Source organism: Passer domesticus, chromosome 3, assembly GCF_036417665.1.
Source record: "Passer domesticus isolate bPasDom1 chromosome 3, bPasDom1.hap1, whole genome shotgun sequence".
NCBI classification, from domain to species: Eukaryota; Metazoa; Chordata; class Aves; order Passeriformes; family Passeridae; genus Passer; species Passer domesticus.
The window spans coordinates 87,437,913-87,510,001 of record NC_087476.1 but is presented as its reverse complement, the minus strand read 5'-3'; the positions used below and the strand labels follow the sequence as shown (position 1 = coordinate 87,510,001).

At 39.1% G+C, this 72,089-nt stretch overlaps 2 long non-coding RNA genes across 3 annotated transcripts; both read right to left on the bottom strand.

Annotated features, from left to right (window-relative positions):
- Nucleotides 1–25,151: 25,151 nt before the first annotated feature.
- Nucleotides 25,152–33,513, bottom strand: LOC135297050 (uncharacterized). 2 transcript variants are annotated; one of them, XR_010359069.1, is made up of 3 exons: nt 30,021–33,513; nt 28,137–28,240; nt 25,152–26,255 (listed from the first exon to the last, which is right to left on the bottom strand). It is a non-coding gene; the product is annotated as an uncharacterized LOC135297050 (long non-coding RNA). The 2 variants fall into 2 exon arrangements; XR_010359068.1 differs by having other exon boundaries at nt 28,137–33,513.
- Nucleotides 33,514–47,109: 13,596 nt separating this feature from the next.
- LOC135298171 (uncharacterized) lies at nt 47,110–57,852 on the bottom strand. The gene is made up of 4 exons (XR_010360164.1): nt 57,674–57,852; nt 54,323–54,455; nt 48,155–48,202; nt 47,110–47,691 (listed from the first exon to the last, which is right to left on the bottom strand). It is a non-coding gene; the product is annotated as an uncharacterized LOC135298171 (long non-coding RNA).
- Nucleotides 57,853–72,089: the final 14,237 nt, after the last annotated feature.

Sequence of the window (72,089 nt, the reverse complement as noted above, 5' to 3'; positions counted from 1 at the left end):
TTGAATTAATTGACCTAGCATCTGTTTCTGCAAATACTTTTTGCTATACAGTTGGGTGGTTTTAGGGACACTGCTTCCCTGTGTAACTGAAACTTCTTTCTTAACCTGGTTTTATTTTAATTACTGATTGGAGATGTTTTCTGTAAATACATAAAAACCTGAGTCACTTTCTTCAGTTTTTAGTTTGAAAAATCTAATCCTGGCTCAGAAATTTTAAAATCTAATTATTTTGTTTTGTGCTTTTAGATACTGGAATGTGTTTAAATCAATGTTCCGTTTTCTCTCTCTCTGTCTCCTCTTCCACCCCTCTTGCACTCTTTCTCTCTTGATGTCTTATTGAACAGGCAAAGAGAGGGGAAAAAATGCAGAGCTTGAAGGAAAGTCTTGAAGTCATGAGGTACAAATCCTCTTTCCATATTCTTTCCCTGCTTCCATTCCCCCAGGGCCCTTGAAGGCAAAGATAAAGCATCTCAGATGGCCAACAAAGTGTCTCTGCTTGATTTTACTGAAAGGAAGAGCATGAAACAAAACAGACTACAGTGTGATCGCCATTTAAATTAGCTATAGAAAACTGTGATGACAGTCTGAGTTAATTAATACATCATTATAATAATTTCATATATTAATATTCTGACTACAATAAAAAGCCTACATGTCTTTGAGAATACTGCACAAGCCAAATACTGCTTTGTTGCAAGGTATTTAACAGATTATTTCCTTCTGTGAACAGTACTATTCAGAGGACAGTTTAATGCCTCAAGGAATAAAAATGTATATTTCTACAGTTGTGCCATAAAGGACACATTCTGGGGAGATGTGCTGAATTTAGGTTCTTTGCTGCAGGTTCAAAAGGCTTTTTTCATTTCTCAGCTGAATTGACCCAGTGACTCTTCTGAGGCATTGAAGAGAGCTGTGTCTATTGTTAGTTATTTGTTATGTTCAGTAGGTAGCACCTGCCTTAAGAAATTAATGAGAGCAGCAGGATGCTCCTCATTTCCACCTGGTGAAACATCCTCCCTGTCCTGCTTTTCTCCATGCTCCTCTTCCAAAACCTCTACCCTCTGCTGTCCCACGTGTTTTCCTCCGATGCTCCTGAAAAATCCCTCTGTGTCATTCTTTGGCTTCAAAGAGCTGCTGGAGGTGAGAGAGGCTTTGGATTAAGCTGGGCTGTTTCACAATAGCAGCTCAGTGCTACTGATGATATATTTTGATGATGTGTGAATCACACACAAAAATAAGGCAAAGAAGTGCATTTTTCGGTTTACTGGAAATACTTTACGTAGCTTGAAATTTGGTGTTCCAGTGATTGATCAGGTACATAAATTTCAAACAAATAAATAAATAAATAATAAAACCTCAGTAAAACACATCCAGAATTATTTTGTTTTATTCTTCAAAATTCCACTTCAGTTTATCTTGTTGAAATTGTTTACCACCAGGGGCATGAACTTGAAGGGAATTTTCAATCCCCTGAAAGTGAGTATTATATTACCTTTATATTTGCGCACTGCTGCCTTGAGATAAGCTGCTGAAAGCTGGAACACATTTTCAAGGTTCTAAGTGAGCAAAATATTTATTATAATCTTAAACTGCTACATTTAATTTGAATTGTAAAATGTTCCACAGTGTTAGATACAAAATACTAAAGAAAAGTGAATAAGTTTTGCTTCTTGCAAGTATATATTAGCCTGCATTGTACTTCATGCTGCTCTGGCTAGGTTGCTTCTGGTACCCGAGATAATTCATTTCAAGAAGCCTTGAATATCTCCCTAATCTGTCAAGAAAAAAATATTTGAGGAGCAGGGTGAGATCTAGTCCTCCTCTCTTACTCCTGGAACAATTGGAGTTACTTCCACGGAATTACAGTAAAACTGATGTGAAGTATCTTCTCTGAGGTAAAAAAAAAAAAAAATCCTGGCCCAAGATTTCTGAAATGTTTGGATAAAACCTCAAAGCGAAGGGCACCATATGTATCTAATATAATTTGGTGAAATGCAAATATATCACTGCTGAAGCACTCAGCACTTTGGTCACAGCTCCCTATTATAATGTGCCAGGAGGCAGTGGAGGTAGGCAGCCCTTTCAAGAAAACATATTATCCCTAATCCTGACTCTCCCTGCCTTCCCTCTTCATTGCCTCAGCTATTTGACTGAGTTGTAGCCTTGACAAAGAACATGTTTGGATCATTGTTAGCTGAATGCTCTCAAATAATTTTGTACTACCAGGCTAATAAAGTTGTCACCACTAAGAGATTTCCCAAATCAATTTTTCTCAGGATGATGTAAAAGTCTTAAGGATGAATGACAAAATAGTTTTATTTTCTAATGAAGCAAAAAGAAAAATTATGCCACAAATTTCTTGTTAGTGGAAAAAAAATTAAGATTTCAGGTAAATTTCTACCCCATGCAGAGCAAATTGAAATGCAAGGTTGTTTTGTTGTCAAATAAGGCCTGCGTCATAATGCCCCGAGAAATACTGACCTAGCAAAGAGAAATTTTTCTCATATTGATCTGTCAGTAGTAAAATAGCATCACATGAGTTATTATCAACATGTAATTTTACCCACATGATGCCTCTGGTTTTGTTCTTGCATGGCCTCTGGCTGTGTATACTTCACTGTTCCACTGGGAAAAAATGGATGGAAACAAGTGCTTTGTACTTTCTCAGCTATTAGAAAATAAAATACTTCACTTTTTTTTTTTTTTTTTTCCCCACTCAGTGAGACCATAACTGGCTTCTGTTCCTAGCCCTGCAGAAGAACTCTGGGGATACCCACACTTTCCCTTCTTGCATGGAAAAAATACTCTATTTTCAACCACAAGAAGTTCATACATGATGATTTCATATGAAAATAACCCAAACCATAGCACCTTCCTCATTCTAAAGTGTTATGTGTGCAAATTGGTTGTATGCCAATGATTTCTTTAGTGAGAAGAAAACTTTAGATCATCTGTCTCCAAGACAGAATACTGCAGATTGACAATATTAAATTTCTTTAAGAGGTGAAACAAAATACATGGGTTTACAGAAGGATTAGAAAATTATATCCCAGCTGGAAAATTTTATGGCTACAGAAAAAAATTGTGTGAGTGAAATACCAGTATCATAAAATAAATAACAGGAAATATGGTAATTTATGTGATAGAGAAAATTGTCACTTTCAGAATTGCCAGAAAGTCAACAGCATTTCACCCATTTGACTTCAGAAATGAACTTAGACCTCAGAGGCTTAAAAATATATGAAGAGAAGTGAAATGAAATAAAAGCTCATGAATCCAATAGGGATTTAAAAAGAAGAAAGCAATCTGTGCTAAAGGAGTTTTATAGAAGTTGGGAATGCATGTAATCAGAATTTAACTTGTTCCTGGAAAGTGATTTAGAATATGCCAAATAAATGAAATTCCATTCTGCAAGATGAGCAATTAATGGGGCTCCTAATTTAGAAAGCATCACAATCCAGAAATGGCCATTAATCCTGTTTAACCTTAAGCATATGTTGAAAATCTACTGAATTCAGCTGGAAATTAAACACAGAAAACAAGAAGAGGTTGAGCATGTCTACTCAGTAGTTTGCATTACTAATGCTTTATATTTCTGGAGATCCTTGCACCTCACAAGGAGGAGGCATTTCACAAATATTGGTGGCCAATCAGTGCAGTTCCCATCTGACAGGTCTCAGAGCTGGACAGGAGAAGCAGCAAATCTCTGAGAGAACCCAAAAGCAGCCTCATGAGACACGGGACAAAAGAGCCATATCCCATCCAATGACTTTGCAATGGCCAGAAATTGTTACCCACCCTCAGGCCATAAGAATGAACCCACCACTGCTAATTTCTATTTTAAGCGTGGTGGAATGCTGCGGTCACACTGATGCCAACGCTGCTGACAAGCGCTAGCACAGCATTTAATGACAGTGACTGCATGTATAGAAGCAATAGCGGCCACCGGGAAGCAGCTGCTGCAGGAATGTTGCTCCTGCCCTCGTGGTTGCTCTAAAGCCTATTAGAAACTGTGTTTTTCCCATTTCTCTCCTGACATTCATGTAATTTTAGCTTCTACATTTTGGCAAATACCACTGTATATTTTTGGCTCACCCCTGAGTTATCTGAAGCAGAGCAGTGTGATTCCAGGCAGAAGACAGAATTGTCTCAGAATAACAAGCAGATTTTTTTTTTAATGCAGTACAAATGGTTCATACATTATTTTTGCATGAATCAGACATTTATTTTCTAAAGGAAGACAGGGTGGGGGGAGGAGGGCAAAATCTTTGACTTAAATCCTCTACATAGTTCACTCCTGAATATCAGCTTCTAGAGACAAGGCAATGTATGCTAGGCTTCTTGGTTATTGTGCTTTTGGAGATTAGCTGGTTTGAGTCATGAGGGTGTGTTACCTCACCCCAATTACAGAACTCAAGCAGAAATGGTAAAAACAGGCAGCATGAAAGGGGACTTTTCCAGCATTCATGGGATATTCACATGAGCGGCATGGCCAGGATGAAATCATGCAACTGCCAAGGAACAAAAGCAAGTAGTAGAAAATTAACAATTATGAAATAAAAGGAGTCCTACAAATGCTAGAAGATGGAGACTGACTTGCTTTTATGCTGTGACCTTTCTTTGTGTTGTACTTGCCAAAGTAGTAGTCTAAAGATGAGATGGCACCAACTAAACCTAAAAAATGACTAAAAAATAATTCAAAGAATAATGAGGTTGCAACAACTTCAAAGATGAAAAGAAAGCGGATGTCAGTTACCTCTTCACAGAGCTCAGCAAGAAGGAATCAAATGCTTAGTCTTTAAAATGAGTGGGTTTAAAACCTGAGATAACAGCTTAGTTTATCAGAACATACAGGATTATGCAGAAGTCACATGGTTGAATCTTTGCTTATGTTTAATTTTGTGGAATTTGTTGCGCAGAAAACTATATCATTTTTACACTGAAGGAAGAAAACTTACCTTTTGTAGAGGACTATATGAATTAAACTTTTAAAGTGAAAAGAATGAGAATAATAAGTTCAGCTTTCTAATATCATAACTATTGGGACTCAGTTGTGACTTTGATTGAAAGAGTTCAGGAATAAGAAAAATCAGGAAATCTCCTTATTACACTGTATGTGTTAAACAGTCCCTGGACTCTGATTGCTGGGGGAGGATTTCTCCTTACAGCAGATGTGCAAGGTCAGGGAACAGGGCCCCCTCCCAGCCTCTGGCCATCATGGCCAACCCTAGAAAGGTCAAGAAGTACCAGTATATGTTAATTTTAAAGGGCCGCTTTTAGACAGAAGGGAAATAACAGCACATGGCTGTAACACATGGCTACAACACCCCAGAGAAATATCCCCTTTGCATGAATCCCTCGGGAGTACTATTGCTGCAGTCCAAGATGTCACAGTGTAGTCCTAAAGGATTTTTTCTGTCCCTGGATGTTTATTAATGAAGATCAATCCCCACCTGTATTGCTTAGTTTCCTACTCTCAGTTTTATTTGGAATGTCATGATACTTACTCTCATTCCAGATGCTGGAATCATGGTATTGCCTGAGGACCTTTGCTTTCATTTCAAGCACTGTACTATATTAGTTTGCATAACCCATAGGCTGTACCAAGTACTGTGCCATTGAGTAAAGGTGTGGATCACAAACATGAAGTATCTCAAGGGCAGACTTTTAGAATCGTCTCTTGTGACATAAACACTCATGGGATAAGTTTCTCATCTTCTCTCATCTTCTTTGGGAGCTCTTCTAAACACCTGTCCAGCTGCTGGAGAAGAGAGGAATCTGTCTTTTTATCCATGCTTTGAAATCCCACTTCCCAGCATTCTAGCAAAGTCAGTACCTGACATGGAGAATTTTGTGTAATGGGAGTCTGATCCAGAGCAATGGTGCTGCAGAAACTGTGGATGGAAAGCAGAGGCTTCTGTGGTGGAGTCCATGCTGTAGCAGCCTGCTTGGGTTAAGATTTACTGTAAGAATAGCCTTTTTCCCTCACCAACAAACTTGTTGTTTGGAGCTTTGCTTTAAGCTTGCAATAATGCAGAAAAACATGTTGAACTGAGCATTTGTGAGAGGCATGGGGAGAGTTGTCTGAAAGAGTAATTTTAAAATGTCAAAAATAAGGTATCACATGCAATGAACACAAACATATTATTAACATACTGACAAAAGCCCATGTAATTTCCACACTGATCTCATGATTTTTTGGCCTTAACTCATAATTTTCAGGTTTTTTAAAGCTGACAGTATATATTCCTTCATTATGTACCCTGACATTTTCTCCACTAGGTGCTTGTACAAGAACAAATCAAATACACTGAATAGAGTACTAGCTTCCAAATATGGACCAGAAAAGAGAGAAAGAAGAGCTACTGAAATTAACAATTTGACCATGACTGGCCTTACATATGAGCAGATGGTTAGAAGTAGCAATAACAACAACCACAAAAAACAGACTGGTCTATCTGTAGTTCCTGTCAGCAGTTTATCAACACCATACTTTGCCTCAAACTTTTTACCCCTAATTGTATTACCGCTTCACCCCAGTGGCTTTGTATGTCCAGTAACCTAATGAAAAAAAAAAAAGAAACAATCACAAAAAATAACACTATTTAATGAGTTACAGCTTGAGCCATACGATCCATGAATAGCCATATGTTTGGGGAGATGACAGGTCTAAGTGATGAGCCTTGTTGCATGTGCACACCATTCCTTGGGAACCTATCACTTTGATTTAAGAGGTACTGTGCTCTTGGCTTGCTCCTCCCAACATGTGCTAATGCTCTGGATTTTTTTGCTGTAATAGATTACTTAGCAGTTTATACAAATGTTTTGGAGGCAAATTGCTTGCCCATGTTTTATATTATGGGCACTTGTTCGGGTCTGTTTCTGTGAGGAGCTGTGTGCTTTCAACTGGCAATTAAAACCATGCTAGTGGGAGGCATGCTATGCTTCCCAGATGTGCAGAGCAGGTCCCTTGGTGCAGACAGTGGGAATACTCTCCAAATGTGGGACTAATCCCAGTGACTCATTAGAGGCACTGCACCAGATTGTCCGAGCACATAGGAGGAGCAATTCATTTAGTCAGCAACCAGAGTGAAAAGATATTTATTTATTTATTTATTTGGCTGCATGCGGCCTAATTCCCATCTCTTAGTAACAACAAGGAAAGTGTTTAGGTCTTAGCTTTTCTAGTGCTCATATGATATGTATTTAAAATTCTGGAAGTTACTCATAAAACTGCTCCTTCTTCATTCTCTACTTATTTTCACATGCCCATATTGGTGGGATAGTGTATTTTACTATTCGTTGATGTGTTATCTTTTGGTACCGTATAAGCAAATTTTGAACTTTCTATCATTGTTGTGCGTGAGTTAACTCAGACCCAAGAGAAGTAAGTACAATTCCATGCTGCTTTTTCCCAGGCTGCTCTGGATCCAGTAATTAAGAAATAAGTACTCAAAAGGAAAGCACTGTGCAATTACTTAGTTAAGTAATTTGGAAATACCTCCATGCTGGCTTGCGCTTACTCTGGGGTAGCATTTGGAAAGCCCACACACTAAAAGAAATTAGGGATTTTTTAGGTTCATGGAAAATAACTTATAATAGAATCATAGAATAAGATGAGTTGGAAGGGCCCACAAGGATGATTGAGTTCAACTCCCAGCCCTGCACAGCACTCAAGAGTCACAGCATGTGCCTGAGAGTATTGTCCAAATGCTTCTTTAACTCTGTCACATGCTGTGACCACTTCTCTGGGAAGCCAGTTCCAGTGCCCAACCATCCTTTAGGTGAACAACCTTTTCCTGACATCGAACATAAAACTTCCCTCTGAGATTAAGGCTGTTCCCTCAGGTCCTGTCACCGGCCATGAGAGTGAAGAGATTTGTACTTGCCCCTCAGCTTCCTTTCATGAGGACCTTGAAGACTGGAATGAAGTCGCTGCTCAACCTCCTTCTCTTGTTTAGACCTTGTGTGTCTCCAAAACAAAAGCTGGAATGCTATTTTTGTTTCATCATCATGCCTTATATAGAATCATAGATTCATTGAGGCCTAAGATTGAGTCCATCAATCAACCCAACGCTGCTGTGTTCACACTAAACCATATCAACAAGTGCTGCTTCCACATATGCTTTTTGAATGCTTTCAGGGATGATGACTCCACCACTTCCATGGGCATCCTGTCCCCATGCTTGACCTCTCTTCTAGTGAAGAAATTTTTCCGACTATCTAACTTAAACTCCCTTGGCACAACTTGAGACCATTTCCTCTCAATCTGTCACTTGTTACCTGTGAGAAGATCCCACCTGACTACACCATCCTTTCAGGCAATTGTATAGAGGGATAAGGTCTGCCCTGAGCCTTCTCCTTCTCCAGGCTAAACACCCCCAGCTCCCTCAGCTGCTCCTCACAGGATTTGTATCCCAGCATCCTCCTCAACTCTGTTGCCTTTCTCTAGACTTGCTCCAACCCCTCAATGCCTTTCTTGCACCCAGAAGTGGACAGAGCACTTGAGGTGTGGCCTCACCACTGCCAAGTACAGGGGGACAATCACTGCCCTGGTCCTGCTGGTCACACTATTGCTGATACAGGCCAGGATGCCATTGGCCTTCTGGGCTACCAGGGCACACTCTGGCTCATGTTCAGCTAGCTGTCAACCAGTACCCCCAGGTCCTTTTCAGCTGAGCAACTTTCAGGCACTCCAGTTCTGTATGCTCTGGTTCTCATCTCCATTAAAAAATGAGGCTTCATTGTGCTCTTATTACTAGTGAAGAAACCTAGGAGCTATATAGGGAAGCAGCTAACTCTGTTGAAAATAAATTAAAATCATTATTTGAATGGTTTACTGCTGGATCATGCTTTTTGCCCAAGAGCCATAAGATAAGGGGGAAAAAACCCCAGAACAATACCTGGCAGGTACAGTGACTTGGTTGTGGTGCAAACTTTTGTAAGAGTAATAGATAAAGAGATAGTAGTTCACAAGAAAGAGATTGAAGATTATTTTTTTACTGCTTGATAAATAAAAGCTTGTCAAAAATTAAAGTAAATAGTAAATACAATGATTAGAAAAGGATTGAAATTTAACCCCTATGCGCTAAATGTCCTCATACTTTACTTTTTGCATGAAAGCTAGTTTGAGTTTAGTGTAGGTAAATAGATATGCACAGAAATTATGTTGGCCATGCAGTGAAACAGTGCAGCCCCTGAGAAGACTCTTGCACTGATTTTTGATGCACAGATATTATGGAAGAACATATAGATCATTCTTATCTTGTATTCATATGTCCCACCTTTATTCTCCAAGAAATTTAAGCACAATCGAACACTTTTCCTGGAAACCATTTGTCATTCTATTCTGAAGAATCTAACACTCTTGCTAGCTAGGATTAACAGTAATATTGAACAGAGTTACTGAAATTTCATAAGAAAAGGTAGTCTGGAAATATTTCCTTACTGTTCTTAAAAAATTCACCCTAATTTTTCAAGTCCAAGAAATGTTGGGGGTTCAACTATCTTAAGAATTATTGAAGGTTTTTAGGTTTTGCATTTTAAAGAAAAGATTCAAATTACTGGAAAAGTTTTTCCTTTAGTTTTGTCAAGTGTTGCCAGAAAAAAAAAAAAAAAATCAGTGAATTCTGAGTTTTAGGTGAATCATCTTATACTATTCTTGTGCCAATTCCAGAAGGAATATATATATATATGTGTTAAATATACACAGGCTCCCTGCTGCCATCACACGTCATGTGGTTTATCCAAATCTAAAACTGACAAGCAGTAGTACACACCTTCATATTGCATTCCATCTGATGGGCGCCAGTGAACTGGACACTGTTGTGTCTGTGTCTGCTGTGGCTTTAGCTCCCACAGATAGAAGTAAACAATACCCAAAGCAAAGCTCAGCAGAGACTGAGCTTCCACACAGACTTCTTTAATCTTCAGCCAGTTGGACAGCTTGGGAGCACTTCAAGAATCCCTACTGTATGTGAAAGGGAATCCCATCTCCTCGGGTTGTTTTGTTTTTTTTCTCTTTTCCCAGCCATCCTGCTCCAGTCCTTGGAACATCAACCTCTTTTGCTTTTGGTGTTTGTGTATCTCTAGGCTTCATCAATCATTGGCACTTATATGTTTCCACACTGGAAGAATATGTGGTTAGAATTCAACATGCAATACAAATGCATTTCAACTAATTTGTGAATACTATAGAAGGCTGAGTTTTATCCTCCTCTGATTATTACAGGGCTTCGTAGCAAGCCGTCATCCCATCTTTATTTCCAGCTCGGTTGCATCCTACTTGTTGAATGTGGGATTTGCTCATACACTCAAAGCTTACCAGAGGTGAAATCTCTCCCTGCACAGGGACTTTTTTGTCCTGTGTGTTCAAGTTCTTGCAATGTCCTGCCCTAAGCAATTACCAGAACTCAGCATCAATACTCATTGCAGTCAAACATTTTTAGCTTTTGTTAAGGTTTCATAAAAAAAAAAGAATTCCTATATAACTGATGTTAGATACCTACAAAATATGGGCAGCACATATGTGGGTAACATGACTTCTCAGACCATAATATAGGTTAATATTGATGCTTGCCAAAGTGCGTGAGTGTACCTTTGATCTGTGGGTGGCATTCTGTATCCAAATGTGCAGAACAAATATTATTTATCCTTTCAGTCAAGTAATTTATGACTATCTGACTTTAAAGAAAAGCCAACAAGATTCCAGTTTAAAAACATAATATTCATAACTTCCCTCTTCACCCCTCCAATCTTATTTCACGTTTCCAGACTCTCATTCAAATAGATTGTTTTGCAAGTTCTAAACACCTAACAGTTAATTTGTAATACAAAACAATATATACAAGGAACTCTGTCTGGACAGGCAACTGAAGAATTGGAAATCTTGATGAAGTTGAAGAGAAAAAAATTGCAAATGCCTTGTTCTGTTTACGCTCTATACATTGGATGTTTTAACAATGTAAGCTAATGGTTCATATATGTTCCTCTACAATGTAAGTGTCTTTTGTCATAAAGTTTGGTGTCCCCAAATTATTTTGCATATTTTACATGTTATACCATATTTAAAGTATTAAAGAGGCTTGAAGTGACTGACAACCACGTAACTTCTGTAAAACAAACTTGCATTTTGTAGGGAAGGGTGTGGTGAGCAGCCAGAGCAGCTGGGGAGCCGGGGTGGAGCAGCTGGGTCAGGGCAAGGCTGGGAGGCTGCAAGGAAGGTACTGGAGGAAGCCCTGTCTGCTGGTGACTCAGCCTTGGCATTCATCTCCCAGAGAACCAGTGCCCAGAGTGGCATTAGGGTACCCAGTGCAGGGTTAGAGACTCATGCTCACGCTGTGGAAAAGTGGATCCTCATCAGTAACTAGTCATACATACCCCTTGCTTTTTTTCAGGAAAATAAGTGGCCTGGATGTGCTACATTTCATGTGTTTACATTGGTCCATCTAAAATTAGCTTGTCCAAACCACTTCTTTGGGCTGTGAAACAACATTCAGGCATGGAGGTGTTTAAGGAGCCGTTGGAATGATGCATTTTGCTTGACCTCTTCATCTAGACCTTCCCTGAGACCTAACAGACCTGAGTGCAGCACTGCAGGGGCACAGCCACACTTGCTTTTGCAAACCAATTATCATGGTAGTGGTAATGTGCTCACACATAGAGATTATAAAGATAGATTAGATAGATAGATAGATAGATAGATAGATAGATAGATAGATAGATACACAGATACAAAGATCTGTAAAATTGATAGAGGCAGAAGTAGATGGATGCACTGGTGCAGTAGCATGGCCACAATTCAGAGCTGGGTAGCCAGGGTCATTGGCCGTGGGTCTGTAGCAGGTACACAGACCTGTCTTGTGTCTGCTTAATACCAGAGCTGTTACATCAATAAGAATTGGACCTTCAGGTTTATTAAAAACATTTACAAAACTGTGCAAATAAAATCTAAAAGTCTGCAGCCAATTAATAAAGCTGTGCCTCTGCAGGGGCTGTTTTTACTGCACTGTACACAAGAGACATTTCACACGAATATAAGCAACAAAATTTGAATTCTTCTGCTCCAAAAATGAAGGGACTAAGTGAGAACTTTCAGGAACCTCTGACAATATGGGCCTCATAGCACCCTCTGGAGCTTTCCTGGCTGTGTCCTGCAGAGCGAAGCTGGTGCACAATATATCCCTTCCTGCAATGTTATAACTTGCTCTTTGGACATTTGTTTTTATTGAGTTGCAAAAGTTTTCAAATTTAATTATTTTTAGCACAAATTTCTCAACATAAACACATCAGGTTTCTCCACTTAAGAATGCCTGAAAGAGTTGTGTTAATGTGACCTCTCCTTGGCAGAATTAGGCTTTGGCCCAGCATTGGTAGCGGCCAGGGAAATCCATTTGCCTCAGCCCAGAAGGATTTCCAGTGGGAATAGGTGTACTTTTGAAAGTTTTCCAAGTGAGGAATTCCTATCACTACACAGTTTTCACAACTGTGACTTTTTTTTTTAGAGAAAGAAACTGAAGTGGGGTTAAAACTTTCTTGGGACAATGCACAGCATCCTACCATACATAAGTTTATGTGGTCATCTCCTTGGTCAAGTCAGTAAACCTCAGACAGCAGACAAACAGTGGTTTAAAAAGAACTTTATGGATAGAAATTAAAGTTGTCATTGTATCTTAACAATGAAATTGGTTAATTGATGCCAAATACAGTTGTTAATGGGTGTTTAATTTTAGCTGATTTGTGCATGTATGATTTACTGCTTCACACAATTATCTTTTGTTACTTAAGTTTCCTGCTTTATCTGATGATCTGGCAGCACTAATCATTTATTTCCTGAGGTATTGGAACATGGCACAGGCTGTTATTTTATTGAATTAATGTGTAAAATACACCCTCCCTATCAATCCTGCGTTGAAAGTGCAGCCATGAGGGTCAATGCAGAGCCTGTGATGGGAACTCATCACACAAGTGTACTACCCACTCTGTTACTGCCCTGTTGTGGCAATCAGGATCCACTTCAAGAGGCTTTTTCCTCTTCTTATGGGAGCTAAATCCCTGTTATCTCAGTGACTGACTAATTCTTACCCACATCTCCTAAACCTGGAAGGACTTCAGCTGACAGACCCCAGTTCTGACTGGTGACAAGGAGGGGTCCACCACACCTAGGGGCTATGTCTGTATTTTATTCAGGCTCTGGAATGTCTTTTTCTTCCCACACTGCCCAAGCCTGACCCAGCTGACACACAGTCTCTGACTCAGAAGCACAGAAGTCTTAATGGACTTGGCAGAAGAAAACCAAGACAGGAAACAGAAGATTGGAGGTACTTGCCCAGCAGACAAGCTGCAGCTCATATCCATGCTCCTTGACAAGCGAAGGAACACGATTTTTGGATTGCTATTCTTTGGATACAGGATGGTGCAACACTCCTGAAGGACTCCCAGACAGCAAGAAACTCACCAGGCAATGTTGTTCTGTATCACAGAAGGAGGTAGTTGCCAAGAGTGGCACCATGATGTAGCCTGCCCAGGAAGAAAGGGTTATGCTGAACCATTGTGTCTGTGTGTGTGTTTCCCTCAAATTCTGCTGCTTCTGCACACAAGGAGGGGCATAGACAGGAATGGGGGACAGCAGGGGCTGCTGCAATAGGACAGGGAGTGTGACTTGGCAGTCCTACCCCCAGGGGTTGATGTAACTGACTCCTCTTTCCCCTTTTTCTTTTTCTCCGTACCCACAATTCTTCCACTTCTCCTTCATTCAAAGGGTGTTCAGTCATTAGGGCCATATAATACCTTTTCTCCTTTGCCCTGGATAGCAGCCCAGGCAGAAGGAAACACACAGGAAGGAACAGTATGGCAGGGATGGTGGTAGGCCACAAGATAAGGAAGGACACATGCACAGCAGAAGGCTGAGATCGAAAGACCTGAAAAGGCTGTGCTCCAGACTCATGGAGAAAAAAGAGGAAACATGAGGAAAAAAGAGCTCTCTCACGCCCCCATTCCTATGTCCTCTGTGAACAAAAGGCCTCTCCTCGGTGTTCTCACTCCCTTCCATTTCCCACACTGGGCCACCACCAGAAGTCTGAATGTCTTCATGCACTGATAAGCCTCTGGTCATCCTTACTGATCTGATAATTTTTCTTTGATAGACATACATTTATAAAAAATATTATGAAAAAGAGTTTGTCATTTCCATCCTACTCCTTCACCTTCTGAGCTAATTTAATTTACTATGACTTGTGGCCATGAGGTTAATATTTTACCCATAGTCCCAGGGTAGAAGTTACCCAGAAGTCTTGTACTAACTCTAAAACTAACTCTAAAATATAAACTGGGTATTATCCTTGAAATGGCTGGTAAGTTCTCTAGTTACCCTTGTCTCTGTTGATAATTAAGAAATTTCCAGAACAATTCCAGGGAACCAGTTTAGTGAAGTATTACATATTGCCTCCGTTGAGGGTAGAGCTGTTCCATCTTTTTATGGTGTCGTTGTGCAAAGAGTAAGTAACACAATACACTTACAAAAATTACCACTGATGCCTTCCCCGGCTTGGTAAAAACATAGACTTGCAAAGACATGTGGTTCCAGCATTATTTCAGAAAATTCGCTATAGTTTTGTATGTAACATTTCTGAAACACATGCATCCTCAATTTTCTTCACCCAGAGTCAGCAAGAAATGCAATCCCTTGCCCCACCTGGAAGTGATCTCTTTCTGGTCCAACAATTGTAGTATGTCCAGCTAAGCTGGTAATTATGATTGCTAATGTTGTCACGATTTCTAAGATCTTATTTTAATAGAAGGCAATCACAAAACAATATTAGTTAACAATATAATGTTGTTAATTAAGCTTATTCTTTAGACAATTGTGCTGTCACTGAACTGATGTGTTAGAAAAAATTTGAGGACCTTTGACAAGCACAGTGTCATATTCAAACATATGTGGGCACTCAGCACTGAAAGAAATAATGCCAGATGTGTGCTTGCACAATAGTGTGATTCATGATTACTGAAATCTGTGTGATGGAAAAAATTTAGTGCTTTTTTAATCATTTTGCTATTATTTTCCATTGAAACACTGCCCTTCTTTCATGACTTTGACAGAGAGGACCTTTCTATTTCCCCTTTAGTAATTTTTTTTTTTTTTCCAGGTAGAAAGCATCATGTTGTGGATGCCACCTCTCCAGCTGAAAGATGTTCTTTAGACATAATGGGATCCTGGCATTCTGCTTAAATGTCAACCACTATGCTGTACAATATAAAAGTCAATAATTTTATTGACTTTAATCAATAAGAGTATTTCAGTATTTAGTCAGCTCACAATTTTACAGTCAAATGTCACAAGCTATTCACTCACATGACTCAGGATATGTGCTCATAACAATTTGTGTGTCCTCATGCAGACTTTGCTCTCAAAATAATTTCTTCCATGAAGTTATTTGTAACATTAGGTTGTACTTCTGCAGAAATGTGAAATCATGTACTTTTAGGTGGTTTCTACTCTAGTAAAAGACAAGAAGAATTTTCTCCCAAGAAAAGGCCTTTCACAAAGAATTACTGCTAAAAGACCTTTACATTCAGATTACAAAAATAAACCCAAAACACTGAAACATATGATTGTTCCTGTTTGAAGGACCTGTTCAGGGTACAGTGGGATTTCTGTGATTGCTGCTTGCTAAGGGCATTGCAAGGATGCTCATTTACAGAGCTACACAGCCAAATCCTCATGCAGGGAACAACAGACAATGTTCCAGCCTCAAACTGCAGCACAGACCTTGCAGACCTTGTTGACACCACCCTATTTTCTGCTCAGCTGCTGTCCCCTCCTCTACCCACTGCCCTGCTTTGTGTTTGTGAAAGGCGCATGCGGTTGGCCCAAGACAAACAAAAGGAAACTTCTTCTGGGAGTGGGCAGACACTGCACAAGAGCTCTTGAGAGCTATGTGCCATGCTAATGGGAAACACCTATGAGAATATTCCTGCCTTCTCTAGAACCTTGGGCATTTCCACGCTTTCTGTCAGGGGCTTATATTTAAGTGCCACACTTCATTCCATGAGGGTCTCAAGAGTGCCTCTGAGATGAAGGATATTTCTCTGGCAGATTTTCCATACAGAAACAGATACTGCTCTCAAGTACTTGCCTGCGCTTGTCCTTACAGACAAAAATAGGATATGTGTTTTTTCTGTGCACAGTAGTTTTCGTTCTTTTGTTAGTTTGCCCTATTTCCTGCCAGGTGTCCTATTTTCCAGGGGTCTAGGCTTGTTTCACTTTATGGCTGAGCCTATTTAAATTACTATCTCCATGGAGATGCTCAAAACCTGAGTGGACATGTGCCTGGGCCACCTGTTCCAGCTGACCCTGCTGGAGCTGGGGATGAGTTAGATGACTCCAAGTTTTCTTCCAGCCCCAGCATTTCTGTGGCTCTGTGAAACAGAAGCCAATACAAATTTTCCTACCATACGTAAATGAGATTTATATTTCCCACACTTTGGAGAATACTTATAACTGACTTAGAGGAAAATAGAGAACAGCATTTAGCACTTGCCTGAAGATTTGCAATCTCCCACAAGCACTTAATGACACAGATGATGATGACGTATTTCAGATCATATACATTGAAGAGTATTAGGGTTTTTTTGGCGTACAGCTCTGCTTCTTCATTTTCCCCTCATTCCTACTCTATGACTGTGTAAAACAGAAACTGTCTCACCAACATGCTTAACACCACAGAACGGCATGAACAACATTTCTCGCAGTTGCTAGACAGCTTCCTCATCTTTTTATCTTGGCATAAAAATAAGTGACCTGATTAAAAATCAGTGCAGTTCTCAGATAAAACAAACTTCTTCTGAGCTGAGGAACTCCAATACTTGATAAATATTGACACTGTAAGGCCAGCCTAACTGTCTTATCAAGGAATAAAGTATTATTGTATGAGGTTTGGTGCACACACCCAGTAAAACAGCCATCATAAAGTAAGCCTAGTAAAGCAGCCCAGGCACTCTCTGCCTTGAGTTTGAGGAGGTATATCACCTCTTTTACTGGGGCATCTCAATTAAGTGCTTTGCAACCTATTTGGTAGAGGTAAAGGATAGATTGTGCCCACCCCAAAATCTCCTCTCCCAAGCTACCACCTGAACAGAAAGAAAATCTTCGAATTCTGCACAAGCTGCTACAACAAACAACAGCAAGGAAGCTGAGCAGATCTGAGCACAATTAGCATTTTCCAGGGGACATGTTTATTCCTGCTCAGAATGGGTTTATTGTAGGGATAACCTATCCAGTCACCTGCCATTTCTCATGTCTGCACCATTGGCATGAACACCTGAGTATTAATACTTTGGCTTTTAAAAAAGGGGAGCCTGAGGTTGTATATCATTCTGCCTGGCAGAATTATATGGAATGTTTTGCTTAAATGCACGCAACTATCTGGAGACTTGAAGCCTAGGGCCCTATTGTCCAATCATATGTAGGGTGGAATTAAATACCTCTTTGTTTAGCTGTTAGTTTCTATTAGTTTCTTAGCTGCTGCAAGAACATCTGCTACAATGTGCAAGCCACTCCAGCACACAGATATAGCTTTCTACCTCCCTGTCTTCCCAACTCGCCTTTTCACCTACTTCTGGAAAAAAATGAGGTATTAATTCTTTACTTTGCAAGAGTGAAAACAGAAATGCCATATGTGCTTTCCAAACACAGTGCTGCAGAGAATGCACTGCCTAAGAAAGAAACAGAACTGTGAGAAGAAATGATGTAACAGAGGTGTAAAAGTAAGCACATGCCTTAATAGTTAAGATATTAATTGGGGTTAATTGAAGAGATGCCATTAAGCTCCTTGCCTGTTATGAACAAACTTAGAGGTTCTGGTTAGCTGTGTTGTGGAAAAGACATTGAAAAGGTGGTCTTGCAAAAATTTGCTCAGCTCTACTGTCCCCAAAATAACAGAGGTCAGGGATAAGAAATCAGAGAACAAATCAAAATGACTAGACAATTTCATTCAAGTAATTTGCTTTAAGAAAAACAAACAAACAAAAAAAACCCAAACAAACAAACAAAAAAAACAAACCAAAAAAAAAAGAAAAACAAAACAAAAAAAACCAAACAGAAACAAAACATCAAAACAGGAAAAAAAACAACAAAAATTATGTTTAAAGCAGAATTTTGAGGAATAGCACCCAATTATATTAGGCAATTAGATGCTAGAAACTTTGTGGTCATGGCAGATGACAATTTCTGAGACAAAAATATAACCATTAAAGTAATAGGGAAACAAAAAGAACAATTACACTGCATGTATAGGCCTTGACCAAGAAAATACAGCATGTCTGACCAGACTGGGAAGTGACACACTTGCTGTTTAGGACCTGCCTACCAATGGGGGATGGAGAATCCAACTCATTCTATCAATGCACAATTCAATCAGGATGAACTCTCTTGCCTTTTGACCAACTGCCCTTCCTGCATTTACTCTGAAGACTCTCAAGTTCTAATTCTCTTCCGTGATTTCTGTAAATATACCTTGACTTTCAGACAAGTTTTTACCACCTGTACAGAAAGCTATCGTACTAAGTACTGGAAAACTGTCTCAGATAATAATATTTCTAACAGTGTGCAGAATTAATCTTTTGTCACTCATTGTTAGCAGTGTATTGTATTAAACTTCTCAAAAAGTGCTAAGCCTTACTCACAATTGAACAAGATGCCTTCCATAAACTTCACTTCAAAACAAAATTTTCTTTGTGTGTACGTGATTTTCCTATTGTTTTTTCCATTAGTCAATGCAAAATTCCCTAGAAAGTTAAGATGGTGATACCTGTGAGATCAGTGTTCAGCTTTTATGTTGTCAATATTTACTTTGTCTACTTGAAGAGTTAATGTAATTTCTTGAAAATAATTTAAGAAAAATGTGATAAAACATGGGAATATCTGACAGTAGAAATGTGAGATTTGTTCAAATACAAATCAAGATGTACCAGAAAACAGCCACTGAAACATTTTTCCAATTGTCTGTAAAAGGAGAACTCTGAAGACCTACAGCAGGAATATAGAAGCATGCTCAGGGGACATTTCTGGCTTTTAGATTCCTGCTTTTTTGCTGCCAATGACCAAAGCCAAACATATTGCTACGGCTTTAAGATGCATTTTCATCAGTAAAACATCTTATAAGATAGATCCCAAAAACATTGAATGACTGCCAAAATGTCAATTTATTTCTTTACGTCCTCATTGAACAATGAAATATTTGTGTTAATAAAGGCATGCTATAATAAATTAAAATTATGGAAACCACCATTCACCATGTTTTTAATTAACAGTAGGCACTGAAATTAAAAATGAGGACACCCTATGTTCTTTCTTCTTGAAGTTCTTTTTTCAGATGACAGTATTCTGCACAATAATTTTGCAGAGATATATTGCTCCAGAAATGTCTCATTCTGATTTTTTTTTCTAAAATTATTTAAGAGTGGTCTGTGTTACCCTGGTGCATGGTCAGAGCCCAGTCTGGTGCTGTTAACACTGCATTTGCAACTCATTTCAGTTTAGGAAAGATGTCACCTCTATGTATAATTTTCACTTCCAGACTTTATCTGTAGCTGCACTAACTTAGAAATGGTTTAACATCTAAATGCTGGTGTTGTTCAACTTCCTTGTATGCAAAAGCTGCAAGTTATCACTCCAACATTAACAAGTGCTTCTTTCCAGCATCAGTAGGTGGAACAGTGTAAGTTCAACACACGGAGAAGCTTTTATTCTGTAGCCCAGAAACCTGAATGGTGTCGTGTTACCACTCCTGAGCTGGCAATTACAGTAGAGGCAACGGCTGGCACTGAAACTTGCTTTGAGACCAAGCAGTGTTCCAGATTACTGTTTCCTATTTTGGACTTAAATATGATCCACTTGCAGCTGGTGTTGGATGTGACAGATAATATCCTGGATATCTAATTTATATTTGATTATTTAAGGTGAGATTTTCCAAATGGTCTCAGTGCTGGAATAACCCCTCTCCCACTGAAGTAACTGCCAAAACTAGAGGAGGTTGAAAAAACTCCTGTCCTTATTAGCCGTTGAATATCTGGTGAAGAAACAGGAAGCCTGACATAATTTTTATGCTGGCTCCCTGGAAAATGTACTGACTTTCAGAATTTTCTTTATGAGTTTGAACTCCTCACCTGGCTCCCTGTTGAAATCAGGGCACAATAGGAGGTGCAAAATACATATTGTATGCTCCTGGAATGGTTGCCCTTATCCTCTTCCTCCTCTATATACAGAGCATCTGAAATGGTGTCAGACACCCCATAAATAAGGACAGCTGCTACTACAAAAAGAAATAGAGTCTGATGAAAGTTGATGGGCAAGTAGAAGGGATTGTGACAGACAGAAGAAGCAGGGAAAAAGTGGAGGATCTTGCAGTAATTTCCTAAGCACACCCTTCTACTGATACTTTTTCTTAAAAGGGAACGTTATTTTAATTTACTCTAGCCTCCCTTTCATACATTTTTTCTCTCATGTGATATCAGAAGCATTGCTTTTTGGATCTTTAAATGCTGTGATTTCAGCCAAGCTGTTAAAAAAAATAGGGGCCTCCTTGTAAAGGGATGAAGAGCGATGTGTGCTCTAAAGACAAGAAGAGCCAGATGTCACTTGTTAAACACATGGGTTGAGAAGAGTGAAAGGCAGATCTGAAAGCTTAGGGAAGCATGAGGGTTTTCACTTTTCCAGCATGACACACTCTGTCCTGTAAATAATTGCTATGTGTCCTCGTACTCACACAGCTCATGGATTCCACAGGAGTGAGAGCATACGACAGCCTCGCAGACACACTTTTGAGGTAACTCTAATTTGAACTAGGAAACTATCCAGTTTTGATGTCAGGAATTTTTAGCAATACCCATAGCACTTGGGTAAGTGTTTCTCATGATGAGTTGGCCTCACCAAGAAAAACAAGTGTCCTATATTGAGTCAAATAAGGCCAGCATAGAGCACTGGTATCAGAATTTGTTCTTCTTCCTTTGCCAAACGTAGAAACCTTAATACAATGAGGGCTGTGGGGCACAGGATCTCTCTCTCTCTCTCTCACTTTCCAGTTGTGAGGGGTAGCTGAAGTCACTTCTGGACATTGGACCCATCTCCTTAAAAACATTTGTTAAAGGGGTTTATTTCTTACAATATCGGAGCATATTTAACAACAGATGGATGAGGTGCTCTGCCCCTTGCTCCACTGCTCTGCAGCAGAGAGCTGTGCCACTGCTTGGGTATTAACTAGAGAGGAGCTCTGCTTGCTGAGCTTGCTGGCCCTTCCCCAACACAGGGCTCGGGAAGCAGTGGTGATGTATCTGCCTCTGGAAGCATCTCTGGAAACAGAGTCTTCCTGGCAGGGATGTGCCCTACAGGCCATTTCTGGGCAGATCACATCCACATTGTGCAGTGTGAGTGATGCATGCTGGACCTGGCCAGAGGACCTTTTCCAGAGTCTTTCAGAAGCACCTCTTCAGAAGTCACACTACGACAGTTAAAACTTTCCCGCTCCTTAGAGGTTACAACTACAGTGATTTACACCAAGCTGAGAGGCTGGCCTGTGGAACTAATGTATTTAACTGGCACACACAAACATGCTCATCCATTTGCAAGATTCAGGCCTGCTTGTGACCTAAGTTCTGCTCCCTTCAACGCTACATATATCAGATATACTTAAGTGTGATAATGATGGGAACAGATGTAGAAATACAGAGACAGATCTGGAACCTGGTCAGAGGGCTGTGTCTTATAGTGCCATGATGGAAAAGAGGAAAAAAAGAATAAAAAGAAACAGAAAATATCCTTTTTGTTTAAAAGAAACCACAACTTGTTCTAAATTTATTGTTCATATTGTCATTCTCTATGCAAGCTTTAAAAGCGGACAAATTCTTTAAGAACACAAAGCTTTCACTGTCTGCTGAAATGGCAAAGTTAGCAGCAGCCAAGGTAAAATTTCAAGATTTCCACTTTGAAGTGGAATTTGGAGTTAATGGGCTGGGCATGTCCTGATACATAGCACACAGTAACATACCTTGGTTGAATCATAGAAGCTAGAGATGGAAAAGACCTATTAGGTCATCTTTTCCATCTCCCTGCCAATGTAGGATTATTCTCTGCCAATTCAGGATTATTCTCGAATGTTTTCTAGTCTAGCTTTAAATGACTCAGGCTGTGGGGCTTCCACCACTTCCCCTGGAAGGCTATTCCACAGACTAATAGACTTTCTGTTAGGGAAAATTTCCCTGATATGCAGCCTGAATTTTACTTTGTTCCATTGCCTGCTAGTTCTCCTTAAGTGAATTACACCACCCTAGGTAATTTGTCTCGCTGTGTTGGTGTTTATGACCTTCAAATACTTTGAGATGGCTTCAAAATCCACCTTAGGATGGATCTTAGGTAGCATTATACACCATGGCTGTCATATATAATATACTTGTAACATCAATTAGATGACAATACTTAAAGCATATACATATTTTTGCCATCATGCTGTGAGATCCTCCAGAGTGGAACACATATTGCACCGCTTAGTAAAACCAAACTTGCCTCCTGCTGTTTGGCAGCAATTTTACCCAAAGTGATTGAAAAGCACCTACAGCTTGAAAAGTGCCTGAAGCTACTTGATCCCATCATGCTGACTTCCACCTGTGGGATCACAATGTATGATGGGTTAAATTAGCATAAGTGCCTACAGTATTGCCTTTCCATACATTTTCCACGTGGACATTTCAGAGTGAGAGGCTGACAGGCAGGTGTGGGGGAGCTCTCTGGGGGTGGAAAAGAAGCAAATCACTCTGCATGAGTGGCTCCTGAAAGGGTGGTTTGGATGAATTTGGATTAAAAAAGTAACAGGCACAATTAAAGCTTTTGGGGCACAGTGTGGGACAGCAGCATCCTGGGGTCAAGGCACCAGGAATGGGAGACTTCCTATGGGTCAGGGTCTTGCAGCCAGGGCTGTCCCACCACTTCCAGTTGAGGACCATGGCAGGACAGGGCTGAAATTTTGCCATTTACCAGTATCTACTTGGAAATGCATCAAGACATTGTTTATTTATATACATCCAAATATAGTTTAAAGACCTCCTTGGCTGTGCAGGGATCACACACAGAGGGATGATCCCTGAAAATCAGAGTTCTCTTGCACCTGCTGCAGTGTCTCCTTTAGTCCTAGAGATTCTCTCTGCACATCTCTGTGTGCTGGCCAAAGAGTGCATGTGTTATGTGACCTCTTCCATTGATTTTTTTCCTGTTTTTATGTGATCATACAGGGAACTGTGAAAAAATATTCACTGAAAAGATATAGGGATTTCTTATCCTGACCATTTTCATAGTTCTTTTTTGGAGAAAATCTTACCTGTTCATTGTTGTTGCTATGAGGATCACTAGCAGTCACAGGACCAAGATGCTGAAACTCCATACACCATCCATTTATACTTTCTGTATCCTCCCACTTTAAATTTATTGCTTGATTGACAGTCATATATTTTGAACAGAAAAACTTATTTAGTCACAAATTAATCATAGCATTTGGATATATATAAAAGTCAACAGGATTAAGACATCAACATATTTTACAAGGAACCTTCATAATATTCACCAAATATAGAAAAATTAAAAACTTTTAAAAATGAATTTTTTACTAAAAACAGGAAGTGGAAAATCAGAGCAAAACATTTCCTTAGACTTCAAGCAGAAAAATGCCCATAAGATATTGCTGCAGGAACAGCAGAAAAAAAAAAGTCCCACAAAACAAATTAGAACATTTGAGAGATGTTCAGCCCATGAACTTGCAGACAAGGAACATCTGCTTTTGCTCTGTGATTGCTCCTAGTTGTTCCACAGAGGTCAATAGTTCACTGGCACCATCTCTTTACATTTAGTTGTATGTGTGATCAGGGTCCATAAAACACATGTAGAGACCCTTAACATGCTTCCAGCATTTTTGGACCATCTATCCCAAGACCCTCTGTCTCATCAGGAACATTTGATGTATGGCATAGTGACTTTGTAATCCATACTGCCTTTCACATAGGTTTATACTGCAGCTTGTTAAGGACCAGACAAGCAGCAGAAAATATTTCCGTTTAAAACAACAGTGGCCTTGAGTAAAATAATCTTCTGATGATTTTTGTGTCCTACTCCAGCTGATTCCCCTTCTCCCACCCCCAGCTCCAAGTAGAGGCAAATTGCTGCATAGAATTGAAGGGCAGGCTCGGAGAAGAATCAGATCCATGTCATACACTCCCATCCCTTCCCTTCTTCCCAGGCTTAACTTTATTCCTGATTCCCTACCTCCTGTCCCAAAGCAGCACAGGGAAAGGTGGGAATGGGAATTATGGTCAGTTTTTTGTACTGCAACTTACTTCTCAGGGAACAAAGTCTTTTCCCTACTCCAGTGTGGGATCTCTTCCACAGGAAATAATCCTTCACAAATTTCTTTGATGTGAGTCCTTTCCATGGGCTGCACTTCTTCATGAACTGCTCTAGCATGGGTTCCTTAGGAGGGTCACAGGTCCTACCAGGAAACCTGCTCCAGCGTATGCTCCTCTCTCAATTGGTCTGCAGGGCTCTGCCAGGATCCTGCTCCTGCTCTGGTTTCCCATGGAGTCACAGATTTCATTCTGGCATCCACCTTCTCCAGTGTGGGCTCCCCATGGGCTGTAGGTGCATCTCTGCTCCATCATGGGCATCCATCAGCTGCACGTGCACAGCTGCCTCAGTATGGTCTTCATCCGTCCTGCTGTAGTTGGCACTACGCTGTTCCCTCCTCCCATCCCTTAAATACATGATCCCAGAGGGATTGGCTCAGCCTTGGCCAGCAGCAGGTGTGTCCTGGAGCTGGCAAGCACTGGCTCTGTTGGAATAGAGGAAGCTTCTGGCAGCTCCTCAGAGAAGTCACCCCTGCTACCACAACCTTGCCATAAAAATCCAATATTATGGTATCATCTAACAGAATATCCTTGGAAAACATTACTTATTATCACTGAAGCACTGACCTAGTCAGCAGCTGCCTTCATTCTCGGCACACTTTTAGACATATATTTAAAAGAATATACTAAGAAATTAATTAATTGGCTAGACACCAGTATTTCATGGGAATGCATCTGTTTTCTAAAAGTCAAATTAAAAATGAGAAGCATACTTTTCATGACTTTTATTAGTATATAAATACACTTAATTATTTTATTCCTTAAGACAATATATACAGCATTGTTTTGAAATACAGAACAAAGGAAATAGCACAAATTATTTCAAGATAGTACATGAGTGTGGTATAGATAACAGCTAAGTTGAAGTTGTTTTGTAGGCATAAACCCTTTTTGTTCTTTCCATGCCTCTTTGACAAACTTTTAAAACATGTTGACATTTTATAAAGAGACTATGCAGCTATGAAGACTTTGGAGGACCCCATTTTTATTGAGACTGAATGCTTTAAGTATATCAGCGTGTATTCTTAATGATTAATGCACATATGGCAAAGCAGCCAAACCACACAAAGTTGTGGACTTACAAGGGGAACCATCTAGCCCTTCCTTTCCTGGTGCCATCTCTTCTGTGCAGGGCTTACACAGCTCCTGCAGGTCTGCATCACCTCCTCCATGAGGCAGATGAGTGAAAGGGACTGGGAAGATGGAACAACAGATTGTGCTGCGGCAGCAGTGGTCATTGGAGCAAGAAAAAGCAGGTATTCTTGGCTCAGCAAACTTCTTTCCTAGAACAGCAGGTGGACCACAACTGCCTCTGTGATGCTTCTATCTTTAGGGATGCTCCAGAGGCAGTGGAGAAACTCACTTTCCATAGCAATGCAAGAGCCACGACTGAGATGAGGCGCTGCAGGTACAGGAGGAGAGCAGCACAAGTCACAGATGAGGAAATGACCCAAAAAGCCCAGAGCCAGATACTAATACCCTTACTCATAGTCAGTAGCATTCTGCTTCATGAACTGTCCCTTGTGGCACTTCTAATTTGGTTCTCTGAGGAAGGTTTTATTAAGCCAGAGTATCAGAGGATGATCTTAGTGTTGAAGACTTAAATTAGGCAATCACTTAAAATCTGAGTACCATTAAGGGGGAAAGAGCCAGATCTTGTGTTTCTGTTTTCTTCCCTGAAATGTGGTTTAAGGCCTTTAGGGACAGTTCATGCATTTTTACAGATGGGTGTGTGAAGCCAGCTGAACTGAGTCCCTCCAGCCAATGCAACAGAGCTGAAACAGCTGAAGAAGCAGAGAAGATTTTGGAAATGCCTGTTTAATGAAAAGAACAGATATTAATAGGCACAATTAAAAGGCAAATATCTAAAGTCAAATAAATTAAGCTCACGTGCATCTCTAATGACAGTGATAAAGGCATTACTATTCAGTGCAAAACCAAATGGTCCTAGATTAAGTGCTGGGCACTCACATTTCAGATGATGTTAGTAATCTGAATTTCTCATTATAGAATTTATGCCAGACCAATGCTCTTGCCAAGGATGATTTAACTATTCACAGTGTCAAACTGACCTTGAAGCTCATAGAAAGACAGCATTAATTGCAATTTCATTGTATTTCATGACAAATTAAAAACTTGGCAATGTTTCACATTATAAACTCAAATTATAATGAAAATCTCTATTGGCAGCTGTATTGAAAAGCACTAAATCCCAGCTAATGTTAACTAAATGGGCAGTTTCTTCTTCCCTTGAAACCAAAGATAGTTCTCTGGTGATAAGGTAGAACTTGCTCAGAGAAAGGATGCCATTATCTTCCTGGTGCTTGCTGCAGTTCTGCTTTCCCAGCATCAAATTACAATGTAAACATTTGCTTTTCTTATCAGTTCTGTGCTGGAGCAAACAAGGTCTTAAAAAGATTTTCAAAGTGACAGAAGGACATAAGAAGAAAAGAACAAGGAGGGCATAGTTGAAAGAGAAGGATAGGAAGATATAACTCTTAAATTTTCTTCAATTTAATTACACAGTGTACTAGAAAAAAACCCACCCAATGTTAATTCATTCAAAAGGATAATCAAGTGCAATAGACATGGGTAAATATGTGCCTTAGACCCACAGGTGTTTATAAATTTTAAAACTTTTAAACATCCTTATTTACCCCAATATTAATATATATATATATTTATATATATAACCTACATATTTTATAATTGGCCTGAAAAAATTTATAACAAATATTCTGGAGATGGTAAAAGAGAAGCCAGATATAATCTCACTGAGGGCTAAATAAACATGGGAGATATGACTTTGCAGTTTCTCTCCTACAGGTTGCTAGACTGTGTGCTGTGATTCTTCTGAAAATCTTTGCAAAATGCTATGGAAATCATATGATATTTACATGATTAATGCTTTATTTGCTGGTAAAGTTTGTGTGGCATCAACTCTCCATCATTGGATTTAGCTGACTTTGCTTAGATAGAATTTAAATAACAAGATACACCAACAACTGCATTTAAGATTAACATCAAGTTGAATATGCATGCACAATCCTGTAATTAATGAAGAACATTGCGTGCTCCTATTGAAGGACATGTCAATGGATTATGAATTTTTTCTGGTGATGATTCTGTACAGATACAATCCTCCAAAAATAGTGATTGAAACAGAAGAGGATATGGTTAGAAACTCTGAGGGACTAAATTTGTGACACTTGAAAAGCAAGAGAGGTTTTTGGTGACTTTTTTATGCAGGTAACTCCACTTCAAATGGCAAAAGTATTTCAGAATGGTAAGAAAACTGTAGATGTTGTTAAAACAAAATGCTCTCATGTCCCCACTAAGTCTGTTCAGAATTCTGCTTTACGGGAATCACAGAAGAAAGAACAGTGACAACAACTCTATTATCTCTACAGTGCTCAGAATATGAAGGTGCTTTGCAAGTAAATCATGACTGAGCCATAACTGAGAGCACTGAGTGTGTCCTTGACATAGTCTGCCATGATTGTGTGCCAGTCAAGATGAAACAAGTTTTTTTCTGCAGGGTTGCCTACCCTTTGCAGAGAAGAAAGAGTTGTGTGAGAACAGTGCAGTGTTTGAGCTCCAGCTGCTCTCTGCTGTCCAGAGACATATCCTGCTTTCTGTCAGAGGCTTCTACACTCAGTACAGAGGACAGAGAACAAAAAAAAAACAGTACAAACCTGTGCTGTGGGAGCACATTACTAATGGATGTACCTCCTTTGACAGCCCCTGCTCCAGGCAGCAGCCTCTGCAATCTGTGGTGTAGCACTGGTCCTGCTCCTGCCTGTAGGGAAAAGAGCTGCACTGCAAGCAATGCATGGATTTGATGAGATGTTTTCCCACCATGCACCATTTTTGATTAATTGTTACTTTCTCCTCTACTCTAAATGTCATTTTAGTATACCAAGAATGCCAAAGTTTTAGTGGTCAAATGCATTCTTGGAAAAAGTGTGACTGAAGAGAAGGGCAAAGTGTAACACATGGTATGTGAAACAGCATGAGAGGTGAAGAAGTAGATCCCAGAGTGGGGAAGTAGCCCTTACTGTGTGATCAATACTTCCTTATTCTGAATTCAGTTTCATCTTAAATAACCTCAAACTATGCCAAAGTGTAGATATGGCTTTTGTCAGAAAACTTTTCTTGTTCACCCTGCAGAGCACCTCATTTCATTGCTGTTTCCGTCAGCATGTCTGTAGATGTGATGGTGTTCAGAACAGCACCTTCATCCTTTGCTGGGGCCAGATTCTGCACCTGTAGAATTTCTATTTCTCTTCTAAAAACACCAAATAAGGCGTGACAGACTAGGCAAAGATAATATCTGATGGAGGAGAACCTGCAGTAAGGGAACTGTATTCCACTGTGAGCTTAAGTGCAGTGCAGCACATGGGTAGCTCAGCAAGAGGCACAACTCAGGGAAAAACATGCCTCCAGAAGCTTTGTTCCCATCATTTGCTGCTCCTCAGAGGCATTTTCTGCAGTAGGATGCTCATTTCTCTCCTCTTATTTGCTCAGTCAGAGTCAGCCATATTCTATGAAAGTGTTTCAGTCTGCCTCATCCCTGGATTCACCCCTCTTTGTTTGCTGACTTGTACCTCTGGTACCATTATTTCTTTGAAAACACATTCTGAAACCAGAAAATGTCAGGGATCAAGTGGTGAGTTATAGAAATATATCTGCCAATATTGCTACAAGGCAAGTAGAAGCACAGTAGAAATGTAAATTCCCACTTTTGTGAGTTCATCAGAGATTAGAGGCTGACTGCTCTTGAATCACCCGTTCATAAATGTCTCCATGTGGTGCTGCTATCTATTAGCTTTATTTTTTCTTGCCTGGTTTGTTTTAGTGGTGGAGGTAAAAAGAGGAGGCTAATTTATCTGAAGCAAATAAAATTGTATGGGAATAAAGGTGGATAATTGGTGCAAGAGACTTCCCGAGATAGTACTCTTCAATCCTACCAAAGTCCTACCAAATGTTTGCCCAATTTGTTTCATTCATAGTCTCCATTTTCAGTGAAATATGTTCTCTGTTACTTTCCCTGCAAGAAAGACAGGGATGTACAGTAGTGAGACAAGGGGAGGTCACCAAGATGACAAGAGGTCTGGAACACATGATATATGAGAAGAGGCTGGGAACAGGATTCATTCAGTCTTATCAGGAAAAGTGTGATTGAATATCTTTTTTTTTTTTCTCTTTAGCTAAGCAATGGAAGGGTACAGACAAGGCAGACATGAACTCAGAAAAACACACTGACAACTTGGTTACAAGCTGCAACAAGGGGAATTCTGACCAGATAGCTGTAAATGTCATCGGTACTTACAGTGATTCTCTCTGTAATTAATGGATAAATAAATATGACTAGTCATTAAAATTATTTAATGTTCTGATAGTTAAACATTGTTGAAAGCCAGTTTGGCCACAATGAACTTTTGTGTTACACTTACACACTTATTTTCATATTTTTTTCCCTCACACCACTGTAGATGCGGTCTATGAATCCAGCGGAGAGTAAGAAAAATAACAACTGTTTTTTATTAAGAGCAAGAGATTAAATCAATTTACTGGACCTGAAACTGCATGAGTAGGTGAGGCAACATTCCAGTTCATCTTAGTTCCAGAATACGCCTTCTCACACTGAAGCTCCACAGCAGGATATGAAATCACAAACATCACATCATCAGAACAAATGCTCATTGCAAGATTGTGAAGGCAAGACACCATAAATCAACAGCTCCTGAGAGCTGCTGGGTTTGGACTTTTCTAAAGACAAATGAAATGTTTTATGGCCTGTCATTTTAAAATTAACCCAAAATAAAGAAAATAAAAATATGGCTATGCAGAAACTGTAAGTTAATAAGCAGAGTTGGCTAAAAAGCAAAAAAGTCTCCTCACAAATTCTCCTGCAAATGGGCCATGATTCAATAAAATACTTAATCATAAGCTTAGCTTTAAGTCTAATTCCACACCGGTTTTACAAAGAATTTAAACACTTTGTTAAACTTATCTGAGAATGTACCTGTTTTGCTGTTCTGGACGTATTTAATTAATCCATTTCAGACTCAATCACATCTCTCTATGTTTACTTGCAATGCACATGCACATAAGTGAATGTCTAACCTTTTGAGCTGACCGAAAAAGGCTTCCAAAGGTATACAGGTGGAAATTGGCATCAGGTAGCTTTTTAATATATAAATAAATCTGGATATTTTTATGCAGCTTACTGTGTGAATTAAAAGATGCAATGTGTACAGGTAGCTGAATAGCAACAGATTTCAAATTATAAGTAAAATTGATTCATATAGATAGTTAACAAAAATACAGTTAGACAGAAAGGGTGTTGGAAAAATCTGTTATGGGGCTGTTGGGTATCCACTGGAACACACACAACAGAACCAAATATAAGCAGAAGGTGTTCTGCCATGAAATGATTCACTCAGCTCTTGCCATCCGTTGTTTTGGCCAAGATAACCGGTTACTTAGCATCATTGCATGTTGTATAGATTCTTGGAGGAAGCTGCCAAACCCTTCTTATTTCAGCATTATTAGTGTTATAGTTATTCTTCTTTTGTTGTGCAGGGCTCTGCTGTTGGTTTCAAAACACTTGATGCTGGGTGTGGTACGCAGAAGCCCTCACCCTGGGAAAGAGAGCTCTCCGTGTCCCTGCAGTTCCCAGCAGCGGTTGTTGTTTTTTCTCCCCTGGTTGCACGAGGACCGTTCTGCTGCCTGCATGCTCATGACTGCTATGCACTGCATCAAGAGAGTATCCTGGACAGTCCAACTCCTGCCTGGCTCTGCTTCTTTGGTTGTTGTTGTTTGTGTTGCTTAGGGTACCAAGTCATTTCAGCTGCAGCTTCTTCCTTTCCTGCATGTCTCTAAATTCGGCTACTACCCCCTGCTGTAATCTTGTACTTGTAAACAAAATGAATTGCCGCTAGACAAGCCAAATGAGCCTGCTGGCGACACACAGGGCACTATCTCCCTAGAAACACCCTCTGTAAACTGAAACCAGCCAGCCAGCACCAACAAAATCCTTGCATCCATTCTGACACGTAGCCTTCATTTTTTAGTGGAGATGCAAGCAAAGAAAAATCTTCCCTGGGATAACAGATTTTGGATTAAATAGACCAGTCTTCAGGGTGTCAGTTTTTCTCAGCTGGTAATGAATCCTCAAATCCCAAAGAGTTTATTTGAAAAGGTACAGATGGAAAAGCAAACAGATGAGAACATATGCAAGTTTGCATAGTTGTTTATTTCTAATTTACACAAACATTTTCATATGGGTAGGTGCTCCTGAAACTTAACATTGAATTTCAAATGCCCTGTTTAAACTTAAACATTCTGAGGCAAAAAATAAATCACAGGCGAGAAATTGGCACTGATTTCAATAGAATCTGTCAATTTATACCAGGTGGAGGTCAGGTTTTAAATTTCTTAGACTCCACTGTTCCTTGTAACCACAACTCAGTAGATGGTAGAGTAGCGCAGATCCCCTGTAACTTAGGAATGATGAATGGTGTTTCTATGGGATATGCTCTCTCTCCAAGCTATAAAACATAGAAAAGGAGTGTTCCACCAGTTTTTAAAGAATCTAGAGGGCTTCTCTTATTCCTGGTGTTGTGCATATGGAGGAGGCATCAAATCAAATGTCTGTCATTCATAATGGAAAAATTCTCATTTCAGTATTCAGTAGGTGACCTTTAAGATATGTGTGTAGTTTCATGATACTACTCCAAAAATTAAGGAAAAATTGGTCCTCTTTTTTTTCCATTTGAAAGTGACAATAAAGCATCTTTTTTTTTCAATAAGCTCACATTAAGAGAGAGTTAGATAAATAGACTGTGACATTTCAAAGTCCTCTGTACAAATTATAATCTAATTGACCCTTTGGGGTTTGGGCTATTTTAGCTCAAAGGATACCTACAGTAGCACTCCAGGACAAGTCCTAAGAAAGACATTTTTTCCTGACCATGATCATAGGGAAAATATATCAGCTAGAATGGCTAAATTTCAAGTACTCTTCTTTTATCTTTGCAAATTGTTTCATTATTTCTTTTTTTTTTTTTTTTTAAAGAGTGGTCTCCATAGATTAGAAGAAAGAACCGCTAGAAAATTGTTAGCTTCACGTGCTTGAAGATAACATGCCTCGCTCCAGTTTTACAAGATATTCATGACTGAAAACAGATCATGATTCTGAATGCTCCTCTGTTCTCTGCAAGCTCAAAAACTCTACAGTTTTGTTTGCATATTCCTTCTTCTGGGACCACTTTCTCTCCATCAGTATGTTATATTTTCCCATAAAGCTCTGCTTTAGGATTTCTCAGGTTAATGTTTCAGATAAAGATTAGATGATCCTGCCTGAATGTAAAGAAAATGCCTACAAAACCAGCACATGGTTTCTTTTTTTTTATGCAATCCTTTTTTTATACATAAGCCTGTATAAAATTTGGTCCCAAATTCTATGTGAATCTATGAGAGAAATATGAATGCAGGGGAGATCCCTGCTTTAGAAAAAAATATCCTTTTAAAATGAAATGGAATTACAACACACAAAAAGTAATATATGTTCTTTCCTTCCATAAATTTCAACATTTTTTAGCTTTTGGATAAATGAATGCTTATACAAAAATTATAAAGAAAGTCAAAATAGTAAAATAATTTCATTTCTGAGAAAAGTTTTCAGATGCTGCCCAGGACTTGAGTTCTGAGTAGACAGAAGTAGTGTGTTTTGGTATTGCCTGATGTGACATCTTTGAGACCAGCTGCCAAAGAGCACAAATGAAAGTAAGCCTACTGTTCCTCAAAGCCAATGTAATCTTACAGAGCAGAAGGGGCAGGAAAAACTGTTAGATGAAAATAATACAGGGCAGCTAGAATAGGAAGAAAAAGAGAGACACTTCAAGAAGATTGGCTTTTTTTGTTCTTACAAAGTCATTTGACCATTTGACAACAGGCACTGAGGCACAAAATATAGTTGTACCATGCCTTTTAGCTGTATCTGTTACATCTACAGTATAAGTAATGTCCTTCTGTGTCATTATCATTGGACTAGATGAGCTGGAAGAAGAATGCTGCAGACTTTGAGTTAGTGAGGTAACAGCCCTTGCAAAATATTCAAACCTACTTTCTCCCATTGTGCGTAAGTGCAGTCCATTCTCAGGCAATAATATTTTGGCAAAATTAATTTCTTCCTATGTCACTCATCATTCAAAGAGATTCATATGATATTGGGCTAAAAAAATAATTTTCTTAAAGAGTAAAATAAAAACCTCTGAGATGTGGAAGATATAGGATCATAACATAACTCAGTTTGAAGGGACATAATTTAGTTCTGCCACCTGTAGGCAGCAGGGTTATTGATTCAGTACAGTTGGGCTGTTGATGGATTTATTCAATAGGATCCTTAAACCCCACAGAGATGGAGGCTGCACAATCTTTCTGGGCAGCTTGTTTCACTGCCTAACATGTCCTCATATTGAAAAAATATTCTTAATAAGCAGGCTGAATATTCTGTTTCAACACACATATGTTGACTCACCTCCCCACCATGGGAAGGTGCTGGAAGTCTCACACTCTCTTCTTGCACCCTCCCCATAGGTAATGGGCTGCTGTCAAGTCCTTAAAAAATTACTGTCCTTCAAGCTAAACAGCCCCAGATCCCTAGGGATGAACTAAACTGGGAGGTTAATCTGCCTCACATATCTCATTAGACATGGCTCCAGAGTTAGGCAGCAGAACTACAAGTGGGGAAAACCCAGGTTGGGTGACTGGAAAAACCCTGCTTTGGTAATTGTATTTGAGAACTCTATGTATTCTTAGTGCTTCAAGAGAGAAAATATGGACCATTCCTTCCTCTTTGCAAACTAGGATGCTGGTCTCCTGTTAGCCAAGAATAAAATCCAGTTCTCCTGGAGAACTTGTGTTGTCTTGTCTACCTGACTAAATGGAAAGATGAGCTGTGCTCTGGATGTTGTTCCAGTTTAGGAGCTGGCTTTTTTAAAAATGATTTGTAATTGAGACATTTTTGAGAGGCAATTAGAAAGGCTAACAAATTTTTCATGGAAAATCTCAAAAGTATTTATAACTCATGAAAAACTAAAAGATATGACAGAAAATTCTCAGGCAATACATTCAGTACTCAGACCAATGATGTAGTTTTGAGAAGAATATTCACTTTTATGATCCTTGAGAAGATTTAGTTCTGGCCATGACTGGAAATCTCAGTTCAGCTTTAACTGTGAAGTCTCTATTCACTGCCATAACAAAGATCAGCATTGAACTGCTCTCAGTCCTTGAAGACTTGACAATTGGTGCAGTTATTTTGTCTTAATTTATAGAGTTATCATACTGAAATGTTTAAACAAAAAATAACATTGCCACAAAACCAAACTCCATTCCTGTTTTTTCTATGCTGATTTTTGTACTCTTCTCCTTACTATTGCTAAACAATGTAAGATTTAAAACTGTAGATATTTTCTCCCTGTGAATTGTCATTAACCGACTTAATTCAATCAAACTACCTTTAAAATTCAGTTTAGCTCCAAAGAAATATATCTTTATGTATAGACCTTCATATATTGCTTTCCCTATCCAATTTGTATTTCACTGTTTTCAGATATACATTAGTCTTTCTGCACAATACAAAACACAGAAACATACAGTGGCATTTGCTTTTGCCAACCATCTTTCTCTTTAAATGTCATAATGAGAACACAGTTGTTTAACAGAAGGCAAATTGTTTAAATGTAGATGTAGAAAAGCATCTTAAAGGTAAAGCTCCAGTGGAAATCAGGTGGAAAAGTGAATATGAAGGGCAGCAGCAGCTAACAGATGGCAGGGGTATATGGCAAAGCAAATATGAAATCTAAAGTTCCAGAGTCACAGCAAATAATTAATTAAAGGTATGCACTGGCTCACTGTGGTACAAATTGCTACAGATGCAGTGCAGTACTATACATAGAATAGCCTACATTACTGCGAATTGTTCATTTATATGAACCTTTACCTCAGTTGTTTATTTAAAAAAGAGATGTGACCACAAGGAAATGCAACTTCAGCAGATGACTTTGGCCTGTAATGACAATCCCTCCCCAGAATCTGCCTCTCCCTTCCCTTCCACTTCACTGAAAGCCCTCATTTCCTTCCTCTTCTAGTTCAAGCTCAGACTGGCTTCAGGTCTGCAGAGGTGAGGAGATTCTGCAGCTTGTCTTGCAGAGACACCCTTTGGGTTGCTCCCAAAGCACTGATGAGTCACAGAAAATAAGCAGCTACTTCACTGCCACCTATGACAGCAGCACCAGTGCTCAGGACAAAAAAAAATCCCTGTGCGTTGCCTCAGGAAAGCTGCACAGGAGTTGGATTTGAGGAAGGAGTCTTCAAAATAGTTCCCTGTTTTCCCAGTCTGTGCCTAGCACCCTTTCACAGGGAAGAGGAGAAAGGTACAAATAATCTTCCACACAGATTTACCACAGATGGAAGTGTAGACATATACATACACAGACACTGATCAATAGGTGGATATCTAGATTGATATACAGATAAGTAGATGAATCAATGCAGATTAAATATAGATACAGAAAGGGAAGGAGAAAAGCTAAGATTTGCATGAGCTACAGCTTTTTCAGCCTCAGACAGAGCCATCTGAGAATCAGACAGCACTTCGGAGGGATAACAACATGAATCAACCCCAAGATGTTATTAGAATGATATTGTGGCTGCAATTGTTAGTACATAATCTAAGGAGAGTTCTTCAATCAGCAAGATGTAGAGAAAGGGTATTTTTGTTCAGAAATTTTCTAGATAACAGGGATTCAGCTTTATACCTTGCTGAGCTAACTATTCCTACTCCTTACAGGAGAGTTACAGGATACATCTGGTTTGCTCATTACTGTGCAAAGGGGAACTGTATTATTGTACCAGACAGTAACCCGAGGCTACCTGCAATCATCATTTCCATTTTTCTCTTGTTTTAATGAATCCTTCTCCATTACTGCTTCTACTACAACAAGAGCATTAACTTTCCTCACCACTGAATAAGTTGTGATTGCATTAGGAAAGTGGCTTAGAATTTTCAGAAAAGCTGGGTGAAAGTATTTTAGTAGAAATTATTTCTGATGGAAAATACTAGATTTTGTTTAAGGCTTTTAAATTTTTTAAAGGAAATATGTAATATCAGCAATGTCTGTTTATGAGAAATTTGAGAATGTATAATTTTGAACATCATAGAATGGCATGGGTTGGAAGACACCTTAAAGATCATCTAGTTCCAGACCCTCTGCCATGGGCAGGGAAACCTTTCACTAGACCAGGTTGCTCAGAGCCCCATCTAAAACTGAACACTTCCAAAGATCATAATATAAAAAGTTTTCATTTAGATAAGGAACTTCGATATTCTTTAAAATTGTATTATAATTTTAATTTTAATATTAAAGCTATACAGTGTTTTTTGTGCATTATATATACTATTACGTACAATACCTGAGCTATTAAAATACAATATACTATAGTGCTTCAACATGATTAATTTAAAATGTATTAATAAGATAATTAATGTCACGTGAAGCTGATGCTATCAAAATGAAGCACTTCTGTGAATTTGAAGAAAACTTTTGTTCATGAGGAAACACAAATACTTTCATTTTTACTTCTGATTCAAATGAAAACCAGTTTTGAAATACTGGAGATAGGAATTCTGTTTCTCTGACCAGTTCTTGTCATCAAATAAATTTGTCCTTTGAGAATTGTTGTTACAGATGTTCACACCTAAATTCATCTATGGATACAGGAGATACTGTGATTCAATGTATTACTAACAGGTATAGAAATTCTGAATACCACAGCTGCAATTCTGAATGCCACAGCTGAATGTTGATTCACCACACAGCTCTCTATAAATTTATTAATTGTTCTGTTTCATTTCTCCCAAATACAGCTGGGACAATACATCATATTTTAACTCACTGTCTGTTGTGAAGTTCAAAAATCTTTTTGGTTTTTTTTTTTGGGGTAACCTTCTTTCAAGGAATGAAATACTAAAGCCTGGTAAATTTGCTGTAATAATTTAATTAGATCTCCTGCAAAGCACTGAGCTAAGTTGAACTAAAATATATGGGGTTTTAAAAATCTGTGTTAAAGACATAAGAATCCACATCCCTTACTAAGTTGTTGTGATAAGTATTATATTTATAATAAACAGAAGATTATGTCTAGAGAAAACCACCCCTGTACAGGCATTTGCAATTTCCATATCCTGGTCCTCTAATGCAACACATTTAGAGAGTGGAAAGCAAATGGAATGGAAAGGGCTATGGAAGGACATAGAAAACCATACAATTGTTACTTTTAATATTATATCTTCTCTTGTCTAATATCAGATATGTGACATTAATATGCAAGAAAAGAGCAATTATTAAAAAGCATGTAATAGCACAGCTTTTTCCCTAATGCCCTTCACTTAGAATCTGGCTTACACAATGAGGCACATGAGTTTATATCCCTTGCAAATATTTTAATGTAACAGTATCCAAAGTGACAGTGAATATTTTTATTATCCATATAAATGACCCATCACTTCCTAAATCCTGTTAAGCTTTTGGCCTCAATAATATCCTGTGGTCATGTGCTACAGAAGTTAAGTATAAGCAATGTGAAAAAAATGTTTTCTTTTGTTTGTTTCAATTGTGCTATCTTTTAACTCCATCAAATATCTTTGGAGCTTTTAAAATACAAAAAAGGGAGATGGTTTGATTCACCGCTCTTTTTCAATAAAGCTTTCAGTTCCTGTTCTGTGTTTGCTATTCCACAGAGAAGTTTGGAGGGAATAAAGGCTTCTGAACCCTAAATTTTTCTAGAAAGAAACTCAAGCAGCAGATTTCCAAACTTTGGAGAGGTCTTATATATTTCCACCCCCATCCACTTCTGGTTTCCATTTAGAAGAAGAATTGTTGAAATACCATGAGGATGGCTGTTTTCACTGCCATGACAGGAAGCAGGAGTGTTGGAAATGTCATGAGAAAGTCTGTTCTTACAAGATTTCTATCCCAACAGAGTCTCAAGATGTTACTTTGTGTGGTTTAGATGTGGTTCAGATAAACATCTAAACTTCTGAATACTTACACAGGCTGAATCTGAACTCTGAAACTTTTCAGGTTTGTCTGTCACAGACACTGAAATGACATAAAATTTCAACAAAATAAAGCAATGCACCAATTGGAATGGAAGCATTTCTCGTCCTGCCCTCTAATCCAGCATCTGTTCTTCCTTTACACAGTCCTTTACCAAAAATAAGTCCAAAGATACTACAGGTGTTATACTCAGAGGCAGGCTCTCTTGCATGATAAATGCCCTTAGTGATCTCATGTGGGAAACCAGATTTCCTCAGGCAACTCCTCCATTTCCATATCTCTGCCTGCTCTCCCCTTCCTGAATCCACCAAATTGCTGTTCACAGGGGCATATGCAGGAAACCTTTGCCTGAATCTTTCTTGTCCCGACAAACATGAGAAGGGTGGGAGAGGAAAGAAGTGAGGAATGAGTGCCCTTGCTGGCCACAATAGCCAGCAAAAGAAGTGCAATCACTTTGTCTTTCTCAGCAGGAGGGCACTAATTTTTTTCATGCTTTGGCCAGGCCTGCAGCTGTACAGCCACACACTGACACTTCTCTGGGACCCAGCAGATGGTGATGTGTAAATTTCGCATAATTTCCAGAGCACACCCCCAGTTCTCCTTTCCCTAGTGCTTTGGTGCCAGTGGTGGGCTACCAGACTCAGAAGAAAATGTCCACTCAGAACACACTCTTTTGCTTTCCTGTGTATTGAGTGGACATTTTGTCCTGGTGCTGATGGACCACCCTTGGTGTGGAAGCTGCAATTACAGGAATAATAGGGGAGTGCAGGAATGAAATTCTTTCATTGCTATCAAAAAAAAGAATTAAGCTGTGAGAATCTCTTCAGCTGGGAACTTTGTCAAGCCAAAATGCAGTGTTAAAACTCCAGAACAGCTGCTGTGAAGGCAAGGGAAGGCACACCGAGTTCTCACTGTGCAAAAGGAAGCTCAAGGAGCATTTATCTCCCTTCTCTCCACTCCTGAGAAGCTGAGTTAAAGCAGCATCTGAGAGATGCTTTAACCCAAGTTAAGGATGCTGGGGTAAACCTTCATCATCACAGGCCCTCAATGTGCTGACAAATCTCCAATATTTTACTGGCTCAACTGGGCCCCCAGTAGAAAGGGTGGATCTGCATGGAAGAATCTATGTTTGAAGGGTTCCGTGGCTTTAACACGTGTCCTGACATTTGTATTTCCCATAGAACTATGACCAGACATCTGACTTTGAGTATACGTCTGCTTGGGATTTAGACTCCTATAATGATGGACAAGCAAATTTATATAAAAAAGAGGTATCAACATAAAACATGCATTCAAGGTTTAAAAATTTCTTAAATTATTTTCTCCTTTGGGTTGTTTACCTGGGGGGGGTCTTCTGCTATTCTTCATCCCAGCTTGGAAAAAAATGGATATACTGATTTACCATGAGAAAGACTGTTCCTTTGCCATTTCTATTGGAAGTACAGAGATCTCACAGGGGATGGTCTTCTCAAGAACTCCTAAATTACTTATGATTCACTTAAGTGTCCACTTTCTCCTGAACTCCACAAAAGTCAGCAGAACTGAAGCAGAAGCAGAATAATTTTTTAAACCTTTTTCAGTTGGTCAGGGCTTCTGTGTGTTTCTCACTCATGATAAATTTCTAATCTCAGAAAAAGAGGCTTTTGGCTATCACTTAGATGGTCAGTCAGACCTGCACAGAGTTAAATGCTGAATTAATGTGTGTTTGACACATTTAGATGATCCCACACCTCCATGTTATGACCCAGAGACAGCCATGGAGAGCTAAAATGTGGTTGGAGACATGAAAGGCAAGGATATCTTTACTGATTCTTTTGTCTTTCTCTGCCTATCTGGTAGTAGGGAGACAAAGTAACATAAGCAAATATTTCAAACCAGGGCACTTAATTGTTTTTATATGAAGTCACACTTTTGCAGAGGCTGTACATTTCAATTCTTATGAAAAGGTAGCATTTCAAGCGGTTTTGTTTCTTCAGACTTAAAAACAGTCTGAACTGTAGTAATGTATCCTCTTTGACTAGTAAGCCTAATTTTTTTTTTTGTTTGTTTTGTTTCATTGTGTTCGAAGAATTAAGATGATGCAGTCCACACAGAATGCAAACCATGGCACTGAATCACAAATTATATGGAAATATGCCTTTCATCTTAATTATAGACTGGACAGGGGAATGTACTATATTTTCTCATAAAAGTGAGAGCAGAGAAACTTTCCCAGGGTGTTTTGCTTTTACATTTCTGACTCTTATTTGGTTGAAAACTTATCAACCCATGTGATCCTGCGCTGTCTGACTTTCCATGATAAGACTGAAAGTATGTAGGAAATGTTTTCCTAGCACTGCCAGAAAAGGTCTAAAGGACTGGGATATTGAAGTCACAAATTGCTGTTTCTTCATAATCCTTTAAAATACTGTCCCTTGGCTGAAATGGTAACTTTATTTTCAGATGTCCAGGTAATTTTGAAAATCTTTCCTCATTCTAATTGAATGTTTTATATCTCCAGTTATGGTGTTTCTTCCTTCAGACTTTAGACATTTTGCTAATTTTATCCTGTGTTGTTTTGTTTTGAAATAAAGCAAAGCAGGGGCTTATAGCTTTTGAAAAAGGGCCAAATCCCACTCAAAAGGGATGTAAATGTAGTACTGAAATCAGCTGCCCTGCAATCAGGTGCCCAAGGGATTAGGGATCATCACTATTTTATCCAGTAAGACTACTGCTTTGACCCACTGTCATTCCCTTTACAGAGGCATCCTGATAAGATCTGATTTAAACTGTTGCAAGATGAAGTAGGAACCCTCGAAAATATTCCACTGGCACACAAAAGCATTTAACTAATGCTATTCTTTTCAGAATACTTAAAGGGATGGATATAATTTCAAATACATTTGCACATCAGAAGTGTGCATCGCTTGCCTTTATGTACCAATATTTCCAGAATCGTTAATTCCTAATGGCTCGGAAAAAGTGGATTCCCAGTGAGACGCCTGAACAGCATTTTCTCAGGAGATTTTCACAGTTGTTTTCACTCATTTTATTTGCTTTTAAGCCCTTTTGAAAATTGTGCCCTCTCCATTTTTAATTTTTCAAAAGGAAGAACCTGTGTTCAGCCTGCCCCATATTCACACTTCTACTTTGTCATGGGTATAAATCATTCAGAACTAATGTACAGAGACCTTCAGTCTGTCCCAGGAGTCAGAAGCTGTTGGAAAGGAGGAAATGTTAAGGGAACTAACGTGTGTAAACAATTTGGCAGACATATCCTAAAAATAAACCTTTGGAGTGGAATATAATACTAGTATTAGGAGTGGACAGAATGCAAGGAACAGTGGAACTGAAGTCAAAGAGTCTTTGGATCATTTGAGATGATCTGAGCCGGCAGGTGGTAAATGTAGTTCAATATTAGCACACATCAAGTAATTTGTCTGCAAGCAAGAAACTGATGCAAGAACTATTGTGTGTGTTGAATTAAATAGTCATCCAGCACCATTCTCTGGAAAAAGACCTGGGAGTTACTGTGGAAAAATAGAAAAATAATTGAAGACAGCAGCCAGCTGCACAGCTGTGCTAAAAAGAAGATGAAAAATAAAGAAAAAAAAAAGGTGAAAAATGCAAGCAAAATGCCAGCTTATAGTAGCCAAAGGATAGAAGGGCAAAGACAGGCAATGTGGTTTCTGTGTTAGCTATTTACAAGAGCCTGTACATAGTGCCAGTGACTGTACTGTGGGAAAGGTATTATAGCCAAGGAAAGGGGGGAATGATGACAGGAGCTCAGGAGAAAGCAAGGAAGACTTAGGACTAGACAGTCTTAGAGAAAGGAGCTACTGAGTGGCTTAATCAAAGTTATGTGTGCAAGAAAGGGAGTAACTGAATACTCAGGAACATAAAATACCCTCCTTTGAAGAGCTCCAAAACTACACACTAAAATTTAAAATTACAGTGCAAGAGTTAAATAATTAAACCAGCCATAGGAGAAAAGAAACTTCACATTTCAAAGACGAGGTCTGAAATCAATGGGATGAGACAGAGTTACACCAGCTGAAGAAAGGGGTTATCCAATCAGTTGCAGAGGAAGAGCATAAATCAATGATGAAAGGAGCTTATGTTTTGTATTAATCACTCACAAAAGCTCTGAGGAAGAAAACAACTGACTCACCTCCATGAGCATGGCGGGTGGAAAGCTGCTGGCTGTCTGCCTGCCTATTTGCCCTCAGATAATGCTTCTGGTGATTCTTCCTGCTTGGCTTATGAAGAGGAATCCTCCTGAGATTTTTTTAGTTGCTTGCAAACCAGCGCTACTCCCTTGGAGATTAATTTCCCTGAGATATCGTTGTTTCCATGTGTCTTATCATGATCGTGTTCAACTTCTCCCTCTAAAAATGTGCTTTCCTTAAGGTGACTGCACTGCAGAGAGCCAGTACTAATTCGGGATGCCTCTGAGGGAAGTATCTCCTGTCTGTTGCATGGAACCATGAGCTGAGTCAATATTTGACACTGCTCCCGCTAAAGCAAATGCTCACTGCAGTGCTCTTACCTGCAAAATATGTGGAGACTAGTTGCCCTGTGAAGTAGAACAGGATATCCTGGAAATACATGGAGCAACACTGCCTGAACAAGTGACATTTTCAACCTTTTCTATATCATCTCATTTTCATATTGTTTCAAGTCATCACCTGAGCTGAGTATGTAGGTCCTTCATGCTCACAGTTCAAGGAAATGGAGCAGACCTATTACAGAAAATTAATGAGTCTGAAACCAAGCAACAATAATAATAAAAAACCATGTTATTAAAAGCAAAGCCATAGAAAATGGGAAGGAAGTAATTAGAAAGTGTTTTAATATTTTACTTTAACTATTAGGATTATATTAACGAGCTTGGGGTTTCTGATTGAGTGCAAGACCTGCTAGGAGAGCAAAAGCTCTGAGCTGTGTGATTGTAAATCATGTGGGAAGAGGTTCCTCAGCTCAGCAATGAATAGTGGTTGGTGGTGCAGTGAGCATGGCTGGAATTTCTAGGTGTAATAACACGTGGCCAGCCCACAGGGTTAGCCCATCTGTGCAAAGGAAGGAAAACATATTGTTGATTCAGGGATGTGGTTAGCACTTAAGGTAAAAACTGACCCGCGGTGATTTATAGCTTCAAATTCCTTTTCACACTTGTATGAGAACCTGAACCAAACAAAATACAGACGTTTAATATTGTACAGGATATAGAGTTCTTCAGGGAGTGCTGCCATACTGGGTATCAGAGTCACATCCTAAGTGTACGACACTACAACATAAATATTTAACATAAAATAACAGCCTCTGTAGAGGGGAGGTGGGATAGCAATGAGGGAACAAAACATGGCTGCAAGTTCAAAACCTCACTCCCAGATCAACAAATTTTCTTCACACAACTGAGAAGTCACTCACACTCTGAATCAGGAGGACACTTGCACACAGGTGTGATTTAACTTCACATAGTTAAAACCACATAGTTAGGTTCCATGAAGAAAAACACCAAATGACTTCGCTAATCCTGAATGAAGTACACAGCTTTTGAGCAGACATAAGGAAGTAACAATGGATAGACAGGTAAAGCACAGGTGTCAGGGCTGCTTACAGTTTCTATCGCTGGGTTTCACTGAGCTGAAAGGAACTTGCAGAACTTCTTGTAAACAGAGATGATGTTTAGGTTAGGGCGAGGGTTAGGGTTAGGCTTCAGGGTTAGGGTTTGGTTTAGGGCTATGGTTAAAGGTACGGGTTTACAGTCAGGGGTAGGGCTAGGGTTAGAGGTCAGGGTTACCACTGGGGGTTAAAGTTAGGGTTAGGGTTAGAGGTTAGGATTAGAATTAGGGTTAAAAACATCTAAAGCTGCACCACAAGTGAAAAAAATAAAAAGGGTTAAAGGTAGGGTTAGAGTTATGCTTAGGTTTAGGCTTAGGCTTAGGGTTAGGTTAAGGTTTAGGATTAGGTTTAGGCTTAAGCTTAGGCTCAGGGTTAGGGTTAGGGTTAGGGTTAGGGTTAGGGTTAGGGTTAGGGCTAGGCTAAGGTTTAGGTTTAGGTTTAGGTTTAGGCTTAGATTTAGGTTTAGGCTTAAACTCAGGCTTAGGCTTTGGTTTAGCCTTGGGGTTAGGGTTAGGTCTAGTTTTAGGCTTAGGCTTAAGTTTAGACTTAGGCTTAGTTTTCGGCTTAGGTTGAAGTTTAGGTTTAGGCTTAAATTTTGGCTTAGGTTAATGGTTAGGATTAGGATTAGGATTAGGATTAGGATTAGGATTAGGATTAGGATTAGGGTTAGGGTTAGGGTTAGGGTTAGGGTTAGGGTTAGTTTTGTGCTTAGACTTAGGCCTAGGCTGAGACTTAGTTTTAGGCATAGGGTTAGGGTTAGCGTTAGGGTTAGGGTTAGCGTTAGGGTTAGGCTTTGGCTTTGGGTTAGATTTAGGCTTAATCTTCGGCTTGGTTCTATGCTTAGATTTAGGCCTAGGCTGAGGCTTAGTTTTAGGCATAGACTTGTCTTTCGGTTTACCTTTAGTCTTAGGTTAATGGTTTGGATTGGGATAAGGTTTAGGGTTAATGTTAGGGTTAGGGTTAGGCTTAGGCTTAGGTTCAGGTTTAGGCTTAGGCTTAAGCTCAGGCTTAGGCTTTGGCTTAGCCTTGGGGTTAGGGTTAGGTTTAGGCTTTGGCTTTGGCTTTGGGTTAGGTTTAGGCTTAGTCTTAGGCTTAGTTTTATGCTTAGACTTAGGCCTAGGCTGAGGCTTAGTTTTAGGCATGGACTTATCTCTTGGCTTACCTTTAGGCTTAGGTTAATGGTTAGGGTTAAGGTTAGGGTTAGGTTTAGGGTTAGGCTTAGGTTTAAGCTTAGGCTTAGTCTTAGGCTTAAGCTCAGGCTTAGGCTTTGGCTTAGCCTTAGGCTTAGGGTTAGGTTTAGGGTTAGGGTTAGTATTAGGCCTAGTTTTAGGCTTAGGCTTAAGTTTAGACTTAGGGTTAGGTTTTGGCTTAGGCTTAAGTTTGGGCTTAGGTTAATGGTTAGGATTAGGGTTAGGGTTACTCTTAGGGCTACAGTTTGGGTTTGGTTAGGGTTAGTCTTAGACTTTGGTTTAGAATTAGGTTTAGGTTGAGGGTTAGGGTTTTTTTTAGTGTTGGGGATAGGTTTATGTTTTGGGATAGGGTTGGAGTTGAAAATGAGTAAAGCCTCCCCACATACAAAATAATAGTCACTTCCCAAGTCGTTTAAAACTGTGACATTTGTTGATAACTTTTCTAATCTCTTGATTTCTAATTACTTTTTTTAACCTCTTGAAATATATGGAACAGTATTTCTTTTGAAGTTTGAAGCAGATGTTGAAGTGATATTTCTTAGACTGAAAATTATTTTTATAGCTTTCGAAGGAAATATTTAAGTATTTCAGAATCAGAAGCTCACTTCACTTGTTTGATTTTATGTGTTTTTGAATTTTGTACTTTTGAAATATATAATTTTGTTGCTGATGTTCATATGTCTAGATTCTAAATATTCTCTTCAACATACTGGCCATTGTACATTATTTATTTTGCTCTACTCCCTAGATAAAATTAATTTTTGTGTGCTCCCTGCATTAGATACAATATCTGGGGGTTTGCCCTTTTCTTCCGTGAAACAAACATAAGAGAAGCAAGTATATTAAAAAGAGAAAGCAAATTTTTTTTTTGCCTCCTCCTTACAGTCCCCAAATTAAAATTCTGCTCAAAGGACATGACTCTAAATATCTTTCCCCCAAAAGAGATGGTTAAGACGAAAACAATGACAGGACAAATGTTCATCACATTACAGATGCGGTGCTAAAAATCATGCAGTTACTTCAATGGCAACTGACAAAATAAAATGAAAACAGACAAGAGCAGAACATTCTCTGTTTAACACAGGCTTGGTTCCTCCAGTGCATTACGGTAAATAACCAGCTTGCGTTTCTTTCAATTCTATTGTCATGGGTTTGAGACTGCTGGAGTACCTTCAGGGAGCGACAAGAATTTTTGTTCTGCTTTCACTTTCAGAAAACTTGTCCAACTCAGAGCAACTTTGAACAGTGCCTTGCATTTATTTCCCCAGAGTAGACATAAAAGAGGATTCCCTTTTCAAGTATAATTCACTCTGTAAATCCCTCAAGAGCCATTTGACTCAGCCAATATTATCCTCTGGCCTTCCATGTCTTGGAGTGCTGGCAGAGGCTCCACAGCCAGGCTGGGGCTGAGCTTTCAAGAGTGATCACTGTTGTCATTTATTAATCGTGTGGTGGCTGTTCCTTTGAGACCCAGACATGGGGGAAAATCCCTCTGTACAGAAATTTAAAAAAAAATCCGCTTGCCACAAAGCCCTTACAAAGCAGCAGCTGCCTCCTCAGTAAAGCATCCTTGCTGGAGACAGCTTGGATTAGCCCGTATATTCCCACACCTCTGTGTCTGGGTCAGTAGCACCATTCACTCTCCATGGAAAGTTTTGCTTTGCTCTGAGCCAAGAGTTAGTTCTGCCAAAAGAGGTATGATAAACGAGTGTTGCCTCCAAACAAAATACGGAAAACAGCTTCTTTTCTCTGACTGCTTGTTTGTTTATTTGTTTGTTTGTTTTCTCATGGTGAAAGTCTCTCTCTCTATTCTGCTGGGAACATTGCAGGCTAGTCTGAAATTACAGCTTAAACTATTTCTGAGATACTCTCCCAGTCCAGCTTGGAGCAATACTTTTGATGTAGTCATGTCTAACCTTTCAGAATAAAGCCCTGAAAATCACCAGAGACTTTCCATCAGTTTTCTCCTGGCTCCAGCTGAACTGCTTGTTCACATCACTGGGAGGAAGAAGCAGAATCAAAATGGGAGGGGGGAGCCCTGTTGCTAGTAGCCCTGTCCCCTGTCCCTTGCTGCCCTGTCCCCAGGGCACAGCACTCCTGGGCTGCTGCCACCAACTCCTTGAACCTCTCCTGGCAACATGGGACCTTGAGACTAGTGCTCTTCTCCTTATTCCTTAATTTCTGATCCTGCAGCTCCCCACAGCCCTTGTCTTTTGTTGTGCTCCACAGTCTGCTGTTTATCTCCGCGTGTTTGTTTTTCCTCTGTCTCCTTCTCTTCCTGGGAGGGCCAAAAGGTCTTGCTAGGGTTGAACTGGTGCCTGCTCCTAAATGAATTACAAAAGGAATAACTGATTTTTCAGTTTCTGACTCTTTTTTGTCAGAGCTGGTTGCTATCAGTCAAGCAAATAGTATCTGAAAAAGGGGAAATAATTTCTTCCTTATTCTTTCTTTCGCTTGTGTGGAAGCAGAAAGGGTTTATGCTTTTACACAAAAGATGGATGAGTGACTGGTGAGATGAGACATTTCTATAGCTTTACCCAAATTCCTGGTTTGGGGATGTTAAAGATCTCAGAAATATATTAAACCAATAAGCTCATATCCTAAAATTCATCTGAGGAAAAGCCCTAAATTATTAATGCCACCCTTTTCTGCTCCCCCCGCCCCAGGAAAAGGCATACCCTCAATCCCCAAGAAAACAGACTGGATTAATAACTGCTACAACAGGAAGAGGGGTATGAAATATGATTTTATAAGAACATTGAAAATTTCAAAATATGTAAATCTGACCTGGGCAGAGAGACATTGCCTTGGAGGTAGAAATGTACAGGTCACCACCTAGGAAAGAGCAAAACACAGATGGGACTTTTTCTGTGCAGTTAGAAATGGACATTTGGTATTCTTCAAACAAGTGCATATTTGTGCCAAAGAGCTGCCACTGAAAGATGCACCAGGGTTAATCACATCTGTTGTTTCGGTAATTGTCCTGTTCTAGAGAAATAAGATTTCCTCCGCTTAGCCTGAATCAGTTCTACTGTTAATTTATAAAATGGCTGTTTATGTGGGCTTATCTGAAACTCAGTGTGGGAATATCCCCAACACTGCAAGAGCAGAATAAAGCAGGACCATAGGCTTATATATGTAGCATTATGCTGCTGTTTGCCACAGTATCATGACAGTACTTGCCAGATGCCATAACAGATGTTCACCATAAATTTAACACTGGAGACATAGATTTAATTACTCAAAAAAATTATCATTCTGCTGTTTTGTGAAAGGTTTGCAAGACATTGCTTTCTTTTGAAATCAACATCTTTTCCTGACTGTTCTTACGTCGCTATCCCTCCAGCATTGTCTCCCATATGTTTTATTGGAACTCCACAGTATTGTCATTATGTTATTGTGTCTCCCCTTTGCTCACCCTACACTTAAAAAAAAAAAAAGTAGATTCCATTTAAACCTGAATAATTTGTCCAGTTTTAAAGAAAGAATAATCTGAATAATATTCTCAGAAGAAGTTTCCTAGCAGATGGTGTTACAAGTCCTTTTGTGTCAATAATGGAATATTTTGTAGAAACTGAAGCTACAGTATTTTTGTTCTTTGTTGGTGTTTATTTAATGAATCATTAATGATCATTATAAAAGATCTCAGCCAGGATCAGAGCACCACTGTGCTACAGATTGGCTAATAATACCGGTTGTCAAAAATTAAGACCAGCTTCTATACAGAAACCTGGAAATACTATTATTCCTTCTTTGAATACAGCAAAAAATGTAACCCTGGCACAGCTGGCTCACTTAAGAGAAAGCTTACTTATTCTAGGCATTGAGAAGGGACCATCATCACAAAGGAAACCTAAGGCAAAACCAGAACTGAATCCAGTTTACCTGAGCTCTAAGAAATTTAAGAAAGTTCTAAAGGATTTCTATGTACAAGTACTAGTCAGTTAGAACTAAATTAGAATTTTTAGCATCTAACGTTAATTACTGAGATATTAAATGCAGATGTAATAAGAAAATTAGACAGTTCTCTACCATTGGATAATAAAATTAAATTTTTTTAGGTTTAAAGTTACTGGACTAGAAGTGAGAGGGTAATGGTGTACAGGACTTTGAAAATGAAGATGGTCAACACAATGCAGACAGAGCTGTCCAGAATAAAGCTATATCTATTGTTGCTGTAGAAAATTGACTTTAGTTTTGTTCTAGGTAGATGAAAAGGGTCATGACAGTCAGTAAATATTTAGGCAAGAAACAAAGTGTTGAGGGGCATTTCTACAGTGAAGATGTCAATGTCACAAAGCATGTGATCTGTTTGACAAACTTTCAGGATCTGACAAAATCAACACTTTGTGCAACCCAATTCACAATTAACAACCACGTAAATAATTCTTCTTTCAAGTAGAGTCAGTGGGTACTTTGTCTTGATCAATTTAATCGATGGGCATCTGAAAATGCAGGGATCTTGTCTGATGGACACCTTGGGAAAATATACCTCTTCCCTTATACTTCCACTGATGCCGCAGATAACAAAGAAATTGTGCTTTGCTTCCTTAAACATGTCTAATGTGCTTTTTTCAGACTGATCCCCAGAATCTCCTTAAATGCAGTTGAGCTCATTCAAGAGAGGCCTTGAGTTCCTAGGCTTTGATGTCAGCAGGCAGGCACTGAGGACTCTGCTGCCCATGAGTCATTTTTGTGCTGCACTCTCTCACAGCATAGTCACGCCTGTCACTGAGCTGGAGGAAAGGTCTCCACTGTTATCAGACTTCTCCAAGAATGTGGATGCAGTAATTGCTCCACTCTTTAAGCTTCTTGCGGTTTTTGCAAATGGCATTCTTTCAAACTGCAGCCAGAACGAATTAACCCAGAGACACAGAGCTCACAATTAAAATAAATACATTTAAAAAAAAAATCTTCATTTTCTCCAGTAGCAGAAGACATTCAGAAGACACCAAAAATATTCAGGGGCTGGCAGCTGAATGTATGTTTCAGTAGGAAAATCACGGAGGATGCTCAAGTGCTGTCAGTGCTCAGATGGGGAGGTGGAGGCACAATCAGGTCTTGTCCTGGGTAACAGGGTAACCAAGGGAGGGGAGCAGGCAGGGCCAGTGGAAATGCCTTTCCCCCTGTACTCTACGAGCAGGGCACAGCTGCATTCTTCATGCACCCTATAAGTCATTGACAGGGACTGGGCACAGCCCCATTTCCATCAGAGAAAGCAAATGCTGAGCTCAGTGCTTTCATGGGCAGCTGAGAAAAAACCTATAGGTCTTTGGCTTTGAAAGACAGAGTGTGAGCCTTTCACCCACAGATGTGTTTTCTCTGGCCCTCCTGTGCCACCCTCTGCAGTACAGGTCTGCAAAGTTCTTTTTTCTTCAGTAAATTCCAGCAACTCTTACATGTTTACATTGGGGAATACAGGAAAAGTGAGTGTATGTTTTAAATGAAATGTAACTACTGTCAGAAGCTACTGGGAAAAATTGAGCTACCACCCAGCTAGATCTGTGGGTAGGCATTTTTATAATTCAATAGAAAAATGAGACAGCAAGTCACACATGCTGCATCCATCACACTTCAAAGAAGTGTGCATATAAAAACATATTTGTGGTGTTGTTCAGCATGCTAAACAAGCTTCATGCAGCAACCTGCATCTTCCATCTGTCTGTAATTTCCAGTGGCTCCACTAAAACTTGCTGCATGAGAAGGCATCAACATTAATATGAGTTTATATCAGCAGCACTTGTCAGGAAATATTTCCCTACCTTCCTGTGCCATGCACGATGTCATAGAAACACACGAGGCATTTTATTGCAAATGCTTTGGCTTTTCAGCCAGAATCTGGAATTTACCATGGAAAGCAGACAATCCATTAAAAAAAAAAAAGAGAGTTTAGCTGAAAAGATAATTTTCCTTCCAAAACAGATTATACAGCAGTGTTTCAGCCAGCTGTGTCTGGAATACTGCTAACAGAGAGGGCCACTGAGATAAGCACAGGGGCATCAAACCAGCAGATGTACTTGGAGATGTACTGCAAACTCTTAGCTCAGGGGACGACATCATTTTCAAAGAGGATAATATCACCAGTTTTACAAGCATGAAAAGAAGGTGTGGGTCATAAGGGAGAAGTCATGGCATGTCACTAATATTCTCCCAGCTGGAGAAGTCTTTGATAAGAAGAAGGTTCATCTCCTTGTGCAGAGCTCAGTGTTTCCACACTTCCACATTTCTCATCTCTTGGTGACCAAGCAAGCCCCTTTCTGTGCAACAGCACTAGCATTTCACCAAAAGATCTCAGTCCTTCTATGGGTAACTCTCTTGTATGCTGCAGAAGCAGTTGCTCCTGTGAAGTGTCATCCACATCTTCACAGGACCTCTTACTTTCCAGAATCATAATTGAGAAAGCTGTAAAGACAGAGATCTCGTGTACTCTGCAGGGCTATTTGAAACAAATTTGGAGCTTTATTTTTAATGTTATTCCTAGTTGTTGAAGCACTAAAGCTAACAGGTCTGTGCTCTTCACTTTGTGACTGGCCACCTTAGCATGGCTTAAACTTCAGAGCATGAACTGAGATTCCCAGAACTGAAAAGCACCAAGATTTTGAGTAAAATCTTGGCTTTGGTGAGCCAATGATGACAATGTTAGCTAGTATAATTAGAACTAGAGGTTCACTGGTTTATACTTTGCAACCATGCACAAGAAGTGACTCAAGTGACTGTTAGGACACATTTCTGTATTAGGGGCTTGATCTAGACTATACTCGAGTGCATCTTTCCACAAACTCCAAAAGGCCTCAGGCCTCTAGTGCTGACACAAATTTCCTGCAGGATTTTGTAACAGCTCCCACACAAATACGTGAAGTTTCTTTCTTGTTTTCACCTCACATGTGTCCACAACACAATTGAACCAGCAAAGCAATGGGGCAATTTCTCTGTGTTGTGTTTTCCCCCCACTTTTTCCTTCTCCAGATAAAAGGCACAAGAGAATTCCTGCACTGAGATTTGATAATGTTGCATGGTGGGAATGTTTTATTGCCAGAAATGGTATCTGTAGTCACATGTGCACCCAGGGAGGAGATGAGACCCCTGTTGTGCCTGGTGGAAGAGATAAAAGAAGGGTCTTATAAATATATCTTACACCTCGTGCATTTCTAGGAAGGTTCCACATAAATAGCACCATAACTTTTGCACTTGATGGCACTTGAGCACATTATAAGCAGCAACAGGTGGGAGGCATGTTTGAACAATTGAGCATGCTGTAATAACCATGCTTAGGAGGTCTATTACGTTCCTAATGCAAATTCCACATGTATATTTGGTTATTGCAAACAGTTTGGGCTTTCTGACTGGATTAGGGGGCTGTTAGACAGGCTAGACAATGTAAGTCTTAGTTTTAGAAAGAGTTAGATGGGTTTTGTTTAAGCAATTTTGGGGAAAAGAAGTAAGGCGGAAGAAGTGCCAGCCACAGAGCCATTTTGATCAGCTGAGTGATGATGGGCAGCTAAAATGTTCACACTTTGTATTTCACACAGGGTTAATGCCACCCTGAATAGCTATTTCCCCCCAGGATTGCTTAGTACTGCAGAATGTAAAAGGAAAACTAAGTTTAGAATTAGGATATACATGGGGGAAAATGCAGATAGGTTTTTGGCACTGGACTGTGGATGAAACCCAAACCAAGAGCGCTTTGCATTTTCTAAAGATATTTGGAAGTGAATCGAAATTGCAGAAATGCCTACCACTGGGAACTAGAGAACAGGGCATAGGAATCTGGAGAACTAGGAAAAAAAATGAAAGAGCATGGCCAAAAACTTCATATGCCTCAGCACTTGATGCTATAATGTTGCTCAGCAGGACAAGAATCACAGTCCCTGCACCACAGACATCAGTCAGGGAGGAAGGTTTTTGTCAGTAGTCCCTTTCCATGAAAATAAGGAAGACAATGAAGGGAAGTGCTGTTGCTTTTTGAGATTAACAGCAATTTGTTAATTTCAGGTTTTTATTTCTGAATTAGAAATATAGTTTAAAGAGAGACTTCATGAACTAGCCTCTGCAACTTTCTCAGTCCTTCAAACTCAGTCATCACCACATCATGCATAAAATGAAATTCCATAATCTGGAATATCTGCATGGAGGCAAATAAATGACAAATTGTTAAAATTATTGTTCCAATTAACCCCAAAAGCTCAATTCTGCAAAACTATAGAGGCCCAGATTTTAAAGGACACAGAAAAACACATTGTCCCTTATGCTCTTTGCCCTTGAACAAAACTGACGTTAGTGTGTGCTTTATTTTTGCTCTGAACTTTTCAGTATGCTCCAACTAGAATTTGTGGTTAGCTTCCAAGCAGATAGGACAGGTCAAAAAAAAACCCGCATAAAACATAGGAGAATGCCAATGATGTTTTCATTTTTCAAGATTTAAAGCAGACTTATCTGATTGATCAAGTGTAATTCAAGTGATACTTTATTACTTTTCCTCCAAAACAATGAGATTATTATGTTTATTCTTCTGTAATCCAAAGCAAGTGTTTTGTAAATCAGCCATTCTTTTTTATAAAATAAGTTTTTATTTTGCTCGGAAAATAAGATTGAATTTTCTGGTTTATTTAGAACTTAAAATAAAATAGGCCATTCCTATTTCAATAGCTACATCCATTTAGAAAAAATATTTGAAAAAAAAGAACACCCTCAAAAATGACAGACAATCAATCACTTTTGTGATGGACTTCAATACAAGCAATTCTTTAAATGTAAATGTTTATATTTGAATACTTTCTGCCTGGCTTTTCTCCTGGGTAAGTAGCAGTTCATTTTGTAGGCACTGAACATGCAGGCTTCAAAGCAACACAGTAGAAGCCAGTGGGAGTCTTGGTACTGAGTTAGTGGGAGAAGGATTAAGCTCTCAGACATTATATTGATGACTGTCTTGGAAATAAACTGTCAGTAAAAACTCACCAGACGCAAGACAGAGGTTTGAGCTCATATGCATAATTATGTGAGCCCTTTTCCTCTTCAGTTGTAATCAGTTCTGTTCCTGTAGTGCACCTTTCATCAAGACCCTATTCAAGGGTCATTTTTCCAAAGAACACTAGAAAAAAAAATCCAGTGAGCTCTTTTCTTCTTTGCACTCATTTTCAGGAAAGACAATATCTGGATTGTTTTGCCTGGATTTTTTTTTTTTAATATCCATAAAAAATTTGATATGAATTGACCTGTAGCCAACAGCATTTCCTTGTATTAATTTATTTTAACATAGTTATTAGATTTGAGTGACACAGTTTCTGCAAGTGAAGTTCTTTTAACTGTAAAGGCAGCATAAATTTCCACAACTCATCCCACTTTCTTTCCTTTTTGCCTTCTTCTTGTAGAGAGATCACTTCTTAGGAAGTGAATTCCAGAATATTTTTCACTTAAATCTTGGCTTTCTAAGGACTCTTAAGTCAGGCAACTCTGAAAAGGGCTCTTACTTGTCTAAATTGCTTAGGCCTTGCAAGAAAGGAGAATAATGCCTCAATATCTTTAAGAATCTGGAAACTGTCAAGAAATGTGTGACCACCAACTATCCTGGTGGGCTTTGACACAAAGGCCAGTACATGGAGAACTGGACTGACATCTCTAAGCCAGGTAAGAAACATGTATGATAGAAAAGGAATTGCCCTCATGCCTCCAATTTTTATACTCAAACCACTTACATAACAGTGACAATTAATAAGTATCAGACTCAGCTAAATCCAAAGTGGAAGGTTTCATATAGCATTATTGGTCATCTGTACCCTGCAGTTCTATCTCCACTATAATTTACAACAAAATTGCTTAGAACTGTTCAAATAAATTCAATGGGATTAGTGAAGCTATGGTCCAATCTTGATTTCACTAAGAGAAAACTTAAGTTACCACACAAGAAATTCTGGCTCAGTATCAGAAGTCACAGTCAAGCCCTAGAACAGGCTGTCTAAAATGGTGGTAGCGTCTCCATTCTTGGAGACATGCAAAACTGGCTGGGCAAGACACTGGGCAGCCTGCTGCCGCTGCACGTGGTCCAAGCAGGAGGCTAGGCTGGAAACCCTGAAGATCCCTGTCAACACCCAGGGATTCTACAGCTCAAAATCCTTCTCCCTAACAGTACTGGAATGTAGGAAATGGGATGTGTATATGTCTCTCCTGTATAACACTTCAAAAAACCGCAATGCTTCCACATCAGAGAGCATTTCTTACTCAAAAACCCATCCTTCATATTTTCACTGTCAATAAACTCTGGTATTTCTGTAATTCTCCTCCAGTTTCTAAGCAGTCTAAGGGTTAAGGCTGAGTGGTTTTCAGGAGCCCAGTGCTGGGTTTGTAAGGGGTTCTGTCTGGTTTTTGTCTCTGAGAGCTGCCTTTCAGCCAGCCTGTGCTCCTCTTGCTTTTCCTTGGCTTGACTCTTTGCCTCCTCTTCATCTGAGTATATTAGATACGGAGTGTGGGGGATTTACAGTGCTGCTGGCAGTACCAGACAGAGAATAGCTTTGTAACTGTATCCCTGTCTTCCAGCAGAGAAAATCTTGGATGGTGATCTCTACTCACTAATGCACATGTAAGAGCACAACCCCTCAATACCCGCCTTTCATTAACACTGTAGTGATAGTTATGCACATGCTGTGAGGAGAATGGTGAAGCCCGAGCATGACATGTATGTGTCTCTGAATGCCAAGCCAGACCCTTTCTTCCTATAAATCTGTGTTGCTTAAATACTGCTTTATTATGGTGTGGTCGTTCACCTCAGGCAAGGAGAATCTGACCTATGACATTCTCAGAAGTTTATAATTTTGAAGTAACAATATCCATAGGCCATCAGAATTTCTCTGTTAACTCACTGCTGTCTCAAAACTAAACCAAGTGGTCACAAGAAAATCTTTAAGGGCATGTGTCCTTGGAGAATTCTGAGTCAACATTGAAAGAGTCTAAAGTTGTGACACTTATCTGTGCCTCATCTCAGGAACTAGAAATATGCTGAGCTGTCTGGATATTTGGCTAAACACGCCAGCCAGAAGGTTCCCCAGTGGGCAGAGTGGTGAGAAGAATTCTGGAAGATTTGCACAACATCACGTTACATGACATCATGCTACCTCGTACAGGAGAGCCATAAAGAGGGTGTGAACTTCGCAGAAGATATCTGCTCCCAGAGCTTGGAGGTTGCTTAGGAAATGAGCACATAGACTGTGTCTACAGCACTGCAGCATAAACAGGCTGAATATGAGGGGATGGCAAGCAGAAAGAAATATAAATGTGATTTTCTGATGGCAGGTCTCCATTAATACTCTCCATTATTTTTTGAATGACTTCCAAGATTCATCTGAAAACAAAAGTGGCAAAACATCAGTTTTCAGTGCACAATCCAGCAGTGAAAAGATGAAATACCTGGCTTTCCAGGGACTTATTAATTTTTTATAGCACATTAAAGAATAGACATAATGCTTTGAGCTGAAACTTGTTCCTAAGCATTCCTGCAGGATCCCAGTGTACAGTAGTCCTCTCAGAATTATATTCAGCAGTTGACTGCTAAAGAAATGTTCTATTATTAACTAACATGTAATTAGTTCATTAAAAAATACCTCAGCTGAATACTGTGTAACATAATACAGACTACTACTAAAGTGAGGAGATTTCAAGCCCGGCACAAATGGAAGTGAAATTACAGTGCAAAGAAGTGGAAACGAGACAGTGCCAGCTGGCAGGGTACTAAGTGTTTCAAATTACTGTATGTTTATGACCTCTGTGTTCTTAAACAAAATGAATTAGATTATGCTATTTGAGAATCTTGGAATGCTGTGGCCACATGCCAAACTTATCTCAACCACACATCTTAAGTTTAATTAAGATGTTCTTAATTTCTGCAGGTATTCCTTTTATACACACATATATTCACATGTGTGTGTTTAAAGTGGTGCCTGTGGGAAGTGATAAACAACAGACTGCGATTTGTGAGGTGTGTTTAAGGTGGCTGCTTGCTTAATAGGACTTGGGGGGCTAAATCCATGAAAAGGCTTGGATATGACTTTAATGCTCACCTGCTACTTTAGGTCCCCAGTCAAAAATTCTGCCCCTCAGGTCTCTTTTTCAGCTGCCACCTAAATGTGGGGCGTTTATCCTCGTTTCAGGGAAATATGCTTTCAGTGTTACAGTTTTCTGTGACTTGAAGTTCTGCTGCTTATTGTAACGAGTCGCTTTGCCTTATTAACACTGATAATTTATCAGTTCTTCCATCCTGAGTTGGGCTAAATGTCACCAATATCCCTGCAGATTTTGAGGTGCTGTGGGGGTGCTCACCAATAGATTGAGAGCCACTGGAAAAAAGAAGTCAGATGGTGCTCCTTGCTGAGACTGCTCCTGAGGTCGGTGTCATCCACCAGTGCTATGAAAGGGACGGGTCCATTTCCTTCACCAGCCAAGGAGATTTGAAGTGTCACCTCCCATGTCACAGAAAGCATCTTCACATTTAGAAGGTGGTGTTCTGTGGAGGTGGAAGAGGGACTTTGGAGAGGGTAAGTGGGTCAGAGGTGGGAAAGAAAGGAGGTGAAGAAATGCTTGTTGCTCCACTAGTGCTGATGTGCTAATTGGAGCAAGGAGAAAAGGCTCTGTCTCTTAATCATCCTAATGAATATCATTCCTGCTACTTTTCTCTGACACACTCCCTAGTTCTGAGGAATGTGGGAAAATCTTCAAAGAAAAGTGAGAAAGTCCATTGCCTGCAGACCCCAGAGACTGGGCAGTAATGCATATTCCAGCAGAGAGTGAAATGTGTACTTGAATTTCATCAGGCTTACATGCTTGATGCTGATGGTGAATGCTGAGCAACAATGGACACAGAATATCACCATACACTCCTCTGGGCATGCTTTGAAAGAAAGAACAATCTTTCTTTCTTCCATCATCTTTGAAACCATTCAGATACATATCTTTTACAAGATATTTCAGGACTTTGAATGCTCAGGAGAAACATTCAAGGAACAAAAACTGCAAAAAACCCCTTGAACTGAAAGAAAATTTAAGTTACCCTTCCTTGTTGATGTTTACTAGTGGGCAGTGCAGCAGTTTGCCAATAAATCTGATGGTCTTTTGGAGCCCATGCTCTTAGGCCCATAAAACTTACCTCATGCTTAAGTCTATAAGTCAGAGCTAGTGATTCTTCTGGGGCTGATGCCCACCAGTATGGATGGGTAGATCTGCCAAGCTAGGGGTAAAGTAGAGCTTGGGGAGTGCCCATAGCTCAGAGAATTTTTGCTCAGAACAATATTGCTCAGTGGTGGTACATCATTTTACATACTAAGTGCAACAAGCATATTTGTAAACTCAGAGATCTACTTGTATCAATAGCCACCTGAAGGGCTTTTCTGCTTGCCCTTGCTGGGCAGGCACGTTAATGCTACTCTGTCTCCTACTTCTCCTAATTAACAAGTAGAGCTAAAATATTCATCACTGTCATACAAGAAATTGAGTTGCAAAGCCTCTGGAAGGAGTAAAGATTTTCCTTGGACTCCAGTTTCCTTATTCCTCTGTGTACCACTGAATTGACAAAGAAAGTGTAAAAATAAATCTTTGTGACTGTTTAGTAGCTGCCATTTTGGCTAAGAAAAATAGATCTGGTGGCTCAACACTACCTGTTCAGCCTGAAGGGACCTCTATTCAATAAACACAGACCAAAGCAGTCATCTGCACCAAATACACATTAGTTAACAAATGTGATGGGAAAGTTTCTAAGGGCCACTGCTGTGAAAAATTAATCATGTCAAAACTTTATCATATGTTCTCTGAAACAGCTGGCTGTTTGTCCCCAGGATTTGGTTTCAATAACCTTTTGCTGAAAATATGTCTTCCAATACATGCTACTGACTTAGATTAGAACAGTCTAATGTTCTGACCTCTAGAATTTCTCTCATTTTTGTTGTGCAGAATGCAACACAGGCAGCAAGTCACTTTTGTTGTTTCTCTTAAATGTATTCTCATATTCCTCTATTTTCTCTTGACATGTGTCTTCCTCTCAAAATGTTGTGATTCTGAGGTCACAGCCTGCCATAAAAAAATATATAAAAAATGTTAAAACATCACCAGACTTTACAGAAGGAAATTTCAAAGCAACCCATCTTCTATGTTTACTGCGGCATTTATTACATTTTTTAAAATCAGAGAACTGCTTCTTTGTGGAGTCCACTTAACTGAAACTGATTCGTTGCAGCCACTGAAAGACTGAGAAAGCCACAAAGCCTATAGATAGTGTCCTTATTTGCAAAGAGAAACTTTTCACCTGTTCTATTTCTCTATAAGGGTTTTTTAGTTTGTGTTTTGGGTTCGTTTGTTGTTTGAAGGTTTTCTGGCTCTTACTTGTAACAGAGTTAGAAGTTAGCTAAGAAAGGTAAAGACAGTCTTCTGCACATGAAGCTAAACCTGCTTTTCTAGCTCCCATAATCTTCTTAGACCTCATGGACCACAGCTGGCTGCTTCACAGCCTGCATGTCTGTGTTGGAATAGTGTGAAGAACGTATTGTGTTGGACTGGTACAAACCTCTTACTTCTATGCAGGGGTGCTGCTTCACTAAAACATTATTGTTTTCTCCTCTTTGCCAGGGACTTTTCAACTAATAGATCAACAAATAAAATGCCTCTGGTTCAGAAAGAGAATAAAAATTACTCTGGCAGAATGCTGTGCTGTTGACAGGTGATTTTTCTAAGAAAAGTACTTGCCTAGGGGTAATGGGCATAATTGGATACTGTCTTCCTCCAGTTTAATGCCAGGCTTTGCAGACTAAAACAAGGCCCTTTGAATTCAGCAAGCCATTATTTAAAATAGAAAACAATTATCTTGTGTTCTGACTAATGTCTGGTAAAAAATAATTTGATTAACCAAATATGAGAATGATAGGAAATGTTGGTGTTGGCTTGTCCCAGTATTTTCCAAATAGTAGAGTACAGTAGTTATGCAATACATTTCCATGCAATGAAAGGCTTTTTTCCACATGTTGCAAAATGGATGATACTTATATAATTATGGTAAATGTATAAGAGGGGGGTACTGCTTTTCATCAACTTCATTTTTTATGCTGACATCTGGACAGCTTCAGTGTGGCCAAAATTAGTCCCTCAAGCATAACTTTTGTTCTTTCCTTCATGGCTCCCTTACTCCTGGAGAACTTGGGTCCTTATTGTGATGGCTATCAGTAGTCCAATCTGGAACTCTTATATGAAATATATTAAAAATATGTGCTTTAACAAAAGCTGTGGGAAACAGGATGTAAAAGACAAAAAAGCAAAGATGGCTTATGGGCTGATTATACAGAAAGAGAATTTCTGCCACAGATTTAAAAGCTATGCACCCTTCCACTCACAAAGAAAAAGGATAATAACACCAGAATCAACCCAATACTTTACCCAAAGTAAAAAACCTCCAAGCCCAAAAGACCAAGGACAGTATACCAGAACACTAAGGGTAAATGTTTCTAATTACTCTTATATCTTTTCCTGTTTCAGATTAAAAAACAAATGTGTATACTTCTCTATTGGCTCAAAAAACTTCTTCCTCTGATGGCCTTATTTTTTTTATTTGTCTACCCTGAAACTCCCATTTATTTACCCATGTTTATTCTTAGAGAATGTTTTGTTCTTTCCCTTTCTCAAGATACAGAATACTATTTCTATATACTATTAAAAAGAAACAAACAAAAAAAGTGTGATTCTCCCCAGTTTTCTCCAAGAAAGAGGCAAGCAGTCACAACGCACTCTCCGAGGCCTGGGCCAAAGAGATGTACAACTTCTTCAAAAGTCTGCCTCAGCAGCAGTCCCTGTCAGCCCTCTGCCCATCACAGCCAAGGCAGTAAGTCCACGGCAGAGTGCCTTGGAAGTGCCTTCTTTGCAGTTGGGAGCTCTGGCAGGCTTTGTGCAGATCTCTTAGCTACAACTGTTTAAGATTATTTAGTGGCTTTTAAACACTGTTCATGGCCATTCTGAACAAGCCCACAGAACATCTGCACAGTGTCTGCTAGCTGTGCTCAGGGAGTGTATCAACAATCCTATATTGTTCTAAGCAAACATATTTCAGTCCAGATTTTTTCCTGTGTCTCACTGTCCTCTTTGAGCATTGAGGAGGCTGTGACCTTCATTGATTCAGGCATGGAAACTATAATAATAATACTGAGCAGTTATATTTGCTTTGGAAAAGTAATCGTATTGTTCTTCTCTTTTAAAGCTTAAACTAACAGTCAGCATGAATGTCATCTTTATAAAACTATAGGAAACCTACAGTGTCTGGTATTAATAAATGCCTCTGTGTTCAGTGTGTGAAGAGGGTTGGGGCTGAAAGGAGAGAATGAAGTCCTCATGACAGAACTCAGGGGTAGTCTCTCTTGTGAGTGTTTTTATGAGATGCAACTGCTACAGAAGTGCATCTTGCACACCCCAAGGCAATCAGTTTGCTCGTCAAGGGAGCACAGTGATAATTTATTCCTGACAGGAGAGGAGAGCCCATAATGGTGGTCTGAACTGCCACTGCTGTTTGCTGACTCAATTCAAGTCTCCTCTGAACTGCTGATGGTGTGATCAGAGGAAGAAATCCTGATGGGGAATTCCCTCCTGATGGGGAATTCCCCCCTGATGGGGAGAGATAGCAACCTCACCGAAATCAGTGAGCCCTGCACTGCATCATAGTCAATCCCAAACACTGCTGAATTTTACTTTTCATAGAATCATCTAATAGTCCTGAAGTGCAAGCAATAAGAAGCAAAAAAACTTTATAAGGATAAAGGTGACAGCAGAGAATTATGCACCATCTAGTACTGTAACTGTGGACTGCAATCACTCAGAAAGTTGATGTAATTTCCACAGTATTTTTCATAACCTACTTGCTGTTGTAATGACTGCTGATTGAGGACAGTGGTGGAAGATTTGTCTCAAGGTTATTATATATACAGGGCAGGGTCTCAAGAGAACTGGATGTGGTTCATGGCTCCTCTTCAGTCCTTCTGCACGGATTCAAAAGAGTCACTTAATCTTTCCCAGCTCCTTTCCTTGCCTGCAAAAGAATAATGTTTTCTGTCTGTTAAAGTTTTTAGCTGTCTAATTCCAAAGTGTAACTGCATTGTATGTTTATACTGCTGAAAATACATGTGGCTTTGATCTCAACAGTGGCCAATATGCAGTCATTAATAAAAATAGTATTAATTAAAAGTAAAGACCTCATTACATTTTAATAGGGCTATATTAGACAACAATGGCTGTACATACTGAATTAATGTAATTTTCACAATTATGCTCAGATTAGGGATTGATTTTGGCTGGAAACAATTGAAAAAAGTTGTGCCAGCAGCTGTGAAGTCAGGAATAACTGCTGGGTTTTATTTTTCTCTCTTGGTATTCTTACAGTTCAGTCAGTAAAAGAAGGAGGTAAGAAGCATACAAAATGTTCTAATGGTGTCCAGCAGTACTTTTCTGAAGTTGGTCATCATTGGTAAGCAGGCATAGCTCAAACTCACTGCTTTTATATGGTCCTAAGAATAAATGGATCAAAGCAGATTGTATCATGGTAAAGTCAAAAGATATGTAGCTATTATGCTTTAAATCTTGTTTCCTTTTGTAAATCACTCACAGAGCTAATTTTCACAACCTACCCATCCTATAAAGCCCCAGAGAGTGTAAAAGTGGAGGCCTAGCATGCACCTTATTTCTGTATGAAAATGGGTTTTTCTGGATGATATTTCACACAAACACAGTTGTCAGGAGGCCAAAAATGTATGTACAGTTCTTGAAATGTATGCCAGTTCTTGAAATGAGTTCACCTTTCAGCTCTGAACACAGGCTGTACAGAAAGGCCCTGATAGTGAAAAGGCAAGCAGGGAGAGACAAGGAACAATGCTGCCTTGCTAACAGACTCTTCAAAAGACCATATTTAAGAGGAAGACTTATGCACGAAGTTGTACATCTCCAACTCAAGCCTTGAAGAGTGTATTGTGACTGCTTCTGTCTTTCTGGGACACAATTAGGGAGAATCACAAGAGTTTTTTATTTCTTTTTGATAGCATATAGGAATATTTTTTCTGCAACTTGTGCTTGCCCCATGATTGGGCCATGATTTGTATTCAGAAATATAAACTGAATAACTTTTTCACAAACCCAGAATAAGTAGTCACTCTGCTGTTTTGTCCATGACTTTTAGATCAGACCAAGACTTTAAAATCAGTCATCCTCTTTCTGATATTTGGCTAATCCAGGTGAGAAGAAAGCCAGCACCTTACACAGATTATTTATGCTTGACAACCTGGCAGAATGTCTAGAACACAAAATATTAGAAGAGTGTCTTAAAAAAAAAAAAAAAAAAGTGGAGTTTTTTAAAATTTAAAAATACATGTATGAATTTTTCAGTTTCCCTTTTGACTTCTGAGTCTTCTGTGTTGTTTTTGCAGACTTCTGCCTGCAACCAAATATGTAAAGCAAAAATATTTCAAATCTCTGTATCTAACATCATTAGAGCTTGTTAACACCTTAAACTCATTAACTAACCAGCTGGACTATGCAGAGAGATCATGTGTCTCATGTAGCCCATGCTTTGGATACAAATTTTCATTAATTTAAAGAAATTCTGAATTCTCTAAGTGTTCTCTTCCCATCAAATAAAATTTCTGCTTGTGAGTGATGGATTACAAACCATCACAGGTGGAAACATGTTGAAATAAACAGCCAGTTTACAATTCTTACTTTCAGTTTGGTGCTCAATAGTCTTGGTTTTCGGTTCACAGCTTGTGCTGTGCCCTCTGTCTCTTCCTCTTGATTCGGTGATCTCTCCTTTAAGGTGATGTCAACAGATTTAATCATTATATCACTAGTTTTGGGCAGATGAAAATAACAAAACCAGTGCATTAGAAGCTTTTTAGGAAGAGAAAAAAAGTATAAACCATCAACTACCAAGAACAAGGAAGGTAATGGAGAGAGAAAGAAGTTCAGACACACTTCCACTGACACAAACTAATAGCACTGCAATTGAGGCTGATGCAGTGACAAGAATCCTCATTATCTGCCAAGAAAAAAGAAATGCATGACCAGAACTGGCATATAGTAAATTCCAGCTTTGCTGGAGAAGGAGACAGCAGGTGCCATCAAGAAACATTATCATTGTGATCATGAAAAGAAGAATCCCACATGTGCTGTTTGTGGCTCAGAAATGCCACACATCTCCCTCCTTTCAGTGCCTCAAGACACCCAGATGTAGCAAAGGGGATAATGTGGAACCCAATTCCCTTGTGAACCAGTGCAGAATGGGAACCAGCCTCACTGCAGCTGTGTTCTCATACAAGATTTCCTGGCATGTGAACAACACAGACATTTTAGATTTTTTGCAGAGGAGGCAAAGTCACCAGCTCCTTGAAAGGAGAAGAAAGAGCACAGAGCCAAGCTTTTAGTGAAAATTAACAGTGCTGTATAAAGTCACTAATTAATACTCTGTTATGCTGTATCCATGAGTCTGAAAGAAGCTGCTAAAATGTGGAGTGTGAAATAGAATTTTTCTTCTATTTCATAGGAGGCATGTCTAAATACACAGAAGGAAGGACTGAGCACATATGGGTATGACATCTGGGTGGGCAAAGAGAAGTTGTCTGTAAACTGGACATCCTTCAGGAGCTGACGTCTGAGGACAAGGTTAAACCTCAGCACCCATCAGCTGTTTCAAATAGTAGGGCACACCATAATAGATTTTGGACTTACCCACCCTAATGACTATTGACAAATTTATGTGGTCACTATCACACCCAAAGTACATTTTATTATGTTAAAGCATATGGCAAATGAACCCCTTAATTATTATTACATCCATTTATGCTGGAAATATGTCAGTCCAGCTAAATGTGTGAACATTTGACCACTGTCTCTGCTTCCTTTTTGATGCAGAAGTTTCTGGCCTTGTTCCCAAAACTCCCACAGAGCCATCAAAACAGCAGTAGGGGACAATCTGGCAGAGACCATGTGGCTGGGAGTCAGGAGACCTGGGTTCTGGTCTGGGCTTTATCACAGATTTCCTGTGGACATGAGATGAGTTCACTTAATCTCACACTCCCTTAGTTTCCTCTTTTGTAGAAGGATGATAATAAGCACCCACTTAGCAAAGGAGTTGTGAAGGCAATTAATGTTTCTAAAGCCTGTCAATGTCCATAAGTGTAACCACTAAATAAGCAAAATATATTACAACTATTATTTATTTTACTATGTGAATATTGCCAAAGCCTGCAAATTTCCCTCAGAGTCTGCAGATGAATTAACCGTTTTCCTAAATACTCATGTGAGAAAGAAACTATGGCCAAGGAAACTATTGAAACCTGCTTGAGGGAAGTAGCTAATGAACGAACGGCTCACCCTGGGAAGGTAGAATTTAGACTTGAAATCCAGACATTTGGTGTTCCCAGGCCACTTCGTGTTAGCAAGCTGCTGGTTAGACCAGATGACCCATTCTGGTCCTTTCCACCATTACCTATTTTGATTATGTGGTGTAGGAATCAATGATTATTTTCAAAGAGTCCATCATTTAATGATGTCCACTTTGCTAACTTGAAAAATAAATACTAGATTTTGCTAATTAATCTGATGTGTTATGGATTTCCCAAGTTCTGATGACAATATACAGTGGAAGTGCTTAACTCAAAATCTAAATATTTTTTACTATCAAATTATTGTTTTCACAAAGCCATCCTTTTAAAATTAAGTACACTCATGATCTGGTACATACTAAAAAACCCAGAGTGTATTTTGCCTTAATAAAAATAAATAATTTTCAGTTCTCATTACCTCATTATCATGACTGCTACAACAATTTATGGATTATTTCTGCTGATAACAATTTTAATTGAATATATTTTAAAGCATTTTCTGATAGAACCATTTACCATGATGGGAATTTAAGTATCTCTTACCACAAATATTTTGTGACATGTTATTTTCTGATGTGACCAGTGGTATGAACCAGTTTATCTGTATTACTCACAAATGCAAAACACTCAGAACTTCTCAGATCAGCTAATGCACCTGAACATCATGAACCAGAAAGCATTAACATCTGCTAAACTCTCATATGAATATTAAAAGTTCCCAGCATTTCACAGACATTACAACTTTGCATTATACAGGTACATCAATCTACTTATTAGGAGACCATAAAGGAGGGCATTTGGAATGTAAACATTCTGAAATATTTAGAGGCAACCTGTTCCAAATTCAGGAGTAGGCTGGAGACCCACTGGGGTGGGACAAGATACAGAAAAGCAGTGCTCTCACACTTTTTCAGGTCTGTGTTTAATATGTTACAACCCCTATTTAACATCTCTTTTGGAGCTTTGTCTATTCTGCTTTTTAGTTTCAAAATTTCTGTGAAATGTTTTTCTGCATGATTGCCCTTATGGAGTATAAGAACCACAGAGCAAAACAGAATGTACCCCCTTGTCTCATCCTGGATCAAAACTGTGTTCCAACATTTTAAAAAATATTAAATGAAAGAATTATATAAGTAATACTAGACCAGATTAAATCATGAGTATCAAACTGGCTGCACCACATTGATATTACTGTTGTGAACACAAATATAGAGGAATTCTAATCAAGAAGAAATTTTGCAAGAAACACAAAGGCTTTAAAACAGCACAGAAAACCAAGCCAACAAGAGAATGGGTCATAAAGATGGAAGTCCTTATTTAATTTAGTTTATGTTACATTTTAATAACCTTGCAGAGACAATAATCTGAAGTACATAATTACAATATTCACATATTCTTTAAAGTATTGACTGTCATGGGTCCAACTTCATGCCTGACTGGAAATATAAAATACATTCTGACAGTCCTTACTTCCATTTAATGAAATAAATGGGTTCTTTTCTTTCTCTTCCCTGTCCAATTCCCACTGCCTCACCTTAGTGTGGAACTCTATGCTTGAAATGAGAGCAAAGTGGAAAATGTCTCCTTTGCTTCCAAGGTATCACTCCAGCAAAAGCTGGAAACTTCCAGTAGATGATATTCAACATTCCTTGCCCCAAATAAATGGATTAATAAATGCAGTGCTCTCTGTGCAATGCCAAGGAGAAGATCAAAAGGGATATTCCTTCCACCCTTAACGCACAAGTGACAGATATTCTTATATGCACAGTCAATGAAACAAACTGCATTCTGTAAGCAAGTTGCTTTCAGTTAGCCCCACATCAAGAAATAGTAGTAAGGAATCCCACTGTAAATTACCTTAAGCTAAGTTAGAATAAGATTCCTCCTTCATCCAGCATCTCCTGTACATTGCATTGCATTGCTATTTCAGCAGGACTTCAGAGATCTACTTGAGAGATTTATTTCTGCACAAATAAATTACAATCTTCGGCTTGATAATTTATCATCCTGCAGATTTACATATGCTTCAATCAATAAATCTGGCAAGGAAACTCAGTCAAGCTTATGTGATCAGATTCTTATCTAATAGGTGTTAAAAATGGTGGGAAGTCTGTAATTGATAGTTGGGTTGCCTTTTTTTTGGACATGGCATAATACATGCAATGAATGGATCCCCCCTGTATTCCCCCTGCAAACACTTTCCACTGGCCACCTGTAGGCGTGGTTTCATCGTCACTTGTGGCAAGAAGAAGAAAATGCTCTTTTCCATGAACACAGAACCAAAGAGATTTTTGGTTCAGTGGAAATTTCTCTGAATTCTTATTACAGAGCCTCTGCACCAAATGAGGGAGCAATGAAAGATCTGCACTAGCTGGTCTCTGAGTATTTGGGAGTGGAATTATCCTGTACAAAGCGAGAATGCCTGCAGCTGTTGGAGCAGAGCTCAGAGAAATATGCCAACATTTTCACAGTGCAAGAGCAGATGTGGTTGAAATTGTTGAGACGAAACAAGGGCACAAGGTCAAATGCAGATTTTCCATATCAGTTTTTTCAAATGTCTTTTCTGATTAAAGCAAGGATGGTACTTGGCCATCACAGCTTGGCCAACACAAATCTTATGAAAGGCATATTGGTCAGGAAACAGAAGCTAGTGTAATGTATTCCAGCTCGTAACAATACTACCTCATGAATAACGCTTCGGTTTATTTTTATTTCACTTTTTAAAAGTTATGAATATGTAGTGCAGTGCCTACTCTCAGTCTTATGAATGCATGTAAACACTCATTAATGTTAACAGGAAACGTGTATGATTTTCAAAGGAAATGTAGACTTTTCCTTCTCCCTCCACACCCTATTTTGCTAGGCAGAGTTTGAGGGGAAAACACTAGAGGCATCCTGCTTGGACTGGTGGTTTTGATCAGCACCATTTTGCTTCATACACTGTTTTACAGAAGAAATTTAATCTCATCTTTCCTACAGAAATATGAGATGAGACTCTTGGTCAACAGAGCCATGTACTGGGCTGAGCAGGATGCCAGCACATTCACCATCCTGAACACTGGCAATATCAAAGAGAAGGTGACAGACCTCTAGAGGGAAGAGACTAGGTTAAAAAAATCAACTTGAAAAAAATAAAGAAATCATCTATCAAGCCATTCTCCACTTTTGAATGTCAAAGCTGTACAGGAGTCCCCAATTTCTCAGTATGATGTGAGGCTTTTCTAGAAAACCAACTTTTTAAATGAAAACTGAGATTGCCTTTTAATCACAGAGCTGGGAGACATGAAACAATAAGGAAAGCATCAAATGCTGTGAGATCTATCATAACATCTCAGGATTTGGCAAGGCTGCATCCCAGTTTATAGCTGAGAGAACTCATATCCCAAGCAAGTGTTATTTGCTGCTGAACACAGCACTCCTGGGTTCTGCTGATCCAGGACCCTTCCTGAAGTCAACCGGGCTCCACTCGCATGACACCGGATCAGCACAGTGCTGAACCAGACCCCAACTTTTATTGACTTTTCAGGCAGTCTGCCACTTGGCAGGAGAACTTAGATTCAAAACATAAAAGCCTCTCATATTTTAAAGCATGAGGGATTCACTGATAACAGCAACTGGAAAGCTGAAATTGAAACAAAAAAAGGCACAGTACCACATTACCAATTCCCTGAGCCATCTTGTCCCCTTCACTGTGTCTTTAATCTCTATGCACTGATTACTAATCATTTTTTGCTTGGACTAGAAAATGACAGTTAATGTTCCAGGTTTTTATCCTTAATGATTATTTCATACTAGTAATATTTCAGTAATGCAATCCTATTTTCTCACAGAATGGGTTGGGGTTGTTTTGTTCTTTTTCAATACTCTAAACTATTTTGAATATTTTCAATATTTTTAACTTCTGGACAAGCGACAAATATTAGAACTATGAGCTGGATTGAGTAGTGTTTGCCAGACAGATTAAATCTCCTGAGAATTTTTTGCTCCATTCATGGACAAGCAACCAAGCATTATTTGCTGGAGTCTGTATGTGCACATTTAAATTTTGGGTTTTGACAAATATTCATGTTTGTGACTTGGACATTTTTTTTCTTCAGAGAATTTTTTCAGTAAAATTCTGTTGCTCCAGAAAGCAAAACAGAAAGTGTAAAGCCATCAGGGGAGCAAACAAATTAGCATTTTTATTGCAAATTTGCAAATTATGTCAACCCTACTAGAAAAATAAAACTTTTCCCAACAAGAAGAGTTTCTTTATTCTCATTTTGAACATCTTCAAAAGCAAATATATTACACACACAAGCACAAACCGTAATGTACAGTAGATTTTTCAGGCAAGTTTTCTTTTTTTTTGTTTTTCACTGCAGTGCTTCATGCTAAAAGCACGCTTTCCTTTATGTGCATTTTGTTTCAACAAATACCTGGTTTTCAACAACTGATATTTGTTTACGTGTGGTGGCTCACTGTTCAGTAGCCCTGTGAGGTGAGTTTGGTGCTTCTACTAAACTTTACTGAGGATAAACACAATAAAACAGCATGTTGTATTAGTGAGCACAGTTACTTGCTTTTACAATGTAGAGACCAGGTTTTAAATAATGATGAAGGCTGAGTCAGATGTGTTTAAGATAGGCCAACAAAATAACATGGGGTTTCTGAGCTCCCCGTGGTTTATCTTTCCAGAGGTAAAAAGAGAAGTTGCAATAATACTGTCACTAATGCTATCAAATAGACACTTGTGGTGTTTCACCTTTTTTTTTTTTTTTTTTTGGTCCACCATTTGGGATAAAAACCCTAGTGACAAGAAGCAAAGTGAGTGGTTTTCTCTTGGTTTTCTCTGTATTCTCTGATTTGTCACATAAAAAGTCTCCCAGTAGTCTAAGAAATAACAACCAGGAGTATGCCCTTTCCAGATCATTGCTCTGTGCTGAAAAACCCTGAGGCTGGTGGATGGGTTACTCATGGGGAGGGCAATTAGAGAGATAAATCTGGTGGAACACTTACAATGCTTTGAATGCCTGTAAGGAGAACAAGACTGGGACCCTCTAAGCATCCTGTCCTAAACTCTCACTGTGACATCACTCTGAAAGAAAGTATGGAAACCAGAATACATACATTTCACATTGTTCAGATGTTTCCACTGACTCATAGAGAACTGAAATAAGCCTTTAAGATGCTATAAAAAATTAAAGTATCAGAAGTTACTTGGTAATAATTTTTTATTATTATTAGTGATTCCTCTCAGCCAAGCATAACGTCTAAACCTGTATTTGTGTATCTACAGCTGAAAGAGGTCAAAACCTGCTGAAGACTCAGGAAAAATACTGCATTAATAGTGCTGAAGAGAAAAAGCAAAAGAGGTGCCCAAGACTGAAAATCAGTAAGTAAAAATAACTTAGGAAAATAAATTTTAATTTCAAGGAGCTCCAGTATGGGGTATGGCAAAGAGCCTGAGATCTGATTCCTGGTCTGATGGTAAACTTTTTGTGGGGCTGGGAAAAGAAAGCAGATAATGTTTATGTGGCATATCTGACCTCCTATATGCCAGTATAATTTTATTTAGTGGAACATTCCTCTAGCATTATCCTTATGTATTTAGATAGCAAACTTTTCAAAGTCCTACTTTGAAAAGTTTGCTATCTAAATACATAAGGGAAATGACTACTTATAAAATCTGTGTTTATGCACATGCAAGTATGCTAAGGGCCCTAAGAACTAATATATAATATAACAAAATAAGAGATGGTCTCAGGATGTTCAAGGCCTTCAAAGCTCTTGAAGAGTAAGGAAATTATTTTTATGTCCTTTTTTTTTAACTTTTGGTCCATAACCTTTCATATCTCATTGGCAATATAATAGAAAAAACTAAGAAGCAGGTCGTAGCAAAAATGAGCAGAAAGAACAGAAATTGATCAAAGTGCCATTTCCGGCAACTCGGGAGAAGTATTCTTTTCACCCTTTACTCTGGGCATGTTCTACGCACTTTTTACATAACAATTTCATTGCTTGCATCACACACTGCAGAATAAGAAGGAAAAGGAAAGATAATTTGTGAGGCAGTATTGTCCAAAATTAGGAAACTTTTCTGTTTTCAGAGAGGTTCAGAGACAAGGTAGGTGCCAGTTTCGTAAGTGCTCATTGACTTTCCTAGATGTTCTATCTCATTAATAGGTCAAGACAATAGTTCTAAATTTAACTGATTGGGAAACAGGAAGAAAGTGGACTGAATACATTGTATGAAGGGCTATAATCTGCAAAGGCTACAAAAGGGAATTTTCTAGCTGAGCATTTGCAGTACTGTTTTTACCAACTCTGACTCTTTAGAATGCACAAAGAAGCAGATAACAAAG